The 70,278-nt window shown below is 51.5% G+C and overlaps 1 protein-coding gene across 1 annotated transcript; it reads left to right on the top strand.

The window, feature by feature from the left end:
• Positions 1–39,696: 39,696 nt before the first annotated feature.
• LOC142365221 (protein maelstrom homolog) lies at positions 39,697–51,534 on the top strand. Its single transcript, XM_075445856.1, has 12 exons — positions 39,697–39,738; positions 39,928–40,014; positions 42,166–42,268; positions 44,250–44,405; positions 44,941–44,982; positions 45,857–45,984; positions 46,844–46,898; positions 48,655–48,796; positions 49,193–49,255; positions 50,131–50,263; positions 50,528–50,606; positions 51,419–51,534. The coding sequence occupies exons 1-12, from the start codon at positions 39,697–39,699 to the stop codon at positions 51,532–51,534; spliced, it is 1,146 nt and encodes a 381-aa protein (XP_075301971.1).
• The last annotated feature ends 18,744 nt before the right edge of the window (positions 51,535–70,278 follow it).

A 70,278-nucleotide genomic window follows, 5' to 3' on the forward strand; every position in this document is an offset into this window, starting at 1 on the left:
TGGAGGAGTCTTGGGTGGATCCCGGGGGAGAAACTGTTCTCCAAAAGAGAAAAATCATCTCGGGTAGGTGCCTTGGAGGAGGCTGGGGCTGCTACCTGGGTCTGTGGTGCTTAAAACGAAGGAAGAAAGTCTCTAGAAGATGCCTTGGAGGAGCCTTGGGTGGATCCTGGGGGATAAACTGTCCTCCAAAAGAGAAAAATCATCTCGGGTAGCTGCCCTGGAGGAGTCTGGGGTTGCTACGCGCGATATTGTGTCTCTAAAACTGGAGGAAAAGCACTCTGGGAGATACCTGGGATGAGTCTCAGGTGGGTGCTGGAGAAGAAACTGTCCTCCAAAAGAGAAAAATCATCTCGGGTAGCTGCCTTGGAGGAGTCTGGGGCAGCTACCTGCGTCTGTGGTGCTTAAAACAGAGGAAAAAAGACTCTAGGAGATGTCTTGGAGGAGTCTTGGGTGGATCCCGGAGGATAAACTGTCCTCCAAAAGAGAAAAATCATCTCGGGTAGCTGCCCTGGAGGAGTCTGGGGTTGCTACGCACGATATTCTGTCTCTAAAACTGTAGGAAAAGCAGTCTGGGAGATACCTGGGATGAGTCTCAGGTGGGTGCTGGAGGAGAAAGTGTCCTCCAAAAGAGAAAAATCATCTCGGGTAGCTGCCTTGGAGGAGTCTGGGGCTGCTGCCTGAATATATGGTGCTTAAAACAGAGGAAAAAAGACTCTAGGAGATGCCTTGGAGGAGCCTTGGGTGGATCCCGGGGGATAAACTGTCCTCCAAAAGAGAAAAATCATCTTGGGTAGCTGCCCTGGGGGAGTCTGGGGTTGCTACGCGCGATATTCTGTCTCTAAAACTGGAGGAAAAGCACTCTGGGAGATACCTGGGATGAGTCTCAGGTGGGTGCTGGAGGAGAAACTGTCCTCCAAAAGAGAAAAATCATCTCGGGTAGCTGCCTTGGAGGAGTCTGGGGCAGCTACCTGGGTCTGTGGTGCTTAAAACAGAGGAAAAAAGACTCTAGGAGATGTCTTGGAGGAGTCTTGGGTGGATCCCGGAGGATAAACTGTCCTCCAAAAGAGAAAAATCATCTTGGGTAGCTGCCCTGGAGGTGTCTGGGTTTGCTACGCACGATATTCTGTCTCTAAAACTGTAGGAAAAGCAGTCTGGGAGATACCTGGGATGAGTCTCAGGTGGGTGCTGGAGGAGAAACTGTCCTCCAAAAGAGAAAAATCATCTCGGGTAGCTGCCTTGGAGGAGTCTGGGGCTGCTGCCTGAATATATGGTGCTTAAAACGGAGGAAAAAAGGCTCTAGGAGATGCCTTGGAGGAGTCTTGGGTGGATCCCAGGGGAAAACTGTCCTCCAAAAGAGAAAAATCATCTCGGGTAGCTGCCCTGGAGGAGTCTGGAGTTGCTACCCGGGACATTCTGTCTCTAAAAGAGGGGGTAAAATACTCCAGGAGATACCTGGGAGGAGTATAGATCGGATCCCAGATTAGGAAGTGTCCTCCAAAATAGAAAAAAATCTCGCGTAGCTGCCTTGGAGGAGTCTGGGGCAGCTACCTGGGTCTGTTGTGCTTAAAACGGAGGAAAAAAGACTCTAGGGGATGCCTTGGAGGAGCCTTGGGTGGATCCTGGGGGATAAACTGTCCTCCAAAAGAGAAAAATCATTTCGGGTAGCTGCCCTGGAGGAGTCTGGGGTTGCTACGCGCGATATTCTGTCTCTAAAACTGGAGGAAAAGCACTCTGGGAGATAGCTGGGATGAGTCTCAGGTGGGTGCTGGAGGAGAAACTGTCCTCCAAAAGAGAAAAATCATTTCGGGTAGCTGCCCTGGAGGAGTCTGGGGCTGCTGCCTGAATGTATGGTGCTTAAAACAGAGGACAAAAGACTCTAGGAGATGCCTTGGAGGAGTCTCGGGTGGATTCCAGAGGAGAAATTGCCCTTCAAAAGAGAAAAGTCACTGGAGGGGTATCAAATTCATGCTGGAGGAGAAAGTGTCCTCTAAAAGAGGAAAATCATGTCGGGTAGCTGCCTTGGAGGAGTCTGGGGCTGCTACCCGGGATATTGTGTCTCTAAAACAGAGAACAAAAGACTCTAGGAGATGCCTAGTGGGAGTCTCAGATGCATGGTGGAGGAGAAAGTGTCCTCCAAAAGAGAAAAATCATCTCGGGTAGCTGCCCTGGAGGAGTCTGGAGTTGCTACCCGGGACATTCTGTCTCTAAAACAGGGGGTAAAATACTCCAGGAGATACCTGGGAGGAGTATAGGATGGATCGCGGATTCGGAAGTGTCCTTTGAAAGAGAAAAATCATGTCGGGTAGCTGCCCTGGAGGAGTCTGGGGCTGCTACCCGGGACATTCTGACTCTATAACAGGAAGAAAAGGATTGTGGGAGATACCTGGGAGGAGTCTCTGGTGGATGCTGAAGGAGAAAGTGTCCTCCAAAAGAGAAAAATCATCTCGGGTAGCTGCCTTGGAGGAGTCTGGGGCTGCTGCCTGGATGTATGGTGCTTCAAACAGAGGACAAAAGACTCTAGGAGATGCCTGGGAGAAGTCTCGGGTGGATTCCAGAGGAGAAACTGTTCTCCAAAAGAGAAAAATCATCTCGGGTAGCTGCCTTGGAGGAGTCTGGGGCATCTACCTGGGTCTGTGGTGCTTAAAACAGAGGAAAAAAGACTCTAGGAGATGCCTTGGAGGAATCTTGGGTGGATCCCGGAGGAGAAACTGTCCTCCAAAAGAGAAAAATCATCTCGGGTAGCTGCCTTGGAGGAGTCTGGGGTTGCGAGAAGGAACTATGGTGCTTCAAACAGAGGACAAAAGACTCTAGGAGATGCCTGGGAGAAGTCTCAGGTGGTTGCAGGACAAGACACTTTCCTCAAGAAGAAAAAAATCATCTCTGGTAGCTGCCCTGGAGGAGTCTGGAGTTTCTACCCGGGACATTCTGTCTCTAAAACTGGAGGAAAAGCACTCTGGGAGATACCTGGGATGAGTCTCAGGTGGGTGCTGGAGGAGAAACTGTCCTCCAAAAGAGAGAAGTCATCTCGGATAGCTGCCGTGGAGGAGTCTGGGGCTGCTACCTGGGTCTGTGGTGCTTAAAACGGAGGAAAAAAGACTGTAGGAGATGCCTTGGAGGAGTCTTGGGTGGATCCCGGGGGAAAACTGTTCTCCAAAAGAGAAAAATCATCTCGCGTAGCTGCCCTGGAGGAGTCTGGAGTTGCTACCCGGGACATTCTGTCTGTAAAAGAGGGGGTAAAATACTCCAGGAGATACCTGGGAGGAGTATAGAACGGATCCCAGATTAGGAAGTGTCCTCCAAAATAGAAAAAAAATCTCGGGTAGCTGCCTTGGAGGAGTCTGGGGCAGCTACCTGGGTCTGTGGTGCTTAAAACGGAGGAAAAAAAAAACTAGGAGATGACTTGGAGGAGCCTTGGGTGGATCCCGGGGGATAAACTGTCCTCCAAAAGAGAAAAATCAGCTCGGGTAGCTGCCCTGCAGGAGTATGGGGTTGCTACGTGCGATATTCTGTCTCTAAAACTGGAGAAAAAGCACTCTGGGAGACACCTGGGATGAGTCTCAGGTGGGTGCTGGAGGAGAAAGTGTCCTCCAAAAGAGAAAAATCATCTCGGGTAGCTGCCTTGGAGGAGTCTGGGGCAGCTACCTGGGTCTGTGGTGCTTAAAGCGGAGGAAAAAAGACTCTAGGAGATGCCTTGGAGGAGTCTTGGGTGGATTCCAGAGGAGAAAGTGCCCTTCAAAACAGAAAAATCATCTCGGGTAGCTGCCTTGGAGGAGTCTGGGGCAGCTACCTGGGTCTGTGGTGCTTAAAACGGAGGAAAAAAGACTCTAGGAGATGCCTTGGAGGAGTCTTGGGTGGATTCCAGAGGAGAAAGTGCCCTGCAAAATAGAAAAATCATCTCGGGTAGCTGCCTTGGAGGAGTCTGGGGCAGCTACCTGGGTCTGTGGTGCTTAAAACGGAGGAAAAAAGACTCTAGGAGATGCCTTGGAGGAGCCTTGGGTGGATCCCGGGGGATAAACTGTCCTCCAAAAGAGAAAAATCATCTCGGGTAGCTGCCCTGGAGGAGTCTGGGGCTGCTGCCTGAATGTATGGTGCTTCAAACAGAGGACAATAGACGCTAGGAGATGCCTGGAAGGAGTCTCGGGAGGATTCCGGAGGAGAAAGTGTCCTCCAAAAGAGAAAAATCATCTCGGGTAGCTGCCCTGCAGAAGTCTGGAGTTGCTACCCGTGACATTCTGTCTCTAAAAGAGGGGGTAAAATACTCCAGGAGATACGTGGGAGGAGTATAGAACGGATACCAGATTGGGAAGTGTCCTCCAAAATAGAAAAAAAATCTCGGGTAGCTGCCTTGGAGGAGTCTGGGGCTGCTACCCGGGATCTGTGGTGTTTAAAACAGAGGACAAAAGACACTAGGAGATGCCTGGGAGGAGTCTTGGGTGGATCCCGGGGGATAAACTGTCCTCCAAAAGAGAAAAATCATCTCGGGTAGCTGCCCTGCAGGAGTATGGGGTTGCTACGCGCGATATTCTGTCTCTAAAACTGGAGGAAAAGCACTCTGGGAGATAGCTGGGATGAGTCTCAGGTGGGTGCTGGAGGAGAAAGTGTCCTCCAAAAGAGAAAAATCATGTCGGGTAGCTGCCTTGGAGGAGTCTGGGGCTGCTGCCTGAATATATGGTGCTTAAAACAGAGGACAAAAGACTCTAGGAGATGCCTTGGAGGAGTCTCGGGTGGATTCCAGAGGGGAAAGTGCCCTTCAAAAGTGAAAAATCCCTGGAGGAGTATCAAGTTCATGCTGGAGGAGAAACTGTTCTCCAAAAGAGAAAAATCATGTCGGGTAGCTTCCTTGGAGGAGTCTGGGGCTGCTACCCGGGATATTGTGTCTCTAAAACAGAGGACAAAAGACTCTAGGAGATGCCTGGGAGGAGTCTCAGGTGCATGGTGGAGGAGAAAGTGTCCTCCAAAAGAGAAAATTCATCTCGGGTAGCTGCCCTGGAGGAGTCTGTGGTTGCTACCCGGGACATTCTCACTGGGCAGGACTGTCAGAAGCACCCCATTGTAACTGGCCCCGAGGCTCCGTGCATCCTTGGGATAGACTATCTTAGGAGAGGCTATTTCAAGGACCCAAAGGGGTATCGGTGGGCTTTTGGCATAGCTGCTGTGGAGACGGAAGAAATTAAACAGCTGTCCATTTTGCCTGGTCTCTCGGAGGATCCTTCTTTTGTTGGGTTGCTGAGGGTTGAAGAACAACAGGTACCCATCGCAACCACAACGGTGCACCGGCGACAGTATCGTACCAACCGAGACTCCCTTCTCCCCATTCATCAGCTGGTCCGCCAGCTGGAGAGTCAAGGAGTGATCACCAAAACTCGCTCACCCTTTAATAGTCCCATATGGCCAGTAAGAAAATCTACTGGAGAGTGGAGACTGACAATAGACTACCGTGGCCTGAATGAAGTCACACCACCGCTGAGTGCTGCTGTGCCAGACATGCTAGAACTTCAATATCAGCTGGAGTCAAAGGCAGCCAAGTGGTATGCTACAATTGACATCGCTAATGCATTCTTCTCCATCCCTTTGGCAGCAGAGTGCAGGCCACAGTTTGCTTTCACCTGGAGGGGCATCCAGTACACCTGGAATCAACTGCCCCAGGGGTGGAAGCACAGTCCCACCATTTGCCATGGACTAATCCAGACTGCACTGGAAAAGGGTGAAGCCCCAGAACATCTGCAGTACATCGATGACATCATTGTATGGGGTGACACCGCGGAGGAAGTTTTTGAGAAAGGGGAGAAAATAGTTCAGATCCTTCTGAAAGCCGGTTTCGCCATTAAGTGAAGTAAAGTCAAGGGACCTGCGCAAGAGATCCAGTTTTTGGGAATAAAATGGCAGGATGGGCGCCGTCAAATCCCAATGGATGTCATCAACAAAATAGCAGCTATGTCTCCACCAACCAGCAAAAAGGAAGCACAGGCCTTCCTGGGTGTTGTGGGTTTTTGGAGGATGCACATCCCAAATTACAGCCAGATTGTGAGTCCTCTGTACCACGTGACCCGGAAGAAGAATGATTTTGAATGGGGCCCTGAGCAACGACAGGCATTTGAACAGATTAAACAGGAGATAGTTCATGCCGTAGCCCTTGGTCCAGTCCGGTCAGGGCAAGATGTTAAAAATGTGCTCTACACCGCAGCCGGGGAGAATGGCCCAACCTGGAGTCTCTGGCAGAAAGCACCAGGGCAGACTCGAGGTCGACCCCTGGGGTTCTGGAGCCGGGGATACAAAGGATCCAAGGCCCGCTATACTCCCACTGAAAAAGAGATTCTGGCAGCATATGAAGGCGTTCGAGCTGCTTCAGAAGTGGTCGGCACTGAAGCACAGCTCCTCCTAGCACCACGATTGCCAGTCCTGGGCTGGATGTTCAAAGAGAGGGTCCCCTCTACGCATCATGCCACCGATGCTACGTGGAGTAAGTGGGTCGCTCTGATCACCCAGCGCGCCCGAATGGGAAACCCCAGTTGCCCAGGAATTCTGGAGGTAATCATGGACTGGCCAGAATGCAAAGATTTTGGAGCATCACCAGAGGAGGAGGTGACACGTGCTGAAGAGGCCCCACTATATAACCAGCTGCCAGAAGATAAGAAACAGTATGCCCTGTTCACGGATGGGTCCTGTCGCATTGTGGGGAAGCAGCGGAGGTGGAAGGCTGCTGTATGGAGCCCTACACGACAAGTCGCAGAAACTGCCGAGGGAGAAGGTGAGTCCAGCCAGTTTGCAGAGGTGAAAGCCATCCAGCTGGCTTTAGACATTGCCAGTCGAGAGAAGTGGCCAGTGCTCTATCTTTACACCGACTCTTGGATGGTGGCCAATGCCTTGTGGGGGTGTCTGCAGCAATGGAAGAAGAACAACTGGCAGCACAGAGGCAAACCTATCTGGGCTGCCCCATTGTGGCAAGATATTGCTGCCCGGCTGGAGCAGTTGGTTGTAAAAGTCCGTCACGTGGACGCCCACATCCCTAAGAGTCGGGCCACTGAAGAACATCAAAACAACCACCAGGTAGATCAGGCTGCTAAGATTGAAGTGGCTCAGGTGGATCTGGACTGGCAACATAAGGGTGAACTGTTTATAGCTCGGTGGGCCCATGACACCTCGGGCCACCAAGGAAGAGACGCGACATACAGATGGGCTCGTGACCGAGGGGTGGACTTGACCATGGACACTATTGCACAGGTTATCCATGAATGTGAGACGTGCTGCAATCAAGCAAGCCAAGCGGGTAAAGCCTCAGTGGTATGGAGGACGATGGCTAAAATATAAATATGGGGAGGCTTGGCAGATTGACTATATCACACTGCCACAGACCCGCCAAGGCAAGCGCTATGTACTCACAATGGTGGAGGCCACCACCGGATGGCTGGAAACCTACCCTGTGCCCCATGCCACCGCCCGGAATACCATCCTGGGCCTGGAAAAACAAGTCCTGTGGCGACATGGCACTCCCGAAAGAATCGAGTCGGACAACGGGACTCACTTTCGCAACAGCCTCATAGACACCTGGGCCAAAGAACACGGTATTGAGTGGGTGTATCACATCCCCTACCATGCACCAGCCTCTGGAAAGATCGAACATTACAATGGGCTGCTAAAAACCACTTTGAGGGCAATGGGGGGTGGGACTTTCAAAAATTGGGATACCCATTTAGCAAAGGCCACCTGGTTGGTTAACACCAGAGGGTCCACCAACCGGGCTGGTCCTGCCCAGTCAAAACCTCAGCACCCAGTAGAAGGGGATAAAGTCCCTGTAGTGCACATGTGGAACATGTTAGGGAAGACGGTTTGGGTTAGTCCTGCCTCGGGCAAAGGCAAGCCCGTCTGCGGGATTGCCTTTGCTCAAGGACCTGGGTGTACCTGGTGGGTAATGCGGAAGGATGGGGAAGTCCGATGTGTACCTCATGGGGATTTAATTTTGGGCGAGAATAGTCCATAAATAAATTGTATAAAGTCAGTTGTTAAATAACCCTGTCACTGTCTGTTATCACTGTTATAATTGTTATATTTTGTACCAGTAGTAGCATAGTAAGAATTCTCCAGATTAAAGAAGGATGGACTTTTTCGATGAAAACCTAGCAGAGCACAGCAATGATGGAACTGGACCTGGTTTTCAACAACTGGCATCCAGCAACTTCATCAAGATCAACATCTCCTGCAGACTGTGGGCACGGGCTGCACCAGATACATCAGCCGTGAGCTCCGGATGCAGCAAGTGACCGCCCATCACCACACATCACCTCCCCTGCCACGGAAGACCGTAACGATAGATGGAGCCCGAAGTCATGGATTAAATGAACTCAACGGACACTTTAGAGTGATGATCCATAGACTAAGGGAATGATATTTGGAGACAGGAGAAGTGGTGGTGATCAACCGGACAATGGGGGACCTGGGCATGACGTAGATGGTATGGAATAAGGGGTGGATAATGTCCTGGGTTTGGCCAGAACAGGGTTAATTTTCACCGGAATCCAGGAAGGGGCACAGCCAGGGGGTGGGGGCTGACCCCACCTGGCCAAACAGAGCCTGGTATTCCATACCATGTGACGTCACGCGGGGTTCCGGTGGGGGGGGCGGCGCGTCGGGAAGGCACTCGCGGCTTGGGGGGGCACAGCGCCGGTCCTGTTTCGGGAGAGCGGCTGTCTGAGTTGTACGGTTCGTTGTTGTGTTTTCTCCTTATTTGTATCGTTGTTGTTCCTGTTTTCCCTCTGTTTGCTGTTCTGTTAAACTGCCCTTATCCCGACCCACCAGTTTCTGCCTCTTTTCATTCTCCTCCACACGCCGGCGGGGGGAGGGGCGGCCGCGTGGCGCTTTTGTTGCCGGCGGCAGCCGAAACCGAAACAGGGAGTTACCCTGTTTTGTTACCCCTAGGGGTGCCCTTTTCCCATTTAAAGGATTATTTTGGAGACAAATCGGACACTTGGCCACTATTGATTTAATTACCCTTGTCATTCCTACACACACTGCAGATGATTTTAAACTCGAGACCACAGCATCTACACCCCAATGTGTCTGTGCATGCTTTTCTTTCACAAGTTCCACCATAACTTGCGGGGTTACTATTACCTGCTTTTCTGGCCTTACCCACCACCCTTCTGCATTCTGTGATGCTTTTAATTGCTCATCCCATTCACTATATTCTGGTTTCAGATTTGGGATTTTTATCTGTTTTACTGGTACTAGTGCAAGGATACCTCGTTCCGCAGCCTCCTTTGCTGTTTTGTATGCCAATCGATTACCTGTGTTTACAGCTGTCTGACCAAATTGATGAGCCTTGCAGTGCATCACCGCTAATTCCTTTGGTTTCTGCACCTCTTCGAGGAGCTGGAGGATTTCTTCTTTGTGTTTTATCGATGATCCTTGGGCTGAGAGCAGTCCTCTTTCTTTCCAGATGGCTCCATGAGCATGAATCACACCAAATGCATATTTGGAATCAGTCCATATATTTACCCTTTTTCCTTCTGCCATTGGCAAGGCTTGCTGCAACGCCACCAGTTCTGCTTTCTGTGCCGAGGGATTTGCAGGCAGCGTTCCTGACTCCAGTGCCTCGGTCGTGGTGACAACAGCATATCGGGCCATTCGTCTTCCTTCTTTCACAAAGCTGCTTCCATCCGTGAACAACTCCAGATCAGGGTTCTCCAGAGGCTCATCCCTCAGGTCTGGTCTGCTGGAATAGACTTGTTCAACAGTTAGCAGGCAGTCATGTTCTAGATTTTCTGTTGGATTTTTCGTTGACAGAAACATTGCTGGATTTACGATGGTTGTGGTTTTCAGTTCCACATCATCCTGCTCTAGCAAGACAACCTGATATTTCAGCATTCTGCTGGGGGACCGCCAATTACCCCCGTTTTGTTCTAGAACAGTTACCACCATGTGTGGTACATACACCACCATCTTTTGCCCCGTAGTCAATTCTCGAGCTTCCTGAATCAGCAATACCGTCGCTGCCACAGCGCGCAAACATCCCGGCAGTCCTTTGCCGACGCTGTCAAGTTGTTTAGAGAAGTACCCTACTGGCCGCTTCCAGGATCCCAGCCGTTGTGCCAGCACTCCAAGGGCCAGGTGCTGCCTCTCATGGACAAACAGTTTTCCAAATATTGTGGGGCTATTTTTAAATCCTTGTGGAAGTACAGTCCATGTCAGTTGCATCTTTCATCCTGTAGCAGGGCTCTCCCATTCAAAAGCAAATGTGCTTTGACTTTGTGCATTCAGAGATATGCAAAAGAAGGCATCCTTTAAATCTAGTACAGTAAACCATTTATGCTCCTCTTTCAGGGATGTTAATAAAGTATAGGGATTGGCCACTACTGGGTGTATATCTTGAACTATTTGATTTATAGCTCTTAGATCCTGGACTAGTCGATATTCCCGTCCCCCAGGTTTCTTTACCGGTAATATAGGTGTGTTATATTCTGACTCGCATTCTACCAAAAGTCCACATTCCAAAAATTTCGTGATTAACCCGTCCAATCCTTTTCGAGCCTCCCCCTTAATAGGATATTGTTTTTGTCTTACCGGTTTGGAACCAAGTTTTAAGGTCACTTTTACCGGTTCTGCTAATTTGGACCGTCCTGGAACTTCATTTGCCCAAACCAAGGGGATTACTGCGTTTTCCACCTCTTCTGGAATTTGTTCCTCCTTAAAAGAGTCCTGTAACATAAACACCCTTGCCTCTACGGCTTTTGATTCTGGTATCAATAATTCAATTTCCTCATTTTTAAAAGTTATTTGTGCCTCTAATTTGCTTGATAAATCTCATCCTAACAAAGGCAATGGACATTCAGGCATATATAGAAACTGGTGAGTTACCCACTGTTTTCTCAATCTAAATTTCAACAGCATAAGAAAGGTTAATTTTCTTTTTACCCTGTTAAAAATTTTACTTCCTCATTCCCTGGCTTCTCAGAGAGGGGCTTGGAGGGGAGAAGCCGATTCTGCTACTCCCCACCCCCGTCCTTCCCCGTGTCCTTCCCGAAACCAGGCTAAATCTTCCTGCCCCCCCCCCCCATAGGAGAAACAGAAGGACTGTCTGTCTCAGATTTTCGGTCCTCCTTATCACATCCCCATCTCCGGCAAGGTGCAACCATTAATTCAACATCCTCCTCCTCAGGCTCATATTTCAAACACTCTTTGCCAACACTACAAGCGACGCAACAATTCTTTGAACCCTTTTCGCAGTTTCCTTTCTTTAAAGCCATCACCATAGAACCGCGCGGATGTATCCCACACTGCCTTTGCCATTCCGAATGATTTCTCAACGAGAAAAACAAATCTACATATGTCATTTCTTCCTATTTACCTTCCCTTTTACAAAACAACATTAATTGCAAAATGGTATTATAACACAGTGTCCCATCCTCCGGCCACTTCTCCCCATCATCCAGAGTATATAACGGTCACCAGTGATTACAATACTGAATTAACTGTTTCCGAGTTAAAGGGTCCCCCCCCAGCTCTTTCCAGTGTTTTAAAATACATCCCAAAGGCGTGCCCCTTGGGATGGATCTTTTACTCGGAAAGGTGCCCATCCTTCAAATGACCAGTGGTAGTGATTGTGCACTACATCACAAACACTAATCAGAGGGACCCCAACCCTTGTTGGAGCTCCCTTTGGGATCCCAGCCCCCTGCTGAGATCTTGGAGACTTCAACCCCCTGTTGAAGACCTCCCCCTTGGGCCCCGCTCCACCGGCTTTCACCGAGCAGAGACTTTCCACAAAGGTACCTTTTAGCCCAACTCTACGAGGTTTTCACCACGATTTACGAGCAGGCGTATATCATACCTAAAGAATGCCTTAATTAAATTCCAGGGGACTGACTTGGAATCCTTCGGTCCGGGGATCAGAGGTTCTCCTCGAGAATCCCTCGGTGCCGGCTGGAGGTCCCGTGATCCCGCGGATCCGTCGGTATTCACAAGCAGGGTCCCACCTGGGTCGCCAGAAACTGTCACCGAAAATACGGGAATAAACCTCGTAACACCAATGTAGTGTTAAAAGGCAGCATTCTTTATTGCGACGTCGCATGCACGGGGGATAATTCCACCCAACCTGCACACCCCATACCCTTTCCGTGCAGTTTATATAGATCAAAATATACATATTCATCTGATTACATAAGCCCTTTCTTTCATAGTCAAATCAGTCCATTTCCATAGACTCCTCCCAGCTCCGCTTGCGCAGTGCCTCCCAGTGGTGGTCGTCGGGGGTCCTAAGATGAAGGCTTATCCTCTTCATCACAGTTTCTGCGCAAACTCAGTCCTCTTCTGGCTCTTGTCCCTGCGGCACGGGTCATCTTGACCAGTTCTAGGCACCTGCTCATTTCAATTGAAACTACCTTCTTTGGGGGGGAGATGTATAACTTTTTGCTTCAGTTAATTCACACAATAGATAGGTACCACAAATACACCTGCAACCATTTGGTAACGCTATTTCTATTAAAAATCCCCCTTCACCATTATTGTTTAACATTAATGATTACCTAGGGACTAAACCCTCTGTTCCCAGACCTAATGTCCAGATGGGCAGGGCTGTACAAGGGACATAGCAGCATTGTTTGTGCTTTATGATTAACTAATTCCATCACCTTGGTTACAAAGAGGTCGAACTCTGCACTAGAATTCAGCAGCCCTAGAAACCAGCCCAGCCCTGAGAGTCACTCCCAGGGACGGAGGACCAGCCTAACGCACCATCCTCCCCGAAAGCCCTTGGTCCAGGATGAGAGATGTGGGGCACGTTCCAGGATTGAAACACAGACACGAACGTGAATCGCACTGCTCCAGCCCAGAACAAAGGCCACAAGTTTAGAAAGGAAATCTCTCCTTGCTCTTCATCAGCCTGCTTCAGCACCGCAAGGTCTGCAACACGTGCCTAAACTTACACCCGTGAGTAGTCCTCTTGACCCAGCTGTGACAGGAGAGGCACGAGGAGAGTACAGGAGAGGCACGAGGAGCGCACGGGAGACGCACAGGGAGCGCACGGGAGAGGCACGAGGAGCGCACGGGAGAGGCACGAGGAGCGCATGCGGGAGAGGCACGAGGAGCGAACGGGAGAGGCACGAGGAGCACACGGGAGAGGCACGGGGAGCGCGCGGGAGAGGCACGAGGAGCGCATAGGAGAGGCAAGAGGAGAGCACGGGAGAGGCAGGAGGAGCGCACGGGAGAGGCACGAGGAGCGCATGGGAGAGGCACGGGGAGCGCGCGGGAGAGGCACGAGGAGCGCACGGGAGAGGCACGAGGAGCGCGCGGGAGAGGCAGGAGGAGCGCACGGGAGAGGCAGGAGGAGCGCACGGGAGAGGCACGAGGAGCGCACGGGAGAGGCACGAGGAGCGCACGGGAGAGGCAGGAGGAGCGCACGGGAGAGGCACGAGGAGCACACAGGAGAGGCAGGAGGAGCGCATGGGAGAGGCACGAGGAGAGCACGGGAGAGGCACGAGGAGCACGCGGGAGAGGCAGGAGGAGCGCACGGGAGAGGCACGAGGAGCGCACGGGAGAGGCAGGAGGAGCGCACGAGAGAGGCGCGAGGAGCGCGCGGGAGAGGCACGAGGAGCGCACGGGAGAGGCACGAGGAGCGCACGGAAGAGGCAGGAGGAGAGCGCGGGAGATGCAGGAGGATAGCGCGGCAGAGGCACGAGGAGCGCGCGGGAGAGGCACGAGGACCGCACGGGAGATGCGCGAGGAGCACGCGGGAGAGGCACGAGGAGCGCACGGGAGAGGCACGAGGAGCACATGGGAGAGGCACGAGGAGCGCACGGGAGAGGCAGGAGGAGCGCGCGGGAGAGGCACGAGGAGCGCACGGGAGAGGGACGAGGAGCGCACAGGAGAGGGATGAGGAGTGCACAGGAGAGGGATGAGGAGCGCGCAGGAGAGGGACGAGGAGCACATGGGAGAGGGACGAGGAGCACACGGGAGAGGCACGAGGAGCGCACGGGACAGGCGCGAGGAGCGCACGGGAGAGGCACGAGGAGCGCACGCGAGAGGCACGAGGAGCACGCGGGAGAGGCAGGAGGAGCGCACGGGAGAGGCACGAGGAGCGCACGGGAGAGGCACGAGGAGCGCGCGGGAGAGGCAAGAGGAGCGCACGGGAGAGGCACGAGGAGCGCATGGGAGAGGCAGGAGAAGCGCACGAGAGAGGCGCGAGGAGCGCGCGGGAGAGGCACGAGGAGCGCACGGGAGAGGCACGAGGAGCGCACGGGAGAGGCACGAGGAGCGCACGGAAGAGGCAGGAGGAGCGCACGGGAGAGGCACGAGGAGCGCATGGGAGAGGCACGAGGAGCGCACGAGAGAGGCACGAGGAGCGCACGGGAGATGCGCGAGGAGCACGCGGGAGAGGCACGAGGAGCGCACGGGAGAGGCAGGAGGAGCGCGCGGGAGAGGCACGAGGAGCGCATGGGAGAGGCACGAGGAGTGCACGGGAGAGGCACGAGGAGCGCACGGAAGAGGCAGGAGGAGAGCGCGGGAGATGCAGGAGGATAGCGCGGCAGAGGCACGAGGAGCGCGCGGGAGAGGCACGAGGACCGCACGGGAGATGCGCGAGGAGCACGCGGGAGAGGCACGAGGAGCGCACGGGAGAGGCACGAGGAGCACATGGGAGAGGCACGAGGAGCGCACGGGAGAGGCAGGAGGAGCGCGCGGGAGAGGCACGAGGAGCGCACGGGAGAGGGACGAGGAGCGCACAGGAGAGGGATGAGGAGTGCACAGGAGAGGGATGAGGAGCGCGCAGGAGAGGGACGAGGAGCACATGGGAGAGGGACGAGGAGCACACGGGAGAGGCACGAGGAGCGCACGGGACAGGCGCGAGGAGCGCACGGGAGAGGCACGAGGAGCGCACGCGAGAGGCACGAGGAGCGCACGGGAGAGGCACGAGGAGCGCGCGGGAGAGGCAAGAGGAGCGCGCGGGAGAGGCACGAGGAGCGCACGGGAGAGGCACGAGGAGCGCACGGAAGAGGCAGGAGGAGCGCACGGGAGACTCAGGAGGAGCGCACGGGAGAGGCAGGAGGAGCGCACGGGAGAGGCAGGAGGAGCGCACGGGAGAGGCACGAGGAGCACACGGGAGAGGCACGAGGAGCACAGGGGAGAGGCACGAGGAGCACAGGGGAGAGGCACGAGGAGCGCACGGGAGAGGGACGAGGAGCGCACAGGAGAGGCACGAGGAGCGCACAGGAGAGGGACGAGGAGTGCACAGGAGAGGGATGAGGAGCGCGCAGGAGAGGGATGAGGAGCGCGCAGGAGAGGGACGAGGAGCACATGGGAGAGGGACGAGGAGCGCACGGGAGAGGCACGAGGAGCGCACAGGAGAGGGACGAGGAGTGCACAGGAGAGGGATGAGGAGTGCACAGGAGAGGGATGAGGAGTGCACAGGAGAGGGATGAGGAGCGCGCAGGAGAGGGACGAGGAGCGCACAGGAGAGGGACGAGGAGTGCACGGGAGAGGGACGAGAAGCGCACGGGAGAGGCAAGAGGAGCGCGCGGGAGAGGCAGGAGGAGTGCACGGGAGAGGCACGAGGAGTGCACGGGAGAGGCACGAGGAGCGCACGGGAGAGGCAGGAGGAGCACACGGGAGAGGCACGAGGAGTGCACGGGAGAGGCACGAGGAGCGCACGGGAGAGGCAGGAGGAGCGCGCGGGAGAGGCAGGAGGAGCGCACGGGAGAGGCACGAGGAGTGCACGGGAGAGGCACGAGGAGCGCACGGGAGAGGCACGAGGAGCACGCAGGAGAGGCACGAGGAGCGCACGGGATTAGCAGGAGGAGCGCACGGGAGAGGCAGGAGGAGCGCACGGGAGAGGCACGAGGAGCACACGGGAGAGGGACGAGGAGCACACGGGAGAGGGACGAGGAGCGCACAGGAGAGGCACGAGGAGCGCACAGGAGAGGGACGAGGAGCGCACGGGAGAGGGACGAGGAGCACACGGGAGAGGCACGAGGAGCGCGCAGGCCAATGCACTTAAAAACCTGGGAGCTGGCTAAGGGGGAAGTAAAAAAAAGGTATTTCCAGTTCTCATGTAGACTCCCAGTTCAATCGGATCCTCAAAGCTGAAGGCCATCCGTGATCTCCCAGACAAAATCCCACCCGCACGCAGACATCAACCCGTCTGACCGGAAATTCTTATTCCAGCACAGACCAAGCAGGCGACCCGCGCAGCCGAGGTTTACACCACCCGTGCCCGGGGCAGGCCCCCGCCACAGGACCCGCTCCGCCCAAAGGAAGACGACTCGTCCTGCACACGCACGCCGGGGCCGAACCGCACTGCGGGGGGGGGGGGGGGGGGGCGCGTTTGGTTGTTTGGGGTTTTTTGTGGCGGGGGGGAGGGGGGCAGGCGGGTGGTGGTGTCACACACACACACAGACACACACACACACAGACACACACACACACAGACACACAGACACACACACACACAGACACAGACAGACACACATGCACACAGACACAGACAGACACACACGCACACACACGCGCACACATCCATTTCAAGCAATTTTAAAGCCATTTTCAGCGCAAAAGAGCGCGCTGAAAACAGCCCCGGGTGAAAGACGCTTCGGGGTGGCTCCTGTCAGCCAGAACCGCAGCCGCTAGGAACTACACACCGCAACCCAAACGCCAAACCCCTCCGGCTGCTGCGGCAGAGCGGCCGAGGAACAAATTCAGCTCCCTCGGCCATCGGGGAGATGGGGGGAGGGGGCGCGCTGGCTCGCTCCTCCTCTCCTGTCCTTAGTGCACAAATTTCACTCCCTTCCCTGCACCCGGCTCCGCCTGAACTTCACCAGAGCTCTGTCACAGCAGTTAAATATCTCGTTATCCAAGCACGCATCTTCAGGAACTTTTCTTCTCCAGACTCTCTGGAGGGACAAGAGGCCTTGCTGAGGGATCGAGGCAGATGGCAGCGCTGGGCTAGGATTAATGGGATGGCGCTGAGCGACTCCAAATGCCGCATTCTGCGCCTCGGACGGAGCCCTGCCAGGCACAAGTCTGAACTGGGAGACGAGTGGCTGGAGAGCAGCCCTGCAGAAAGGCATCTGGGGCTGCTGCGCGACACCAGGCTCAGCGTCACTCAGCAGTGTGCCCTGGCCGCAGAGAGGGCAAACCGCACCCGGGCTGCATCCAGCACAGCATCACCAGCCGCTCAAAAGCGGTGAGCATCCCGCGGGATGCAGCGCTCCTGCAGCCTCAGCAGGTCCAGTCAAGAAACAAACGACAACTGGCCTGAAGCAGCCATCGTCAGGGGTTTCTCTGCTTCCTACGTACCGGCTGACTTGTCACGGGAACCCTCTGCAGCGCGTCATCAAGTCCCACACGGCCTGAAATGGGCAGCAGAGCTCGGGGGTACTACTCACTCGATCGTGACCTTCATTCGTCTGAAACAAATGACGAAAACTTCAGCAGTATTCCCAACAAAACTGCTTTTCTGGATACCTCTTTGCTACTGAGAAGAGGGGTGGCCTAAGCAGAAAGGGACAACAAACACAGCTCTCCACCATATCTACTTGCTCATGCTCTTGTCCATTCACGGCCAACACCGGGTTTCCTTGCACCAGGCGTTTCTACACGCTCCTCAGGTTCTACACGACACCAGGGAATTCAGACCTGTCAGGGAAATTCCCTTCCCCAGCTCTGCTCTCGGTCAGGCTGTGCAGCAGGAAAGTCTCTTACCTTGGTGAACACCTCTCAGGTCCCATCACACGCTGCAAAGTAACGAGCTCGTGGAACTTCCCTGGCGACTCTGCTGTCGAGAGGCAGCGAGCTGGAAGCAGGCCGTGCTGAACACACCCGGGCAGGAGCAGGGCTGCTGCGCTCGGGCAGCTCTTCCCACCCAGTCCCTCTGCAGACAAGGGCAGCCCCACCTCAAAACTGCCCTTCTCCAGGCTTGGAGGAGAAAAAGGGGATCCATTTGCTCTCCCTCACCACGCAATGCGCATCACTCAGCACTGTATTCTTCCCACTGACTGCAGCCTTTGGTGCCTTTTCATGGACTGACCTAAAAGCTGCTCTGACCAATTCCCCATCTCACCGGAGGTTCCGAGGATGCCTCTGTATCACCCGCAAACTGTTTGGATACCAAGAAAATCACAAGGGAAGAAATTAAATATATTGGGTTTCATATGTCAAAGTGTTATTGATTTGCGTGGCCCTGCAGACCATGGTGAGGCAGGCTGTTCCCCTGCAGCCCATGGAGGTCCAGAGTGGAGCAGATATCCACCTGTAGCCCATAGAAGGGGCCCCATGCTGGAGCAGGTGGATGCCTGAAGGAGGCTGCGACCCCGTGGGGAGCCCGTGCTGGAGCAGGCTCCTGCCAGGACCTGCAAACCCGTGGAGAGAGAAACCCAGACTGGAGCAGGTTTGCTGGCAGGACTTGTGACCCCATGGGGGACCCAGACTGGAGCAGTCTGTTCCCAAAGGTCTGCACCCTATGGAAGGGACCCACGCTGGGGCAGTTTGTGAAGAACTGCAGCCCATGGGAAGGACTCCCATTAGAGAAGCTTGTGGAGAACTGTCTCCTGTGAGAGGGACCTCATGCTGGAGCAGGGGAAGAGTGTGAGGAATCCTCCCCCTGAGGAGGAAGCAGTGGCAGAGACCAAGTGTGATGACCTGACCACAACCCCCATTCCCCTTCCCCCTGCGCCGCTTGGGGGGAGGAGGTAGAGAAATCAGGAGTGAAGCTGAGCCCGGGAAGAAGGGAAGAGTGGGGGGAAGGTGTTTTAAGATCTACTTTTGTTTCTCATTATCCTGCTCAGATTTGATTGGTCATAAATAAAACTTTTTTTTCCTTCTGAAGTTCAGTTTGTTTTGCCTGTAACAGTAGTTGTGAGTGATCCCTCTCTGTCCTTATCTCGACCCATGAACTTTTCATCATATTTCCTCTCCCCTGTCCAGCTGAGGAGGGGGAGTGATAGAATGGCTTTGGTTTTATTGGAACAATTGAAAGCATCACAGAATGCAGAAGGGTGGTGGGTAAGGCCAGAAAAGCAGGTAACAGTAACCCCGCAAGTTATGGTGGAACTTGCGAAAGAAAAGCATGCGCAGACACATTGGGGTGTAGATGTCATGATCTTGAGTTTAAAATCATCTGCAGTGTGTGTAGGAATGACAGGGGTAATTAAATCAATAGTGGCCAAGTGTCCAATTTGTCTCCAAAATAATCCCTTAAATGGGAAAAGGGCACCCTTAGGAGTTACAAAGCAGGGTAACTCCCCAGGAGACTATTGGCAGGTTGATTTTTCTGAATTACCTAGGCAAAACAGATTTAGATATTTATTAGTATTAATTGACACATTTCCTGGATGGCCGGAAGCCTTTCCTTGTCGCACCAACAAAGCAAGAGAAGTGGTTAAAATATTGCTCAAAGAAATAATACCAAGGTCTGGGGTACCAATCGGCATGTGTTCTGACAGGGGACCACATTTTGTAGCAGAAATAGTTCAACAAGTAAGTAAAGTTTTAGGAATAAACTGAGAATTACATACCCCCTGGAGGACGCAATCAAGTGGGAAAATTGAAAGAATGAACCAAACATTAAAAAGACAAATAAGTAAGATTTGTCAAGAAGTGTCTTTAAAATGGCCACAAGCTTTACCATTAGCACTCCTGAGAATCAGAATCCAACCAAGGTCTAAAGATGGTGTAAGTCCGTACGAAATCTTGTATGGCAGACCTGATCAGACTCCTTTAATCCCAGGGGATATGAAAATAGCAGGGGAAACATTTAAAAATGTATTTGATTTCTTTAGGAAGAACCCTCGAAGCACTCCGAAAATATGTTGTGCTGCAGCAATAAGTATTAGACCAGTGTATAACTAAAATATAATTTAATTTAAGATGGAAGTATTGAAAAGATGATTATTTCAAAACTTCCAAAGAGGGGAAATGTAACCAGGGCGATGGAATCAGCTGACCATAAACACGAACAACGCTGCTATTCTGTCCCTGGTACAGCCCTGCCCACCTGGACATGAGGGCTGGGGACAGAGGGTCTCGTCTCTAGGTAACCATTAATGTTAAACAATAGTGGGGAGGGGGATTTTTAATAGAAATAGCGTTACCTGATGGCTGCAGGTGCATTTGTGGTACCTGTCCACTGTGTGAATGAACTGAAGCAGAGAGTCTGGCATCTCCATCCAAAGGGGTCAGTTTTTGGTAGGGGCTGGGAGTCGCCTGGAACCGGTCAAGACGACCCCGCGGTGTGGATGGGAGCCAGGAGAGAGCTGAGTTTGCGCAGAAACAAAAGTCAATCAGCGAACACTGTGATAAGGAGGATGAGCCTTCATCTTGGGACCCCCGACGACCACCACTAGGAGGCACTGCGCAAGCGCGGCTGGGAGGAGTCTATGGAAATGACTTCTTGGAACTGATTTTAATATGAAAGGGATAAGTTATGTCACCTAATGAATACGTATATTTTTGATCTGTATAAACTATCTGGAAAAGGTATGGGGTGTGCACGTTGGGTGGAATTATCCCCCGTGCATCCAGCGCTGCCATAAAGAATGCTGCCTGTTAACACCACAGTGCTGCGACGAGGTTTTATGCCCGGATTTTCGGTGACACCATCCCACTTCATTCCAGTCCATCCCAGTGCCCCCCAACCCCCTCCTAGTCCCTCCCACTGTCCCCCAGTACATCCCATTCCTCTCCCAGCGCCCCCAGATGCCCTCGCAGTGTCCCCCAGTACCTCCCAGTTCATCCCAGTACATCCCGGTGCCCCCAGATCCCCTCCCAGTCTCTCCCAGTCCCTCCCACTGCCCCCAATCCCCCTCCCAGTCCCCTCCCACTGTATCCCACTGCCCCTAAACCCCCTCCCACAACACCCCAGTCCCTCCCAGTGCCCCCAAGCCCCCTCCCAGTCCCTCCCGGTACATCCCAGTCCCTTCCCAGTGCCCCCAATCCGCATCCCAGTCACCTCCTAGTGCCCCCAAACCCCCTCCCAGTCCCCCCCAGTCCCATCACAGTACCCCCAAATCCCCTCCCAGTCTCTCCCAGTCCCAACCCAGGGCCCCCAACTCCCCTCAGTCCCTCTCAATGCCCCCAGAACCCCTCCCAGTCCCTCCCTGTGCCTCCAAACTCCCTCCCAGTGTCCCCAAATCCCCCCCAGCTTCTGACCAGTGACAGAGACACCAATTACTTGGTCAGTATTAGAAAAGCCTGACATCAAAGTACCTTCCGTTATCCTAGAAGCCTAGGCCAACTGCAGCTTTTCAGTACAGAAACAAAGCACTACATGTTTTCTTATCAATAAGAAATAATATTTCTTACCATTCTGGTAAGAATAAATATTGCAAGGTGAAAAAAAATGTATACTTCCATCACTCACGCACAGGGAAAAACACCCAGCTTTTGTCTGTCAGAAATTTCATACAGGACTAATTTACACTCAGGCTTTGAGGTCCCAAGTAAGGTCATAAAATTACTACCTTCTCCCCAGACTAGCTCAGGAACTGAGAGTAAGCACACTCCCTCACATCCAGGGAAAAGGCATCGTCATTTAAAATACTCCTACTGCAAAACATTCACAATTTAACACTGAGCTTCAGGAGTCCCTGCTATTCTGCTCTGGTAAATTTAAGTTACAAGCCACGTTTGATCTGCATTTGTCCTTGCTGTGTTCCCCTAAGACACAAAAAACTCTCCCGTGGTAGGTACTCGTAGTGGTATTCCCACATTTACCATCAAGACAGACAACGACTGCCCACGTCCCACAATTATTTTCATTGTCTTCTGCCGAGTTTATTCTTGCCAAAGTTCAGAGGGGGAGAGAACAAATAATTACCTGTTTGCTAGCGCTACAGCGTCCCTGCTCAGCTACTGGCTGAGAGCCAGCTCTACCACACATCGCCTCAAGAGAACCTACATCACCTGTATAATCCCCGAACCACAAAACACTTCCAGCCTATCTTGCTTGGGAAGCCCACAGGCGTACCTTTCACAGAAGCTTTCAGTAACTCCATCTTCTCCATCAGGCCTGCAGTCCTTCCATTCACATCTGCGCCCTCTAACTGCGAATCGCTTCTAGCAGCACCCCAGAAACAGGCTTCCTGCTCAGAGAAAAAACACAAAAGTCATCTAGTTGCCAAGCAGGTGTATTTATTTTATAAAGCCTTCTCACAACTGCCCTGCTGCACAGCCCTTCCACCACAAAATCCTTGCTGGGAGATCCAGTACCATTACACAGAGCAATACACAGACCCAGCGGACAGAAGAATGGCTGAAGCCTCTGCTGTCTTCACTCCTTCCATGCTCTGCTCTGCTCAAGACACTTGGAACTTACAGAAATACGGAGGCTACGTCCTAACAGCAAGACCCCAGCCAGCTACAGACAGCCACGCTGCCTCTAACACCGACAACCGAGCGCGCTGTCCCGCTGGCACCTCCGCTCCCAGGACGAGCCCAGGCAGTTTTCAAAGGCCACGGCTGCCTCACGCAGACCCTGCGGTATAAATCCAGGGCTGCCAGCACCTGCCTGCACAGCTACGCAGGACCTTGGTTTATGTTCCCACGGAGGAACATTTGCACTAGGACACTTCTGCTCACGGGCCACTCTTTGGCAGCTTCCAGCAGTACGGTCCCCAGCCCACACACGGGGTCCAGCACAAAGGCACCCACCTGCACAAACAAAGGGGTTACGGCGTCCCACGCCAGACAGACTCCTCTCCCGGGACACAGCCTCCTCAGGGACGCACAGGTCACCTACCAACTCCCACTGAATCCAGCCTAGGTAACAACCACCACTGGTTTACCGGGCCCAACCTGCCCATGAGAGAGCAGAGCAGAAAGCATCGACAGTTTCGCCAAAGCCGGTGCATCAGTGCCTCTAGCCTGGAGGTGACGTTTAGGGAAACGAATTACGAGCGGACTGCAGACAGGTATTGGCTCCAAATTCATCTGTGGAAAACGTCACACTTGCTTCTGTTCTCTTTTGGGAGAACAACCCCAAACAAGGTTTGAAGCCCGCACAGTGAAAAACTCTTGCCATTCAGACATACCCACCCATACAAGGATACATGGATCCTGAGGAGGACCCGGGAACACAGCAGATACCTGGCTGAACAGCAGGTGACAGCGCGCTCTGACCACAGGTAAGGCAAACCCTGCCCACAGCCATCAGAGCGCGGGGCATTCAAATCACCACACTTCTCCCAAGCTTCCAGCACCAGCCCTGACAAGCAGCAACCCCCTCCTTCATTCAGGGCTCCACATCTTTGCCACGAGCACCCACTGACGCCCATTTCAGCCAGAGATGCCATGGCCCACGCAGCTGCGGGCCGCAGCCCTGCCGGTTTGATATACTCTGTGTTTGCCAGCAGAAGCCTGCAGACAGCAAAAAATCACGGGAAGGTAACGGCACAACCACCCAGAAAAGCCCCTGTAATAAGAACGACCAAATGAACTGGACAGATCTGCAGACAGACAGACAGAAACCACAGTCTGCCTTTAGCCATAACTCCCTGCAAAGTCTGGCCTGCGTGCTCAGCTCAGCTCCAGACAGACCACAAGACCGGTGTGACAGTCCAGTGAATATTAAACCAGAAGACAAACACTCACAGCAAGAGCATTTAGAAATTATGCCCGTTCTGACACTGCCTAGGCAAACCCGGTGAGGAGAACGCCTACCTGAAAAGAGGAATCCCCACCACAGAGTGAATGTCGTTAAGAGGTACAAAGATCTGAACGAGGAAAAAAATTACATTAGAAACCCTCAACCTGAAACAGCAAGAGCTTTAACTCATTTAAACCAGACACAGAAGATGTTTCTACAAACTTCTGATCCTACTTTTTAAGAACAAAAATGCACACTTTCGACAATTGTGATTAGCTGGAAGAAATCACACTAGGTAACCTGAAGGCCGCTTTAAAGAGGATTTAACATCCAAGCAAGCAGGGAGGGGAATTTTGTCAGCCAGGAATCCATCAGCAAGCACTTGAATCTAAGGGAGACGAGTTTTGTAACACTGAATGGGTATTTTTAATTATAAAACCACTCACTCTAAGCAGGAGAAGATTCTTCACAGAATGCTAGCTACTAGCACTGAGCTGTTCACACATACACCCCCTTTTCAAAAAAACACACAAAACCCCAACACAAACCCCCATCAAGAAATGAGTGCCACCAAGCCATATTTCAGATGGAAGGCAGGTGTGGGTCATCCTTCCAGAAGTACAGGCACCTCAAAGAAATTGTCCTCCTGTGCCGTTCAGAGCATCCCAAAAGCAGACTGAGCTCCCCAACAGGTCTTGCCTGACCGCAGTCCCTCCCCGGGAAGCCCACAGAGAAACACGGCACTTTTGAAATGTCCCAGTCCTCAGCACCTGAACGGTTTCAGAGCAGAAACGTGGACAAGACCAAGAGCCCCACTTGAGGCTCAACAAAGCCGTCTTTGATGCAGAGCCTGGGAAAACCGGAGCCAGTGGATGAACTCGGAGCTTTCACAGGCGGCCTCAGCATCAGTGCTGAGAGCAGCTTCCACACGCCAAGCACAGGCATGGAGAAACAGCTTGTCACGAGCAGCCAGTCCTCTCCGAGGTCTCCAGACAGCTTGGCACCAGGGAGGGTTCCTTAAGCAAGCTCCTTGTCGGGGAGAGGGTCTAGGAGGAGGCTCTCCCGCCATGGGCATTCTCAAGTCCAGCTCCTCGAGAACATGGCCTTGCTGCCCGCTCTCTTCCCCTACAGAGGCTGAACCAGCTGCCCAGTGGCTCGGGCCATCTCCGTTTCCAGCGGAGCCCAGCACTCCGTAAGCATCCCAAGACAGCGCCTGTGTGGATCCTGCCCCTCTCGTGCAGGCCCACGCTGGCCGGGCTGGTGTTTGAGGGCTCTGCACGGCACGCACACAGCGCCTACCAAAAAGCTCTGCTCAGCGCTACCAGATCATTTCTAGCTCAACTCAGCGGCACAAAGACAAACAGGGAGAGGCCACGGCCCCACGTGCAAAGGGAGCAGAACACACAGCAAAAGATGTCAGGGGCAGCTCTGGAAGCAGCCACAGGCCGTCCACCACGACCCCCAGATCGGGGTCCCGCAGCTCAGCCCGCCACCCACACTGCTTCGAGAGCGCTGCGCCAGCGGCTCTTCCCATCTCCTGCGAGGGGAGAGAACAGGCACAGGCAGCAGAAATAACGGGGTCAAGAGAACTACAGATCACAGCCTTGCCTGCACCATCCTCACAAACACCTGGGGAGAGAAAGGGTCTCTTTTATCCCTACAAGAACATTGGTACAAAGACCAGAAGAGGCACCCCAGGGCACAGCGGGCGAGCCAGGGGCAGAGCAGAGGCACGGCAGGACAAAACGACTGTCCCTCAGCTCCAGCGCAGGAGGCCGAAGTTCAAGTCCTGCCCAAGCTACAACAAAAGCTGTCATCGTTTTAGAATTGTGCATCGCGCACAAAACATTTCTGGCGGCTGTAACCCAGATAACCTAAGAGCAAACTTGTGAAGGCACAACTGCAGCTCACAATTTTAATGCTGTTAGGGCATCCAGAAAGCTCTGAACACCTTCAGAGCAGGAGAGCTCACACGCACAGCACAAACTGAAGCAAACATTCCTGCTGGCAGGCTGATGCGTCCCACCTTCCCAAGGCACCAGCTTTAGCAGCAAAGAAAGAAAGATCTCGCTAAACGACGTAAGAGAAAACAGCATAAATTGCAGCTACACTGGGTTTCTTTTCGATTTTTTTTTTTCCTCACAGTAGAAAGATACCGTAGATGGGTGAAGTGCTGCATGGAAAGGGCCCCTGGAGGTGTCTGTGCCACCACCCTCTCCCAGCCATCTGCCCCCCAGGACACCTCCCAGGGCTGCACCACCCTCCTGGGGAACAAGTTCTCCCCAGCACCCACCCAGAGCACAGCCAAGCTGCACATTCTGCCTTCTGCCCCATCTTCTCCACTGTCTGCCACAATGGAGAGCAGTCTGGCTCCATTGTCCTCGCAATGGCCCTTTAAGCACCTGCAAACCACCATCAGATCACTCCTCAGGCTCCACAAGCCCGGCCACCCCAACCTCTTGCCTTTACTTGTCCACAATAACAGGCATTGATTGGAAAAAAATGTGCCTACAAATTAACAACAGCCCTTGGATTTCTACTTGTTTAAGGTAAATGCAGGTTAAGGGCTTTTCTGAGAAAATGCAGAAAAAGCTTCAATCCGTTTGCTGCTCTAAAACAGACAACACACAGCTGAAATGACAAATGAACTACACATCTCTCTTCCCCTTCGCTACCTTCTTCTAACACGCAGACACTTCAGCATAGAGCGTACCTGTGAAGGAAGTATTCTGGCAATCGCTCCACGACAGCCACGAGAAACTCTGAAACTGCAGCCAAGCTGCTCATTCGCAGCAGGTTTCTCCCCCTGCTTCTGGGAGGGTCTCCTAAGGAAGCCTGGCTTGCAGCCCGGCAGCCCTGAGGGCTCTTTCTCTCCGGTCCCACACAGCTCTCTCCAGCTTCCACTCGACCCTCCTCAGGCACGGGCTCTCTCACTTGTTCCGTTTGCTGCCTTTTCGCTGCAGGATTTGTCTCTTCTGCCGATTTCCTCTTCAGAGGCAAGCGGTCTTCTAGAGAGACGCTGTCTTTCTTCCCCTCACACCCGTGAAGGTTTCTCCAGGTGGAGAGAACATCCAGCCAATGCTTTGGCTCCTCAGTGACAAGGCTTTGAACCTCATGCAGCATTTTCCCTGGAAGAAAAAGCAGCTTCAGGTTCAGTAGTTCAGGCTCAGCATTTGGTTTTCCTGCAGACCGAGAACAGCTGTTAGCAGAGACCGTGTTCAGATTTCATTGCTGTGTGAGCCCAGGAACCGCAGCAGCAGCCATCACAGGCACAGCTGAGCTCTCAGCGCCCACCTACCCCCCAGCAGAGACCCAGGCCTCCCTCTGGTTACGAGCTCTGCGGAACCAAGAGTAAATCGTGCAGGGGTCGAATTCTGCACAAGAATTCAGCAGCCCTAGAAACCAGCCCAGCCCGGAGAGTCACTCCCAGGGACGGAGGACCAGCCTAACGCACCATCCTCCCCGAAAGCCCTTGGTCCAGGATGAGAGATGTGGGGCACTTTCCAGGGCTGAAACACAGACACGAACGGGAATCGCACTGATCCAGCCGGGGCCTCCCGCGCCCGCCCTGCCCGCAGCCCGGGGGGGGCCGGGCCGCGCCTCCGCTCCCGGCCCCCGCCCCCGGGCCGGCCCCGCAGCAGCGGAACAGCCGCTCCCCGCACCCGGGTCTCCGCCGCTCCCCCCGCCGCCCCGCGCTGGACAAGACCTTTCCCGGCCGCAGCCCGCCCCGCAGAGCCGCACACCCAGCCCCGCCGCCGAGGCGTTTCGGGCGGGCCCCTCCCGCAGCCCCGCAGCCCGCGGGGAGGGGGGCGGCGCGGCCCCGCGTCTCGGCCGAGCGGAGACGGCGCGGCCCTGGGGGGCCCTTCTCGCCCCGGCCCCGGCCCGGCCCGACCCGCGGGACCCCCGCAGGCGGCGGCACCGCCCGCGCCGCGCCCGCCCGGCTCCGGGACGCCCGGCGAACGGGGCCGCGCTCCCCGCCGCTCCGCTCCGCTCCGCACCGCACCGGGCCGGGCGGGCCCCGGCGCCCGCGGCCCCCGCGCCGGGAAAGGCTCCGGCCCCCCCCGCCGCCATCTCGGCCCCCCCGCCGGGACCGGGCCTTGACGGGCGGCAGCGGCCCCGGGGCGCGGAGGCGGTGTCCGCACCCAGGCGGCGGGGGAGGGCGATCCGCAGGCACTCCCCCCCCCCCCCCCCGGGAGCGGGTCAGCAGCCGCGGCCCCGGGGAAGCGCCGGGAGGGCGGGGGGGCCGTCAGCTGCCCCCCACGGGCGACCTTCTGTGGCCCCGCAGGCACCTGCGGGGGTTTGACCGGGGGCAGGCGGGGGCTGGAAACCCGACGGGACAGCCGCTGGGACAGAGAAGGGGGGGACGGGCCGGCGGGGCGAGCACCGGCACAGCCGGCAGCAGCAGCTGAGCCCCGCGAGCGGCAGCAGGAGCAGCCTCCTGTACGGGGGGGGGGGGGGGTGGGAAGCCCCCATCCCTGGGGCCAAACCCCTCCGGCTGCTGCGGCAGAGCGGCCGAGGAACAAACTCAGCTCCCTCGGCCATCGGGGAGATGGGGGGAGGGTGCGCGCTGGCTCGCTCCTCCTCTCCTGTCCTTAGTGCACAAATTTCACTCCCTTCCCTGCACCCGGCTCCGCCTGAACTTCACCAGAGCTCTGTCACAGCAGTTAAATATCTCGTTATCCAAGCACGCATCTTCAGGAACTTTTCTTCCCCAGACTGCTCTGTTGCACGGGGCAATGTTCTCCTCCTCCTTCCCACTCGGTCACAGGGCACAGAGCCAGAATGTGCAGTCACACAGGTGTCACGAGTCACGGGTAGTCCAGTCCTTCTGTGGGCCCAAAAGGAAATGCTCCCACAGCAGAAAAGTGAAATTCTGTCTCACCTGCCACAGCTCATGCATCTCTGGATTAATTAAAAAACTGTAGCGGTCCTTTGGCTTGAGAAAAGCATCTGTGCTCCAGACCATGCTGGTCTCCAAGAAGCGCTCGAAATCCAGAGGCAGACAGAGAGAGAACAGATTTCAGTAGAAAATTCACACTTCAAGCTACTTGTGGTCTTGGTTCCCTTCCCTCAGTCAGCTGGGGATCACAGGATCACGGAATGGTGGGCATTGGAAGGGACCTCTGTGGGTCACCCAGCCCAACCCCCTGCCCAAGCAGGGTCACCCAGAGCAGGCTGCACAGCACCGCGGCCAGGCGGGGCTGGAATATCTCCAGAGAAGGAGACTCCACAGCCTCCCTGGGCAGCCTGGGCCAGGGCTCCGTCACCCTCAGAGGGAAGAAGTTCTTCCTCGGGTTCAGCTGGAGCTTCCTCTGCTCCAGTTTGTGCCCGTTGCCCCTTGTCCTGTCGCTGGGCACCACTGGAAAGAGTTTGGCACCGTCCCCCTGACACCCACCCTGCAGATATTTGTAAAGATTTATTAGGTCCCCTCTCAGACTTCTCTTCTCCAGGCTGAACAAGCCCAGCTCCCTCAGCCTCTCCTCGTAGGAGAGATGCTCCAGTCCCCTCATCGTCTTCGTAACCCTTCACTGGACTCTCCAGTAGTTCCTCATCTTTCTGCAAGTGGGGAGCCCAGAGCTTGAACACAGCACTCCAGATGGGGCGTCCCCAGGGCAGAGCAGAGGAGGAGGATAATCTCCCTCAACCTCCTGGCCACACTTCTCTTGATGCACCCCAGGATCCCCTTGGCTTTCTTGGCAGCCAGGGCACGCTGCTGGCTCATGGTCACCCTGTCGTCCACCAGGACACCCAGGTCCCTCTCCACAGAGCTGCTCTCCAGCAGGTCCGCCCCAAGCCTGTACTGGTGCATGGGGTTGTTCCTCCCCAGCTGCAGGACCCTGCCCTTGCCCTTGTTGAACCAGCAAGGGGGAAAGAAAAGAAATAATTCAAAAAATCACCGCACCGGGGACACCAAGTGCAGGGAAACTTCATCTCTCCTTAGTGCCCATTTCCCAGGCAAACCTCCAAACCCTGGGGCCAGCCAAGACAAAGGCGGCTTTGGGAAGAGGCATCTCCCCTCAGGCTCTGGCCACAAGCTCTCTGCCCAAGGCAATGCCTTCTGCAGGAGCACTTGAGGAGCACTGCAGAGCTCTCCGGCCTCCACCCCTGCACCGCCAGGGCCAGCAGCCGTAAGAAATCCCATGCAGAGACATCTTGCAAATGATCCCCGCACTTGGGAGCACCCACTGGTGTCCGGCCAGGCGCCGCAAGCATTCCTGCCCCCAAGCTCCACCAGCCCAGGGGCAGCTGCCCACTCTCACAAGCCTCTCAGATGGCTCCAGCTTTTATCTATACATCAAACAGCATCAATAATTCAATAATGGTCTAATTGCTGTATTTCAGCATCTGGCAATACTATGCATCCCATGTAAGAAATCAACAATGATCAATAAACACAGCTTTTATCTAAACATCCAACTTATGGTCAGTAAATCCTGTAACTGCTTTTCCCCCGTTTAACATCATTTTCTTCCCCTGAACCACTGAAAAAGGATTGCGTGGCAGTTTAAGTCAATCTAAGGAAGAACGACTGCAGTCACGTGCCCTCTCTCACACCACCAGTGCTGCCAGTGCCAGCTCTAAGGAAACTGTACAGCAAATTGGGTAAGGAAACAAATCTCTCTCCAAACTAACTCTTTAAAAAAAGCAACAGGCTTTTGGACAGTTCAGTTTTCTGACTCAGCTCAGTGTACAACAATTCAATAGCAGGACTGTGAAAAAGAATTGGAGCGCGGCAAGCGCGCACACGGCTGGAGCTTGGTAACCCCAACAGCGGCTTCCATGACCTAGCACAGAACTGCAGCTCAGTTTCTCAACAGAGCAGAGCCAAGGCTTGATTTCAGTTCTGGTGTCTCATCCTGGTGCAGCCCTCATTACTACAGCAGCAAAACATTTTGTTCACACAAGCACGGCCCGCGTAAAGAACGGGTATTTCAGAAGCTGTGCTCTCCAAAACAGTACACAGGCCCAGTCACCTACAGTTCCAAAGGTTTATAACTTAGCCAGATTTTCATGGTGACCACTGCAGGTGTTCACTGGTGTCCAACTCCAAACACACATCTTTACTCATGGGGTGTTTCCTAAAAATGTCACTACTAAATCTGTATCATGACAAACAACGTTTTCCCTTGCCACTGTTCTCAAATAAAAAACTATCTGGTGGATCTTTAAAAAAAACAAAATTAGAACAGTGCTATTGGATGCTTCTACAAGGTACCAGCCCTAATGCTGCATTTCAATCCCAGGATTTTGGAAATACACACAAGGCACTCACACTTTTTGTAATCTGGTAAGACATCTTACATATTTAGCAGAAAGAAAGCTTTTTTCCCCCAAGAGGGGGAAAACTACTACTCCACCAGCAGTTTACCAATACTTCAGGAAGTGAAGATATGGGGTTACTAAACTTACCGATAAGCAATCTGCCACTTTTTCCTCTGAATCTTCTTCTGTTGTGTCATACCTTCCTTTATATTTCATTTCTTGTCTTTCACCCAGTCTATCTTTCACAGATACTGAAATCACAGATACGCTCCCGTTTCAGAAAGCCTTGCCCATTTTCCTCTTCCACTGGCAATGTTTTCTTGTCATCGTGCACGTATTCATCCAGTTCTTTACCTAAAGTCTCTGCCTCCTTTTGCTGAGCTTCCTTCTTCAGCTTTTTAGCCAACAAATAATTGTAAGTCTCAGGCTGCCTGCTTCTGTCAATACTACCATCCATGCCTAGAATCCCAAGTTCAGTAGCCACTGCATCCCGATTCTGCTCCTGGAGCACCACACCCACCGAGAGCAGTTTGGTTTTGGTGGTTCTGGCTAAGCTGAAAAGGCTCAGATTTCGCAGGAGGAAAGCTGAAACATTTCTGCCGTTTTCCTTTCCACAAACAGCTGTCATCAGCAGATTCAGAAAAGCTTTCATCACTTGAATCCACACTTTTGGTTGTCCGATGAGTAACAGTCGGTGCACACGATGAAATGCTGCTCTGGAATGGTCCCACCGGAATCATGGCCATCGCGCTCCTCGTGCCTCTCCTGTGCGCTCCTCGTGCCTCTCCCGCGCGCTCCTCGTGCCTCTCCCGTGCGCTCCTCGTGCCTCTCCTGCCCGTTCCTCGTGCCTCTCCTGTCACAGCTGGGTCAAGAGGACTACTCACGGGTGTAAGTTTAGGCACGTGTTGCAGACCTTGCGGGGCTGAAGGCAGGCTGATGAAGAGCAAGGAGAGATTTCCTTCCTAAACTTGTGGCCTTTGTTCTGGGCTGGATCAGTGCGATTCACGCTCGTGTCTGTGTTTCAATCCTGGAAAGTGCCCCACATCTCTCATCCTGGACCAAGGGCTTTCGGGGAGGATGGTGCGTTAGGCTGGTCCTCCGTCCCTGGGAGTGACTCTCCGGGCTGGGCTGGTTTCTAGGGCTGCTGAATTCTTGTGCAGAATTCGACCCCTGCACGATTTGCTCTTGGTTCCGCAGAGCTCGTAACCAGAGGGAGGCCTGGGTCTCTGCTGGGGGGTAGGTGGGCGCTGAGAGCTCAGCTGTGCCTGTGATGGCTGCTGCTGCGGTTCCTGGGCTCACACATCAATGAAATCTGAACACGGTCTCTGCTAACAGCTGTTCTCGGTCTGCAGGAAAACCAAATGCTGAGCCTGAACTACTGAACCTGAAGCTGCTTTTTCTTCCAGGGAAAATGCTGCATGAGGTTAAAAGCCTTGTCACTGAGGAGCCAAGGTATTGGCTGGATGTTCTCTCCACCTGGAGAAACCTTCACGGGTGTGAGGGGAAGAAAGACAGCGTCTCTCCAGAAGACCGCTTGCCTCTGAAGAGGAAATCGGCAGAAGAGACAAATCCTGCAGCGAAAAGGCAGCAAACGGAACAAGTGAGAGAGCCCGTGCCTGAGGAGGGTCGAGTGGAAGCTGGAGAGAGCTGTGTGGGACCGGAGAGAAAGAGCCCTCAGGGCTGCCGGGCTGCAAGCCAGGCTTCCTTAGGAGACCCTCCCAGAAGCAGGGGGAGAAACCTGCTGCGAATGAGCAGCTTGGCTGCAGTTTCAGAGTTTCTCGTGGCTGTCGCGGAGCGATTGCCAGAATACTTCCTTCACAGGTACGCTCTATGCTGAAGTGTCTGCGTGTTAGAAGAAGGTAGCGAAGGGGAAGAGAGGTGTGTAGTTCATTTGTCATTTCAGCTGTGTGTTGTCTGTTTTAGAGCAGCAAGCGGATTGAAGCTTTTTCTGTATTTTCTCAGAAAAGCCCTTAACCTGCATTTACCTTAAACAAGTAGAAATCCAAGGGCTGTTGTTAATTAAATGTGGGCACATTTTTTTCCAATCAATGCCTGTTATTGTGGACAAGTAAAGGCAAGAGTTTGGGGTGGCCGGGCTCCTGGAGCCTGAGGAGTGATCTGATGGTGGTTTGCAGGTGCTTAAAGGGCCATTGCGAGGACAATGGAGCCAGACTGCTCTCCATTGTGGCAGACAGTGGAGAAGATGGGGCAAAAGGCAGAATGTGCAGCTTGGCTGTGCTCTGGGTGGGTGCTGGGGAGAACTTGTTCCCCAGGAGGGTGGTGCAGCCCTGGGAGGTGTCCTGGGGGGCAGATGGCTGGGAGAGGGTGGTGGCACAGACACCTCCAGGGGCCCTTTCCATGCAGCACTTCACCCATCTACGGTATCTTTCTACTGTGAGGAAAAAAAAAAAAAATCGAAAAGAAACCCTGTGTAGCTGCAATTTATGCAGATTTCTCTTACTCGAAGATAACAGTCGTTTAGCGAGATCTTTCTTTCTTTGCTGCTAAAGCTGGTGCCTTGGGAAGGTGGGACGCATCAGCCTGCCAGCAGGAATGTTTGCTTCAGTTTGTGCTGTGCGTGTGAGCTCTCCTGCTCTGAAGGTGTTCAGAGCTTTCTGGATGCCCTAACAGCATTAAAATTGTGAGCTGCAGTTGTGCCTTCACAAGTTTGCTCTTAGGTTATCTGGGTTACAGCCGCCAGAAATGTTTTGTGCGCGATGCACAATTCTAAAACGATGACAGCTTTTGTTGTAGCTTGGGCAGGACTTGAACTTCGGCCTCCTGCGCTGGAGCTGAGGGACAGTCGTTTTGTCCTGCCGTGCCTCTGCTCTGCCCCTGGCTCGCCCGCTGTGCCCTGGGGTGCCTCTTCTGGTCTTGTACCAATGTTCTTGTAGGGATAAAAGAGACCCTTTCTCTCCCCAGGTGTCTGTGAGGATGGTGCAGGCAAGGCTGTGATCTGTAGTTTTCTTGACCCCGTTATTTCTGCTGCCTGTGCCTGTTCTCTCCCCTCGCAGGAGATGGGAAGAGCCGCTGGCGCAGCGCTCTCGAAGCAGTGTGGGTGGCGGGCTGAGCTGCGGGACCCCGATCTGGGGGTCGTGGTGGACGGCCTGTGGCTGCTTCCAGAGCTGCCCCTGACATCTTTTGCTGTGTGTTCTGCTCCCTTTGCACGTGGGGCCGTGGCCTCTCCCTGTTTGTCTTTGTGCCGCTGAGTTGAGCTAGAAATGATCTGGTAGCGCTGAGCAGAGCTTTTTGGTAGGCGCTGTGTGCGTGCCGTGCAGAGCCCTCAAACACCAGGCCGGCCAGCGTGGGCCTGTACGAGAGGGGCAGGATCCACACAGGCGCTGTCTTGGGATGCTTACGGAGTGCTGGGCTCCGCTGGAAACGGAGATGGCCCGAGCCACTGGGCAGCTGGTTCAGCCTCTGTAGGGGAAGAGAGCGGGCAGCAAGGCCATGTTCTCGAGGAGCTGGACTTGAGAATGCCCATGGTGGGAGAGCCTCCTCCTAGACCCTCTCCCCGACAAGGAGCTTGCTTAAGGAACCCTCCCTGGTGCCAAGCTGTCTGGAGACCTCGGAGAGGACTGGCTGCTCGTGACAAGCTGTTTCTCCATGCCTGTGCTTGGCGTGTGGAAGCTGCTCTCAGCACTGATGCTGAGGCCGCCTGTGAAAGCTCCGAGTTCATCCACTGGCTCCGGTTTTCCCAGGCTCTGCATCAAAGACGGCTTTGTTGAGCCTCAAGTGGGGCTCTTGGTCTTGTCCACGTTTCTGCTCTGAAACCGTTCAGGTGCTGAGGACTGGGACGTTTCAAAAGCGCTGTGTTTCTCTGTGGGCTTCCCGGGGAGGGACTGCGGTCAGGCAAGACCTGTTGGGGAGCTCAGTCTGCTTTTGGGATGCTCTGAACGGCACAGGAGGACAATTTCTTTGAGGTGCCTGTACTTCTGGAAGGATGACCCACAACTGCCTTCCATCTGAAATATGGCTTGGTGGCACTCATTTCTTGATGGGGGTTTGTGTTGGGGTTTTGTGTGTTTTTTTGAAAAGGGGGTGTGTGTGTGAACAGCTCAGTGCTAGTAGCTAGCATTCTGTGAAGAATCTTCTCCTGCTTAGAGTGAGTGGTTTTATAATTAAAAATACCCATTCAGTGTTACAAACTGGGCTCCCTTAGATTCAAGTGCTTGCTGATGGATTCCTGGCTGACAAAATTCCCCTCCCTGCTTGCTTGGATGTTAAATCCTCTTTAAAGTGGCCTTCAGGTTACCTAGTGTGATTTCTTCCAGCTAATCACAATTGTCGACAGTGTGCATTTTTGTTCTTAAAAAGTAGGATCAGAAGTTTGTAGAAACATCTTCTGTGTCTGGTTTAAATGAGTTAAAGCTCTTACTGTTTCAGGTTGAGGGTTTCTAATGTAATTTTTTTTCTCTTTCAGATCTTTGTACCTCTTAACGACATTCACTCTGTGGTGGGGATTCCTCTTTTCAGGTGGGCATTCTCCTCACCGGGTTTGTCTAGGCAGTGTCAGAACGGGCATAATTTCTAAATGCTCTTGCTGTGAGTGTTTGTCTTCTGGTTTAATATTCACTGGACTGTCACAGCAGTCTTGTGGTCTGTCTGGAGCTGAGCTGAGCACGCAGGCCAGACTTTGCAGGGAGTTATGGCTAAAGGCAGACTGTGGTTTCTGTCTGTCTGTCTGCAGATCTGTCCAGTTCATTTGGTCGTTCTTATTACAGGGGCTTTTCTGGGTGGTTGTGCCGTTACCTTCCCGTGACTTTTTGCTGTCTGCAGGCTTCTGCTGGCAAACACAGAGTATATCAAACCGGCAGGGCTGCGGTCCACAGCTGCGTGGGCCATGGCATCTCTGGCTGAAATGGGTGTCAGTGGGTGCTCGTGGCAAAGATGTGGAGCCCTGAATGAAGGAGGGGGTTGCTGCTTGTCAGGGCTGGTGCTGGAAGCTTGGGAGAAGTGTGGTGATTTGAATGCCCCGCGCTCTGATGGCTGTGGGCAGGGTTTGCCTTACCTGTGGTCAGAGCGCGCTGTCACCTGCTGTTCAGCCAGATATCTGCTGTGTTCCCGGGTCCTCCTCAGGATCCGTGTATCCTTGTATGGGTGTGTATGTCTGAATGGCAAGAGTTTTTCACTGTGCGGGCTTCAAACCTTGTTTGGGGTTGTTCTCCCAAAAGAGAACAGAAGCAAGTGTGATGTTTTCCACAGATGAATTTGGAGCCAATACCTGTCTGCAGTCCGCTCGTAATTCGTTTCCCTAAACGTCACCTCCAGGCTAGAGGCACTGATGCACCGGCTTTGGCGAAACTGTCGATGCTTTCTGCTCTGCTCTCTCATGGGCAGGTTGGGCCCGGTAAACCAGTGGTGGTTGTTACCTAGGCTGGATTCCGTGGGAGTTGGTAGGTGACCTGTGCGTCCCTGAGGAGGCTGTGTCCCGGGAGAGGAGTCTGTCTGGCGTGGGACGCCGTAACCCCTTTGTTTGTGCAGGTGGGTGCCTTTGTGCTGGATCCCGTGTGTGGGCTGGGGACCGTACTGCTGGAAGCTGCCAAAGAGTGGCCCGTGAGCAGAAGTGTCCTAGTGCAAATGTTCCTCCGTGGGAACATAAACCAAGGTCCTGCGTAGCTGTGCAGGCAGGTGCTGGCAGCCCTGGATTTATACCGCAGGGTCTGCGTGAGGCAGCCGTGGCCTTTGAAAACTGCCTGGGCTCGTCCTGGGAGCGGAGGTGCCAGCGGGACAGCGCGCTCGGTTGTCGGTGTTAGAGGCAGCGTGGCTGTCTGTAGCTGGCTGGGGTCTTGCTGTTAGGACGTATTTCTGTAAGTTCCAAGTGTCTTGAGCAGAGCAGAGCATGGAAGGAGTGAAGACAGCAGAGGCTTCAGCCATTCTTCTGTCCGCTGGGTCTGTGTATTGCTCTGTGTAATGGTACTGGATCTCCCAGCAAGGATTTTGTGGTGGAAGGGCTGTGCAGCAGGGCAGTTGTGAGAAGGCTTTATAAAATAAATACACCTGCTTGGCAACTAGATGACTTTTGTGTTTTTTCTCTTAGCAGGAAGCCTGTTTCTGGGGTGCTGCTAGAAGCGATTCGCAGTTAGAGGGCGCAGATGTGAATGGAAGGACTGCAGGCCTGATGGAGAAGATGGAGTTACTGAAAGCTTCTGTGAAAGATACGCCTGTGGGCTTTCCAAGCAAGATAGGCTGGAAGCGTTTTGTGGTTTGGGGATTATACAGGTGATGTAGGTTCTCTTGAGGCGATGTGTGGTAGAGCTGGCTCTCAGCCAGTAGCTGAGCAGGGACGCTGTAGCGCTAGCAAACAGGTAATTATTTGTTCTCTCCCCCTCTGAACTTTGGCAAGAATAAACTCGGCAGAAGACAATGAAAATAATTGTGGGACGTGGGCAGTAGTTGTCTGTCTTGATGGTAAATGTGGGAATACCACTACGAGTACCTACCACGGGAGAGTTTTTTGTGTCTTAGGGGAACACAGCAAGGACAAATGCAGATCAAACGTGGCTTGTAACTTAAATTTACCAGAGCAGAATAGCAGGGACTCCTGAAGCTCAGTGTTAAATTGTGAATGTTTTGCAGTAGGAGTATTTTAAATGACGATGCCTTTTTCCTGGATGTGAGGGAGTGTGCTTACTCTCAGTTCCTGAGCTAGTCTGGGGAGAAGGTAGTAATTTTATGACCTTACTTGGGACCTCAAAGCCTGAGTGTAAATTAGTCCTGTATGTAATTTCTGACAGACAAAAGCTGGGTGTTTTTCCCTGTGCGTGAGTGGTGGAAGTATACATTTTTTTTCACCTTGCAATATTTATTCTTACCAGAATGGTAAGAAATATTATTTCTTATTGATAAGAAAACATACAGTGCTTTCTTTCTGTACTGAAAAGCTGCAGTTGGCCTAGGCTTGTAGGATAACGGAAGGTACTTTGATGTCAGGCTTTTCTAATACTGACCAAGTAATTGGTGTCTCTGTCACTGGTCAGAAGCTGGGGGGGATTTGGGGACACTGGGAGGGACTGGGAGGGAGTTTGGAGGCACAGGGAGGGACTGGGAGGGGTTCTGGGGGCATTGAGAGGGACTGAGGGGAGTTGGGGGCACTGGGTTGGGACTGGGAGAGACTGGGAGGGGATTTGGGGGTACTGTGATGGGACTGGTGGGGACTGGGAGGGGGTTTGGGGGCACTAGGAGGTGACTGGGATGCGGATTGGGGGCACTGGGAAGGGACTGGGATGTACCGGGAGGGACTGGGAGGGGGTTTGGGGGCACTGGGAGGGACTGGGGTGTTGTGGGAGGGGGTTTAGGGGCAGTGGGATACAGTGGGAGGGGACTGGGAGGGGGATTGGGGGCAGTGGGAGGGACTGGGAGAGACTGGGAGGGGATCTGGGGGCACCGGGATGTAGTGGGATGAACTGGGAGGTACTGGGGGACACTGCGAGGGCATCTGGGGGCGCTGGGAGAGGAATGGGATGTACTGGGGGACAGTGGGAGGGACTAGGAGGGGGTTGGGGGGCACTGGGATGGACTGGAATGAAGTAGGATGGTGTCACCGAAAATCCGGGCATAAAACCTCGTCACAGCACTGTGGTGTTAACAGGCAGCATTCTTTATGGCAGCGCTGGATGCACGGGGGATAATTCCACCCAACGTGCACACCCCATGCCCCTTCCGTGCAGTTTATATAGATCAAAATATACATATTCATCTGATTACATAAGCCCTTCCTTTCATAGTCAAATCAGCCCATTTCCATAGACTCCTCCCAGCTCCGCTTGCACAGTGCCTCCCAGTGGTGGTCGTCGGGGGTCGCAAGATGAAGGCTCATCCTCTTCATCACAGTGTCCGCTGGTTGACCCCTGTTTCCGCGCAAGCTCAGCCCTCTCCTGGCTCTTGTCCCTGCGGCCAGGTCGTCTTGACCGGTTCTAGGCAACTCCTGGTTTTAATTAAAACTGACTTCTTTGGGGGGAGATGTGTGACTCTTTGCTTCAGTTCACTTACACAATAGAGACACACCACAAATGCACCTGCAACCATTAGGTAACGCTATTTTTATTAAAAATCCCCCTCTACTATTATTGTTTAACATTAATGAGTACCTAGGGACTAAACCCTCTGTTCCCAGCCCTAATGTCCAGGTGGGCAGGGCTGTACCAGGGACACAGCAGCATTGTTCATGTTTATGGTCAACGGATTCCATCATAGAATCACAGAATCACAGAACAGTAGGGGTTGGAAGGGATCTCTGTGGGTCACCCAGCCCAACCCTCTTGCCGAAGCAGGGTCACCCAGAGCAGGCTGCACAGGACCCTGTCCAGGTGGGTCTTGAATATCTCCAGAGAAGGAGACTCCACAGCCTCCCTGGGCAGCCTGGGCCAGGGCTCCGTCACCCTCAGAGGGAAGAAGTTCTTCCTCGGGTTCAGCTGGAGCTTCCTCTGCTCCAGTTTGTGCCCGTTGCCCCTTGTCCTGTTGCTGGGCACCACTGGAAAGAGTCTGGCCCCGTCCTCCTGACCCCCCCCCCCCCCGCAGATACTGATCGACATTTCTAAGGTCCCCTCTCAGCCTGCTCTTCTCCAGGCTGAACAAGCCCAGCTCCCTCAGCCTCTCCTCGTAGGAGAGATGCTCTGGTAGCTCCTCATCCTCGTAGCCCTCCACTGGACTCTCTTCAGTAGCTCCTCATCTTTCTTGAACTGGGGAGCCCAGCACTGGACCCAGTACTCCAGATGGGGCCTCACTAGGGCAGTGTAGAGGGGAAGAAGAACCTCCCTTCCAACCCAAACTCTAGGATTCTATGGGTAGTGGCATCCCCGGCTGGCCCGAGGGATTTCAGAAGACCTCTGGTTTGTGGTGGGGCAGTGCTAGTTTGCTCTCGCCCAAAGATGCTTCAGAAGCGTGTGCTCGCCAGGCGTTTGGAATCGAAGGTTGGGGGTCCGTTAGGGAGAAGGCTGCAGGAAATGTTTGGAGTCAGTGCTAGCAGTTGGCAGCTCTTGGCAAGCATTGAGAACGTCCTTTGGACATGCACAATTAATTTCTTACATGGAGTTTCTTGCTTTGTGGGGCTGCTAGGAGGAAGCAGTAAAACTTTGTTTTTCCCATTCCCTTTCCTTTAGTTGCTGAGTAAGGAAGAAAAGATGGGATATGCAGAGAAGGCTCGTAAGTGGAATGAAAAGAAACGCTCGGAGAAGATGGTGCAAGAGGTAAATGCTGAGAAAGGAAGAGCTTCCAGAGTAGCTGAACCAGAGGCGGAGGGAGTGGTGTTGGGTTTGGTCAGCTGTGGTGCCATGGAGGAGGACCTGCTCTCCAGAGCCTCCAGCCTGTGGAGGTTACGGCTGCTGGGGCAGTCCGTACCGTGACGAAGGTTAAGCGGGAAACTGTTCTGGTTTCAATTAAAGGTGAAAATACTCTATCCTGTTTTAAACCAGCGCAGCTTGTTCCTTTGGGCTCTTTTCCCAAGTAAAATGTCGTTCTCTAACAACTTAGTTTGATGTTTAACAACATTTTGCAGTGACTGGCTTTGCCATTTTTTTTTTCTTTGTAATCTTGTAAATTGGTGTGGCTTCTGGTGCTAGGTTCATGTTGCTCTTGCTTTGTGGGTGTCCTTAATTTAGCTGGTTCTTGGCGGATGGCCTGAAGCCACATCTTAAAGGCAGCTGCTGGGGCATTGTTGAGCGGCTGTGTGGTGGAGCAGGTCAGTGAAATGTTGGAACCTGTGCACAGAAAGAAGAATTGTACCTTGCCGTTGTTTGTAGATTGGTTTGGTTATGGAGAGAATAGTAATGCTCTGGTGGAGGACAAAGTCCCTCAATGTAAAAGTAAGCAGTTAGGTGAAGCTGAATGTGGTTGTAGTCAAAAACAGTGCTAACAGGATCCCTTGTACTATTTAGGGTCTTGAAAAGGTGTGTGTCTCATGTGTCTGTCCCTCCACCTCCCCTATTTTTTTGTCCCTTATGTCTGTCTCCCTCTCCCAGCAGTTCCCTGAAGCATAGTTTGCTTCAGAGTTTGACTTGTGCGAGGTGTGGGAAAGCTTATTTTATTGCAGTCTTGGTTGGCAGCGTGAAAACTTGTGTGTCACAGCAGAGAGCCTGGTCGAGCGAATGGATAATACCACATTTATTTCTTCATCCCGTGTGACTAGATACTGAGTATGAACTATGAATTAGTGGTGAGGACTATGAAACACTTCCAGAGGGAATGCCAGGATGATCATAGTGTGGAGTCACTGGTAAAGCTGGAGCAGTTAATTTGGTCAGTCCAGACTAGTAGGGAGATATTAGGCAATGTTTTCTGATTTTGGGGGCTTGCTTATATGGAAAAGAGCTGTTTCAAATCTGATCATCATTGTGTTATGTAGCAGGCTAGGGGTATGTAATCAGTGGAGCTCCGTTTTCAGGTGTAATGGAGAGCTGCCTGAAATGACAACAAAGTCAGAAGCAGAGGCTTGTGTATTTCCTTCCAGGAGTGGTGGCATTTTAGAAAGCTGTAATCAGGGAAAGCAATAATTGCTTTAGCAAAATAAAGATCATCATCCTTCTTGGCTGTCAGTGGAAATAGGGAAGTGTGTATGTGTGAGGTTATGTGTGATCTCCATTGATTAATCACACAGACAACCACGCTGACTTTGTGTAGTGAAAGGTCTTGGTCATCTTTTGGAGGTGACTGAAGCTTAGGTGAATGGGACCGATTCCTCGGTTTATTTGCAGTAGTTGAAACTGATAATCCACAAACTTTGGCTAAGATGGTCATCTGGAATGAGTGCACCTAGATGTGGGTGTTATTCCCAGTTTGGGTCCTGAATGATTGAGTTCTGTAAGCCTGCCGGGTTTCTCTTCCTGTCCTCTGAAAAGCTTCCTGCTCCTGTGTGAATTTGCAGCGCTGAATGGACGCCGGTGCCTTTCTTACTTGCTCTGTGCCAGAGCAGCCTGATGGCTTCCCTGAGGCTTTGTCAGCTTTTCATCACTTTCCTTCCTAGTCCAAGGCAACTAACGCATGTGCCAAACTTTTCCATAAAGTTTATGGAAAAAAATTGGAAATTCCAATTTGAAAAGTTCCCGAAAACAATTTTTTTTTTGAATTGCATGTTGTGATTTTTAGCTGTAGCTCTTTGTAGTTGCAGTGAGTTGAGCAGGGTGCTAAGATACCCAGCTCTGTTTTTGTTAGAAGAGAAATCCTGCCTTTCGGGTCTGCAAGTCCATGGGCACGTGTATAGAAACTGCAGCCTTGTTCCGCCTGACCGTCACTGTTAGTGGCCATCCTGTGTTCCTCTGAGAGGAGGAGGTGAAGGACTTTATTGGGGCTTAGTAGACTGTTTTGATTTTTTTTTTTTAGCTTTCTCTTCTCTTCTCTTGCAGACGTCTAATGTGGCTCATCCGGTTCCTGCTTGTCTGACCACCAGGATGCCCGGTGTCACTTCTCTTCCAAAGGCCTCTGCTGTGTCCTGGGAGAACGATCAGGGTAGGGTAATCTTACAGCAGTTGATCCTGGTAGACAGAAGCTTGCCCTGTGCAGATATTCTCAAGGGTTCCTGTACAAAGGCTGCTTCCATTTTGCTAATGGCCGTCTGTGTCAGCTGTTTCTTTGTGTTAAACCAAGGGTCTGCTGCTGGGAAAAGGTCTTCTGTAGGACAGCGGGAAGGCAGTGCAGATGTGTGTTGTGCTGCCATGCCCCCTTCCCTACCCCCCTCCCCCAAAATCCTTGTCCTCTGTTCTTTAGCTGGAGGGAAATGTAGCCACTAATGGTCTCTTTACAATTATTTCAAGGCTTTGAAGAAAAAGGAAAGTGTTGAACTCCTACGATTTGTGGTTTACAGGGTCTAACCCAAGTTCAGCATAAAATAATGCTTGTACTAATGTGAAAGGGTGAAGAGTTGTTAGATATCAAAGTTCAAAAATTTTGTATGGTAGAGGTGTTAAAGCAAAGAGTGACCTGGCCTCCTTGGGAGAATAAAAGAGGGGATATGTGCTTTGTCAGTGCTTTTGTCACATCCTGGCTTGCTTCCTTGGTGAAAACTCTTGGCAAAACGAAACCTGTTTTATCGGTGCCCCCTTCTTCAAATGGATGTTTTGATTGGAATGGAGTAGTGAACACATCTGTAATCATTTCCCCATGAATATGACGTTATTCTGAAAAATGAGAAGTGGCAGTGCTTACAAGAGAAGTCACGCAGCCAGTTGATGTGAGCTGCATCTGCTGTGTGGCTAAGTTTCAGCTGAAGCCTTTTGCGTCACAGGTCTCCTGAAGTCTTTTCCTGTTGCCATGGTCATGGAGGGGCAGGAAAGAGCAGCTCCATAAAAAGCGTGATACATCTTAGTGTCCTCCCTGGCAGAGGTTGTGCTCCCCTGTCACCGTGATGCAAATTTGATGGGGTTGGTGGTGGTGGCTTGAGCTGACACAATTTGTCTTTAAACTGAAGGAGGGGGTAATGATGAGGGATAACTGAGACGCATTTGATGCTGCTGCTCCTTTCTGTCTCGGTCCAAGTGCTGCACGGTTCCCTGTAGCTGTATCCATTTTTTTGGTAAGGAAAGCGGGTCAGAGGTGTCTTTCCTGACTCCGCAGCTTGTAGAGGTTGATAGCCAATGTGAGAGAGCACCAGCATTCAAGCTTCGGACAAGTGGTGTTAAATGCCTTAAAATCTGGCCTAGAGCAGTATTTGTCTGCAAAAGCAGTTCTACAGCTCCGTTGTTTAGGAGAACAAGTAGGATTTTTTTGATGAGGGGCGTAACCTAAGGGTAAAGATGAAATAGGTACCTAAAGCTCCAGTGAGAATGTTATGTGACATTCATGAAGAGAAGGATTAAGGTGTACTCTGAAACATTTTTCGTCGTTGGGTACTTTTTAAATTAGTAAATGGTAAATTTATTTCTTCACATTTGCTTTGGGTGTGCTTGCCGACTTCTTTGGGAGCTCATAGAGCAGTGGAGAAGCAATCCTTTTAACGAGCAGACTTGTTGCCTCCTCTTGCTGCAGAAGATTATTTCGCTGCTGTAAATTGTGTAAGTCACTGAATTGAGCTGGTGAGGCTGCTTTGCTGCCTCAGACTGGTGTTTTTTCTAACCTTTTTTTCCTAGAGGGTGAAGAGACCTATCATAAAAAGGAATAGTAGGTCCTGTTGTTGATTCCAGGCCTCTTAACATTTGTGTGGGTTTGGGAGTTGATTTATTTTTTTCTTCCCTCTTTTGGCCCTGATCTCTACACACAGTAGCAGCTATGGGAGATGTACCGGGATCACTAATGTGCCTGACTCTTGCAGAAGTGTTAACTACCTGGTCATCTGTGATACAGAGAAAGAGCTGTGTTTTACTCGGTCATTACCCTACGTCACTCATATGATAAAGCGCGCTGAAGCTTACGCTGGATGAGATGAGGCCAGGATGGCTTGAGGTAACCTCTGTTGGCTCTTCTGAAAATGTGTGTGGGTTTTGTTTCCTTTCAGCCGTGGTTTCAGACATCTTCTACTTCCTGGACATTTACAGCCATGGCAAGCTGCCATCCAGCTGTGAACAGCGCTTCCTTCCTTGTGAGATCGGGTGTGTGAAGTACTCCCTAAAGGACGGCGTAATAGCCGATTTGCATCATTTCATCGATGCAGGTGAGTTCCAAGGAAGGGAGAGGAGAAGTAGTTCATCCTGCTTTGGGGTGAGAGGGAGGCGTTCTGCGGTCACTTACTGCTGCCCGGATGAGATGAAGATAGGTTTATTTCTTTGACTGTAAGTGGTTGGCCTTCTTCAAATATTGGAGCAGTGCTGGTTGTTTCTGGAGAGATGGACTGAAGCGTGGGAACTGCATGACGCTTGAAAGAGGGTAGAACAACTGCAGAAGGACCTTCAGATGTTTGTGCTTTGTAGTTCATGCCAATGAATGTTTGTCTTGGTTGGACCTAAACACACACACGCACACACACACACACACACACGCTGTATCATAGACTTTTTGTTTTTTAAAATGCGTATAACTGAAAAGAACTTTTTCGAAAATAGTTGTGGCAGTTGTACTTGCCCCAGTGGAAGATGAAGCTGTTCCTTTCTGTACGTGAGACTGGTGCATGGCTGAGAGTTAAGGATCTGTCATTGTGGATGGTGGGTAACGATTGTTCTTTTTCTCCCGTCTCCCCTGCTCTTCTGCAGAAGCACCACCACTTGGTTTTCGGTACCGCTGCCAGACTGCTAGTGAGTATCAGTGGAGAAGAGGAGGGGTGTGCAGAGGTGTGTGGTTTTAGACTCAGCTTATCTGATTTGTGTCAGAACGTTCTGGAAGTCTGCAGTTTCTGCTTCTGGGAACTGGTGGAGTTTTGAAGAAAAAGGAGTGACAGAGCAGCTTGGTGCAGTCGCCTTTTGCATGTTTCTTGTACCCACAAATGGCAGAGCACTTGACCCAAAGTGGTTTTGTCAGTGGGAGAATTATTTGTGTTCCATCTTCCTATTTTAATTCCATAATAACTGCAGTAGGTTTTTCTTAAATGGGACAACTTTGTTTGGCTTTAAATGCTTTCAAGCCCACCTGAGCCGAGTGTCGTTCCCTTGATAGTCCTGGAGTGTATCTTCAGCATGAACTGCTAACTCATGATAGGGTAGCTCAAAGATACTAGTTTGTGTTTCAAAGTTGTGCTTGGCAGCTTCACATCTGTCACCAAAGTTAAAGTATTTCTGCTGTTGTTGTGCCTGGCTTGGCCTGCCGTGCTCCCTTTGTGACTCCTGAGTAGTGTTTGCAGATTCCAGTTGGTTTCTATTAGGACACTTCCTCCCCTGGTGTACAGAGGGAACAAACTTGGCCAATGTTTCCTAGGTCAAATACTCAGATAATTGCCTTTTAAAAGTGGTGTGTGTGTGCTCGCAGCCCAGCCCTGCCAGTCTGCTGCTGGCAAAAGCAGGGTTTTGATGGCTTAAGCACAGACACAGTGCCTGTAGAGAAGAAGAGGGGGGTTTTATATCCATACATATATGGATATAAAAAGATAGAAAGGAGGGGGGAACTGTATCATTTAAGGAAACAGGACTTGTTATAACTTGGTGTTTTGGTTTTTTTCTGACACCCCCCCATTAGGTGATGCCACTCATAAGATCCCTCTGTCTGGATTTGGTCTTTCCCGTACTTCTTACGCCGTTGTCTTGCGGGAGCTTCTGGAGTTTGTCCAGCCAGCCAGGGGTGTTTCGCCTCACATCTACTGCAGGGTATGGTCCAGGTCAAAGTAAGATGCTCTCAATCAAAACCTTTCGTTTCACTTCTGTTGGATGCCAAAGGAGATGCTTCACTCTCAAACCTAATTGGTGTGCAAAGGAGTGGGCAAAGGCGCTGTTTGCTAAGGTATCCCAGTTCCGTGCAGGAAGAAATGGCCCCTAGAAGCTGGCCTTTTTATAAAGCAGAGACCTCATTTTCTGCCGCCTTAGTTTCAGCCTGCGCTTCTGGCTGTAGTCTGCTGGTGAACATTTCACTTGGTCTCTGACTTTGTTTTAACTTAGGTTCAGAGCTTTGAAGATTGACTGAAATTGATTGTGCTGAACAATAGTTGCACAGTTCTGCTTTTCTAAGGGATGTTTTTCTGGCACTTTCCCCGTGAGAACACTGTACATCTTAATTTGTGCTCAAGTTTCATTTGCCAATGAGCAAAACAAACTGCTGGGCTTCAGAGGCGTTTAAGCTTCGTGACAGCTACGTTAGGTTTTGATTCCATTGGAGCCTAATGTTAGTTCTTCAAAAGGCAGGGAGGGTGAAAATGTTGGTCTCCATCCATCAATATAGGGCTCTGAAGAAATACAGGTGAAAGCGATCCAGAGCTCAATGGAGATGCCAGTAGCATGGGTTAGCCTTTAAAGTGCCCCCAAACACGAGTCCAGTATTTCGCCTGGAGTTTGGTTGGAGAGGCTCCGTGGCATTTGGTTCCTCTTCAAGATAATTGTCAGGAAGAGCGTCCATTGAATCCCACAAACGTTGGCCTTTGTTTTGGAGGTGACTTTTTGAGTCAGAAGTCTGGCAGATGTCAGAGTTATATACTGTACTTCTTCAAAGTGACTGAAATTTTCTTTCCTCTAGTCTGGTGACAGATTCCGGATTAAGTGGTGTCTCAATCGAATGGCTAGCGTAACAGGTGAGAAAAGGATCATTTTTGGCCTTTTCTTTTTTCCCCGAGACAGGGGTTGTGTAGTCATGGCTGTATTTGTCTGAAAAGCTTTGGGTCTGAAAGGTTTCCTAAAAGCTGGTCCTGATAGCTAGAACTACTTTGCATGCTTCTCCCTCTTGTTTTGCTCCCCATCGGTGAGAGCAAAAGAGCGTGATCAGACAGAGAAGGACTGGTTGAGGGTGTGAAGGTTGGGGGCAGCCTTGGCTGCCGTGGTCATGAGGTGGTGTGAGTTCAGGATCGTGCGTGGAAGGAGCAGGGCAGTAGGTAGGATCACAGCCTTGGACTTGAGGAGAGCTGACTTTGGCCTGTTGAAGGACCTTGGAGGAAACACCTGGGTTAGGGCTGTGGAAGGCAGGGGGAGGTCCGAGAGAGCTGGTCGCTATTGAAGCATCACTTGCTCCCTGCTCAAGATGGGTGCATCCCCATAGGTAAGAAATGAAGCAAAGGAGGCAGGAGACGTGCGTGGATGAGCAAGGAGCTTCTAGCAAAATTTGGATGGAAAAGAAATGTCTATGGAATGTGGAAGGAGGGAGAGAGCACTTGGGAGGAATAGAGGAAGGTTGTCAGAGCTTGCAGGGGGGCGCGAAGGGGGGCTGAGGCCCATCTGGAATGCCATCTGGCAAGGGATGTCAAAGACAAGAAGAAGGGCTTCTTCGAGTACATCAGTAGCGCAAACAGGTGACTAGGGACAATGTGGGCCTGCTGCTGTATGAGGTGGGTGCCCTGGTGACGGAGGGCATGGAGAAGGCAGAGTTACTGCATGCCTTCTTTGCTTCAGTCTTTACTGCTAAGGCTGGCCCTTAGGAATCCCAGGCCCTGGAGGTAAGACAGAAGGCCTGGAGAAAGGCAGAGCTTGCCTGTGTCGAGGAGGATTGGGTTAGAGATGGTTGAAGCAAACTGGACAGCCACAAATCCATGAGCCCCGATGGAATGCACCCACGAGTGCTGAGGGAGCTGGTGGATGTCATTGCTGAGCCCCTCTCCATGGTCTTTGAAAGGTCCTGGAGGACAGGAGAGGTGCCCGAGGACTGGAGGAAGGCCAGTGTCACTCCAGTCTTCCAAAAGGGCGAGAAGGAGGGCCCGGGGAACTACAGGCCAGTCAGTCTGGCCTCCATCCCTGGAAGGGTGATGGAGCAGCTCATTCTGGCTGTCATCATCAAGCAAGTGGAGGAAAAGAAGGTTATCAGGAGTAGTCAGCATGGATTGACCAAGGGGAAATCATGCTTGAGCAAGATCATAGCTTTCTATGGTGGCATGGTTGGCTGGGTAGATGAGGAGAGAGCTGTGGTGCTGCCTAGCTCGACTTCAGCAAGGCTTTGGACACTGTCTCCCATCACATCCTCGTAGGGAAGCTCAGGAAGGGTGGGCTGGAGGAGCAGACAGAGAGGTGGATTGAGAACTGGCTGAATGGCAGAGCTCAGAGGGTGACATCAGCGGCGCTGAGTCTGGTTGGAGGCCGGTAACCAGTGGTGTTCCCCAGGGGTCAGTACTTGGCCCAGTCTTACTCAACTTCTTTAAAGGACTGAAATGGTGGGAGTATGGGACCTGCTTTGCTAGGAAGCCAGGTTTTCTTGAAACCGCTGTTGGAAGAACTTGGGAAGGTTTACAAGAGCGTTGACGCTCCGGTGCGAGGCTGGGCAGTGAACAGGGAGTGAGTGAGAACTGAGCTCAGCAGAATAGTGACTGACTTGTTCTCCTGACGTGGATTTTCTCTGAGCTCTAGGCACTGAGAGCCATCTGGAGCTTCTTGCTGCAGAAGACCTGGTAATAGAACTCTGCCGGAAGAAATACCAGAAGGAGCCATCCAGGAGTTGGGTGTGTGGAGAACTGGATGTCTTCCATTGGGATTTCTCCTGTAATACGAGGTATGTTGGGTTCTTCTTTGTGGAAATCTGTATTAATCTGATGTTCTTGGTGCTTTACATACAGCTTGTATGCTGCTAGCTAGAATGTTCTGCAAGCCTTGTGATAAGAAATGCTTCTGGTCACATCATGAGCACAGCTGGAAATGAAAAATACTTCCCCAAAAGAAGTATACAGACACTCAGCTTTTTAATGCTGAGGCCCGATTTAACGGGTGGGGTGAAAAATTGGAAAAAAATACATTGTGGTATTTAACTGGAAATCCTAGAAGTCAGAAGATTCAGACGGAAAGGTCGCATCTTGAATGCTTGTTCCTGCTCCCTGTGAGCAGAGCAACTGTTCATGTCGATTAACGCTGTCGATGCTTCTGAAATGAGCCTGAACTCCATTCCGTGTAGGTGCAAGTGGCATGAAGAGAACGAGATACTCTGCTGCGCTTTGGCGTCCTGTAAGAAAATCGCGTGAGTATTGCTAAGGAGTTCGCTGCCGCGTGCGGACTTTCTGTTGTGTTGCAGAGGCAGCGTTTCGGCGCTGGCTGCTCTGACGGCCTGCAGCGCTGTAGTTCTAGGCCTGGAGTTTCATTGATTCCCTCCGCCCCCAAGGTTTCACTGTGTTTGTAGCTTGCACTGTTTGTATGGCGCAGCGGGATGCTCTCAGTCTCAGCACCTGGATGTAATGTCATTGCTGTGGTGGTAATGTCCATCAGTCTGTGGTGATCCTCTGGCTACCTCCACTTCCTAGTGGAGAGCTGAGAGAAGTGTTAATGACATTAACATTCTCTGGTTTTCTTCCGAGGTTTAGTGTACCTCTGTTTGGTGAGACATTTTTGGTATATTCTAGTATATCTCTGCTTTGGGAGCTTTTATACTGCATTACGTGTAATGTAGATAGATAGGGTTCTGTGAGCTTTCTGGTGTGGGGAAAGGGAAAGGAAATGGCTGGGAAAGAAGGAAATGCCATTGAAGGTCTCAGTCAGTAGCAGCAGTGCTCTGAGAGAGATAATAACGAATAGTATTTCGTTCAAAAAACTCTTGTGATGCACTGCTATGCCTTGCAAAGAAAAGCGTTGCTTTTCCCACTTCTAAGCGGCTGCATTTGATTGTGTGGGGAAGCATTTTTTTAAATTTCAGGTGTTGTTGCAGAATAGGCTGGCAGTCTTGGAAGGGTGCAGGGGAACTGTGTAGCTGCTGCGACAAGGTCCTTCTGTCCTCGGTCATTTGCTCTGTGCGTCTCCGCCTGTGCTTGCTTCTGTTTGCCAGCTGAAGAGCTAAAACCGATGTGCCTCCGTACATGAGCATGACATCTTAGCCAACCTTTTCTCTTTGTTTTGGTCAAGTTACTGCATCAGTAAATATTTAGCCAGTGCATATGGAGTCTCGCTGACGGCAGCTCACCTACCTCTTGAAGACTCTGATCACGGTGAAAGCAGAAATAGCAGGATGGTGCTGCTGGATTGTGGACGTTTCCAGGTCAGATTCTTTCAACCGATCGCCTGTTTTCTTTCCAGTTAACTCAAACGTTCAGACTTGCCAGGTGCAGGTTAGCTGTTTTCTCTTTGGATGCTGTCTTTTGAGACATATATTGGGCAGACGGATGAAAGAAAAAAGAAATAAACCACTAGCTGGGTCATTTCTTGTGATTTTTGACCGTAATTACTAGGTTTCCTGGATGGTGGTGTACACTGCCTTTTAGAAGATGCATACATTATTTTGAACGTCTGTTTCTTCCTACAGAAGATGAAGGCTGAGGGTGCGAGATGTGATGGACATTTCGCTTCTCCAGGTCGGGATCAAGAGTTCGTCCCTTCTGAGTGTGAGTTTGAAACTTTCACATTTGTAAGGGGAAAGAGGTATTGAAACTTCATCCAGCTGCTGCTTTTTCAGATTTCTGGGCTTAGATGTTGCCTGTCAGTGGCATAAAGCTTCAGCAGCTCTGCATGAGCTGTGCTTATTCCTGCAGGTGGATTTGACTGACTAGATGACGATGTAAGCATCAAGAGCTGCCCTTTTCTGACTGGACACAATCTTATGGTCAGAAAGGTCTCTCAAAATTGAGTTTTTCTCATAAATGTTGCTCTCTGATTTGATACCCCTTTATTTTTCTGCGACGTGAGGTCCGTTCTCATATGCTTAGGTGCTTTGAGGCAGGGCCAGCTTTAAAATACTCTCCTTGCTCTGAAGTCATGATATGTGTAGACTCAGCTGGTGCTTGTTGCTCGTATTCTGTGATAACTCAGTTTATAAAGGCTGCTCGTTGTCAGTCATCTTTCTGGAGATGGAATTTTTTTGGTAGAAGGCGCGTGAGCTCAGTTCATCTGGGCAGTTCACGGCTGATCTTCAGAGGAACGGAATCAAGTCTGCAAGACAAATCACTGTGAGAATTCCGAGCTTGCAGCTGCTTTTCTTGCATGTAAAATACATGTTGGATTAAATTCTGAAACTGTTCCCATTATCAATCGTGAGATCTTCTGGGCTGGGTGTTTATAGAGAACACAACCCCTGTCAGTGACTTTTTGTATTGGAGCTATTGAGTCGTTTCAGCTCCGCAATGTATGAAGAGCAATTCCATTAGTTTATGCGAGCTTTAAAGGCTGATTTGATTGCAAACCGTATTGAATTTCACAGGCGATTCTCCAGGTGGTGTGAAGACTTCCCTTTGTGGAACAAGTGCCATGCGAGGAAGAGGAGTTCCCCGATGGCTGAACAGTGCAGCTGATCTACCCAAGTCTTTCAGTCATTGAAAATCTTTCATCTTCCATCCAGAACAGAACAGAGTTTACCTCTGATTTTTGTGGTTTCCTGAGGATAACCAGCAGTTTCTCCCGGCTGCAGTTTTTCATGTTACGTGCAACCCTTCCCAGTTCCAGTTCTTGTTAGAATGATAAAACTATTGAGTGGCTTTAAAGAAGATGAAAACCTTGTTTCTTGAAAAAAAACTTGTTGAAACTCCAAATGAGGTTGTTCGGGGCGTTGTGGGAGGGGGGTGGTAGGGAGTTTGGGGGAACTGGTAATGGACTGGGAGGAAGTGGGAGGGGATTTGGGGGTACTGGGAGGGACTGGGGGGTTGTGGGAGGGGGTTTGGGGGTACTGGGAGAGACAGGGGTGTTGTGGGAGGGGGTTTGGGGGCACTGGGAGGGGACTGGGAGGCACTTGGAGGGGGTTGGGGCCATTGGGAGGGACTGGGGGGGTTGGGGGTACTGCGAGGTGACTGGGATGGGGATTGAGGGAACTGGGAGTGTCACCGAAAATCCGGGAATAAAACCTCGTCACAGCACTGTGGTGTTAACAGGCAGCATTCTTTATGGCAGCGCTGGATGCACGGGGGATAATTCCACCCAACGTGCACACCCCATACCTTTTCCAGATAGTTTATACAGATCAAAAATATACGTATTCATTAGGTTACATAACTTATCCCTTTCATATTAAAATCAGTTCCAAGAAGTCATTTCCATAGACTCCTCCCAGCCGCGCTTGCGCAGTGCCTCCTAGTGGTGGTCGTCGGGGGTCCCAAGATGAAGGCTCCTCCTCTTCATCACAGTGTTCGCTGATTGACTTTTGTTTCTGCGCAAACTCAGCTCTCTCCTGGCTCCCATCCACACCGCGGGGTCGTCTTGACCGGTTCCAGGCGACTCCCAGCCCCTACCAAAAACTGACCCCTTTGGATGGAGATGCCAGACTCTCTGCTTCAGTTCATTCACACAGTGGACAGGTACCACAAATGCACCTGCAGCCATCAGGTAACGCTGTTTCTATTAAAAATCCCCCTCCCCACTATTGTTTAACACTAATGGTTACCTAGAGATGAGACCCTCTGTCCCCAGCCCTAATGTCCAGGTGGGTCGGGCTGTACCAGGGACAGAATAGCAGCGTTGTTCGTGCTTTATGGTCAGCTGATTCCATCACCCTGGTTACATTTCCGCCCTTTGGCAGTTTTGAAATAATCATCTTTTCAGTACTTCCATCTTAAATTAAATTATATTTAATTATACACTAATTTATACTTTACTGTCAATAATGATTTTATAACAATTTAGTTATCCACTATTCACTATATGATGGTGGGAGCGTCGTGACCGAATCACTTAAATTTTGTTTTTTGGCTACGGTCTGAATAATCATTCGATTGAAGGCTGTTTTATTGGTGAGTTCTTTTTTTAAACAATAATAAATGAGTAATATTACTAAAAATATGATTAACAAATGTAGTCTAGTATTAATTAAGGATTTTACTCAGGAACTCAGATTGCACCCCAATCCATTGAAAAATTTTGTCAAGCTCATTTTTTTCCAGAGTTCTTGGGAAGTATATTAACAGTTGTGCTTTTATTGACAGCCGATTTTTATTTTTTGTTTTTACTTTTAATATTTTAAACAATGCTCCCATCATCATCAGTCTCTATGTCAGAATTTATTTTTTCCATATTTTACAATGATAGCCCCCCTTTTAGACACCTTTTTGAATTAGTTTTGCAGTCTCTGCACCTCTATTGATGACCTTCCACGAAGGGGCCTTCTTCACTCGAGTGTGGTGTACCCACGGTTCCAGCCCTTCTACTGTGACCGCAGTGTCAGTTGTTAACAGTCCCTGGGAAGGTCCCTTCCACCTCTCCTGCAGTGGTTCAGAGCTCCAAGTCCTTATGCACACGAAATCACCTGGTGGATACTGATGCACAGGCGTGTCCAAAGCAAGCGACCTGGTCAGCACAACGTATTTTCGGAGTGCTTCGAGGGTTCTTCCTGAAGAAATCAAATACATTTTTAAACGTTTCCCCTGCTATTTTCGTATCCCCTGGGATTAAAGGAGTCTGATCAGGTCTGCCATACAAGATTTCGTATGGACTTACACCATCTTTAGACCTTGGCTGGATTCTGATTCTCAGGAGTGCTAATGGTAGGGCTTGTGGCCATTTTAAAGACACTTCTTGACAAATCTTACTTATTTGTCTTTTTACTGTTTGGTTCATTCTTTCAACTTTCCCACTTGATTGCGGCCTCCAGGGGGTATGTAATTCTCAGTTTATTCCTAAAACTTTACTTACTTGTTGAACTATTTCTGCCACAAAATGTGGTCCCCTATCAGAAGACATGCCGATTGGTACCCCAGACCTTGGTATTATTTCTTTGGGCAATATTTTAACCACTTCTCTTGCTTTGTTGGTGCGACAAGGAAAGGCTTCCGGCCATCCAGGAAATGTGTCAATTAATACTAATAAATATCTAAATCTATTTTGCCTAGGTAATTCAGAAAAATCAACCTGCCAATAGTCTCCTGGGGAGTTACCCTGTTTTGTTACTCCTAGGGGTGCCCTTTTCCCATTTAAAGGATTATTTTGGAGACAAATTGGACACTTGGCCACTATTGATTTAATTACCCCTGTCATTCCTACACACACTGCAGATGATTTTAAACTCGAGACCACAGCATCTACACCCCAATGTGTCTGCGCATGCTTTTCTGTCGCAAGTTCCACCATAACTTGTGGGGTTACTGTTACCTGCTTTTCTGGCCTTACCCACCACCCTTCTGCATTCTGTGATGCTTTTAATTGCTCATCCAAGTTACTATATTCTGGTTTCAGATTCGGTATTTTTATCTGTTTTACTGATACTAGTGCAAGGATACCTCGTTCCGCAGCCTCCTTTGCTGTTTTGTCTGCCAGTCGATTACCTGTGTTTACAGCTGTCTGACCAAATTGATGAGCCTTGCAGTGCATCACCGCCACTTCCTTTGGCTTCTGCACCTCTTTGAGGAGCTGGAGGATTTCTTCTTTGTGTTTTATCGATGATCCTTGGGCTGAGAGCAGTCCTCTTTCTTTCCAGATGGCTCCATGAGCATGAATCACACCAAATGCATATTTGGAATCAGTCCCTATATTTACCCTCCTTCCTTCTGCCATTGGCAAGGCTTGCTGCAACGCCACCAGTTCTGCTTTCTGTGCCGAGGGATTTGCAGGCAGCGTTCCTGACTCCAGTGCCTCGGTGGTGGTGACAACAGCGTATCCGGCCGTTCGTCTTCCTTCTTTCACAAAGCTGCTCCCATCTGTAAATAACTCCAAATCAGGATTCTCCAGAGGCTCATCCCTCAGGTCTGGTCTGCTGGAATAGACTTGTTCAACAGTTAGCAGGCAGTCATGTTCTAGATTTTCTGTTGGATTTTTCGTTGACAGAAACATTGCTGGATTTACGATGGTTGTGGTTTTCAGTTCCACATCGTCCTGCTCTAGCAAGACAACCTGATATTTCAACATTCTGCTGGGGGACAGCCAATGACCCCCCTTTCGTTCTAGAACAGTTACCACCATGTGTGGTACATATACCACCATCTTTTGCCCCACAGTCAATTCTCGAGCTTCCTGAATCAGCAATACCGTCGCTGCCACAGCGCGCAAACATCCCGGCAGTCCTTTACCGACGCTGTCAAGTTGTTTAGAGAAGTACCCTACTGGCCGCTTCCAGGATCCCAGCCGTTGTGCCAGCACTCCAAGGGCCAGGTGTTGCCTCTCATGGACAAACAGCTCAAAAGGTTTGGTTAGATCAGGTAAACCCAAGGCAGGGGCCATCATCAATGCCTTTAAGTTACTTAAACGATTTTTGGCATGCAGGTGTCCATGTCAGATACAAATTTTTTGTCCTGTTGCAGGGCTCTCCCATTCAAAAGCAAATGTGCTTTGACTTTGTATATCCAGAGGTGTGCAAAAGAAGGCATCCTTTAAATCTAGTACAGTAAAGCATTTCTGTTCCTCTTTCAGAGATGTCAGTAAAGTATAGGGATTGCCTGCTACTGGGTGTATATCTTGAACTATCGGAGTTATAGCTCTAAAATCCTGGACTAGTCGATATTCTTTTCCTCCAGATTTCCTTACCGGTGATATAGGTGTGTTATATTCTGACTCGCATTCTACCAAAAGTCCATATTCCAAAAATTGTGTTTAACCCCTCCAATCCTTTTCGAGCCTCCCATTTAATAGGATATTGTTTTTGTCTTACCGGTTTGGATCCAGGTTTCAAGGTCACTTTTACTGGTTCTGCCAATTTGGACCGTCCTGGCACTTCATTTGCCCAAACCAAGGGGGTTACTGCACTTTCCACCTCTTCTGGAATTTGCTTTTCTTTAAAAGAATCCTGTACTCTTGTGTCTACGGCTTTTGATTCTGGTATCAATAATTCAGTTTCCCCATTTTTAAAAGTTATTTGTGCCTCTAATTTGCTTAATAAATCTCATCCTAACAAAGGCAATGGACATTCAGGTATATATAGAAACTGGTGAGTTACCCACTGTTTTCCCAATCTAAATTTCAATGGCTCTAAGAAAGGTTAATTTTCTTTTTACCCTGTCGCACCAACAACGTCTACAGATTTATGACTACATTTCCCTTTACATGTGTTTAATACCAAATAAGTGGTCCCTGTATTTATTAAAAATTCTCTTTCCTCATTCCTTAGCTTCTCAGAGAGGGGCTTGGAGGGGAGAAGGCAATTCTGCTACCCGCCCCCTCCCCCGTCCCTCCCCGTGTCCTTCCCGAAACCAGGCTAAATCTTCCTGCCCCCCCCCATAGGAGAAACAGAAGGACTATCAGTCTCAGATTTTCGGTCCTCCTTATCACCTCCCCATCTCCGGCAAGGTGCAACCATTAATTCAACATCCTCCTCCTCAGGCTCATATTTCAAACACTCTTTGCCAACACTACGAGCGACGCAACAATTCTTTGAACCCTTTTCACAGTTTCCTTTCTTTAAAGCCATCACCATAGAACCGCGCGGATGCCTCCCACACTGCCTTTGCCATTCTGAATGATTTCTCAACGAAAAAAAAATGAATCTACATATGTCATTTCTTCCTATTTACCTTCCCTTTTACAAAACAACATTAATTGCAAAATGGTCTTATAACGCATTGTCCCGTCCTGCGGCCACTTCTCCCCATCATCCAGAGTATATAACGGCCACCAGTGATTACAATACTCAATTAACTGTTTCCGAGTTAAAGGGTCCCCCCCCAGCTCTTTCCAGTGTTTTAAAATACATCCCAAAGGCGTGCCCCTTGGGATGGGTCTTTTACTCGGAAAGGTGCCCATCCTTCAAACGACCAGTGGTAGTGATTGTGCACTACATCACAAACACTAATCAGAGGGACCCCAACCCTTGTTGGAGCTCCCTTTGGGATCCCAGCCCCCTGCTGAGATCTTGGAGACTTCAACCCCCTGTTGAAGACCTCCCCCTTGGGCCCCGCTCCACCGGCTTTCACCGAGCAGAGACTTTCCACAAAATTACTTTTTAGCCCAACTCTACGAGGTTTTCACCACGATTTACGAGCAGGCGTATATTATACCTAAAGAATGCCTTAATTAAATTCCAGGGCACTGACTTGGAATCCTTCGGTCCGGGGATCAGAGGTTCTCCTCGAGAATCCCTCGGTGCCGGCTGGAGGTCCCGTGATCCCGCGGATCCGTTGGTATTCACAAGCAGGGTCCCACCCGGGTCGCCAGAAACTGTCACCGAAAATCCGGGCATAAAACCTCGTCACAGCACTGTGGTGTTAACAGGCAGCATTCTTTATGGCAGCGCTGGATGCACGGGGGATAATTCCACCCAACGTGCACACCCCATACCTTTTCCAGGTAGTTTATACAGATCAAAAATATACGTATTCATTAGGTTACATAACTTATCCCTTTCATATTAAAATCAGTTCCAAGAAGTCATTTCCATAGACTCCTCCCAGCCGCGCTTGCGCAGTGCCTCCTAGTGGTGGTCGTCGGGGGTCCCAAGATGAAGGCTCCTCCTCTTCATCACAGTGTTCGCTGATTGACTTTTGTTTCTGCTCAAACTCAGCTCTCTCCTGGCTCCCATCCACACCGCGGGGTCGTCTTGACCGGTTCCAGGCGACTCCCAGCCCCTACCAAAAACTGACCCCTTTGGATGGAGATGCCAGACTCTCTGCTTCAGTTCATTCACACAGTGGACAGGTACCACAAATGCACCTGCAGCCATCAGGTAACGCTGTTTCTATTAAAAATCCCCCTCCCCACTATTGTTTAACACTAATGGTTACCTAGAGACGAGACCCTCTGTCCCCAGCCCTCATGTCCAGGTGGGTCGGGCTGTACCAGGGACAGAATAGCAGCGTTGTTCGTGCTTTATGGTCAGCTGATTCCATCGCCCTGGTTACATTTCCGCCCTTTGGAAATTTTGAAATAATCATCTTTTCAGTACTTCCATCTTAAATTAAATTATATTGTAGTTATACACTGATTTATACTTTACTGTCAATAATGATTTTATAACAATTTAGTTATCCACTATTCACTATATGATGGTGGGAGCGTCGTGACCGAATCACTTAAATTTTGTTTTTTGGCTACGGTCTGAATAATCATTCGATTGAAGGCTGTTTTATTGGTGAGTTCTTTTTTTAAACAATAATAAATGAGTAATATTACTAAAAATATGATTAACAAATGTAGTCTAGTATTAATTAAGGATTTTACTCAGGAACTCAGATTGCACCCCAATCCATTGAAAAATTTTGTCAAGCTCATTTTTTTCCAGAGTTCTTGGGAAGTATATTAACAGTTGTGCTTTTATTGACAGCCGATTTTTATTTTTTGTTTTTACTTTTAATATTTTAAACAATGCTCCCATCATCATCAGTCTCTATGTCAGAATTTATTTTTTCCATATTTTACAATGATAGCCCCCCTTTTAGACACCTTTTTGAATTAGTTTTGCAGTCTCTGCACCTCTATTGATGACCTTCCACGAAGGGGCCTTCTTCACTCGAGTGTGGTGTACCCACGGTTCCAGCCCTTCTACTGTGACCGCAGTGTCAGTTGTTAACAGTCCCTGGGAAGGTCCCTTCCACCTCTCCTGCAGTGGTTCAGAGCTCCAAGTCCTTATGCACACGAAATCACCTGGTGGATATTGATGCACAGGCGTGTCCAAAGCAAGCGACCTGGTCAGCACAACGTATTTTCGGAGTGCTTCGAGGGTTCTTCCTAAAGAAATCAAATACATTTTTAAATCAGTTTCCCCTGCTGTTCCCATATACCCTGGGATTAAAGGAGTTTGATCAGGTCTGCCATACAAGATTTCGTATGGACTTACACCATCTTTAGACCTTGGCTGGATTCTGATTCTCAGGAGTGCTAATGGTAGGGCTTGTGGCCATTTTAAAGACACTTCTTGACAAATCTTACTTATTTGTCTTTTTACTGTTTGGTTCATTCTTTCAATTTTCCCACTTGATTGCGACAAATGGCTTCTTTTCTCTCACTGCCTAATTGTCTTTGCCTTGGGATATTTCAAATCCCAAATAAATCACTGCTTCTTTTCCTGTCTGGGCCTTATTTCTGGAAACTCTGTACCCCCCTTGGCCCAGAAAATTCAATAAACTGACAGTAATTTCAAAACATTTTTCCTTGCTTTCTGCTGCTATCAGAATATCATCCACGTATTGCAACAGTGTTCCCTTCTCCTGGTTCTGTTTCTTCCATATTTCTAATTCTTTTGCCAACTGATTCCCAAATATTGTGGGGCTATTTTTGAATCCCTGTGGAAGTACAGTCCATGCCAGTTGCGTCTTTTGTCCTGTAGCAGGGCTCTCCCATTCAAAAGCAAAGAAGGCATCCTTTAAATCTAGTACAGTAAAGCAGTTATGTTCCTCTTTCAGAGATGTCAGTAAAGTATAGGGATTGGCTGCTGCTGGGTGTATATCTTGAACTATCTGATTTATAGCTCTTAAATCCTGGACTAGTCGATATTCTTTTCCTCCAGATTTCCTTACTGGTAATATAGGAGTGTGATATTCTGACTCGCATTCTGCCAAAAGTCCATATTCCAAAAATTTCGTGATTAACCCCTCCAGTCCAGTTGTTCATGGTAGTGAGGTTTCTTTGCAGGTAACACTGGAGTGTTAAATTCTGACTGACAGTCTCTTAATTGTCCGTGCTCCAAGAGGGAGTTTATTACGGGTTCTAACCCTTTTCGGGCTTCCAATTTGATGAGACCACCTCACTGACCACTGATCTAGCCCACCCTTCCTTCCCCTGTGAGGATGTTATGGGAGACAAGGGCAAGTCCTGTCTGGCCAACATAGTGGCTTTCGATGGTGGCGTGGCTAGATCAGCGACAAGGGAAGAGCTATGGATGTCATCTGTCTGGACTTCTGTAAAGTCTTTGACACATTCCCTCACAACATCCTTCTCTCTAAATTGGAGGAACATGGATTGGATGGGTGGACTATGCGGTGGCTTGGAAGGTGGCGGCCAGAGGGTAGTGGTCAATGGCTCAATGTCCAGGTGGACGCTGGTGACAAGTGATGTCCCTCAGGGGTCTGTACTGGGGCAGGTGCTGTTTAATCTTTTCATCAATGACTTAGCGAGATCAAGCGCACCCTCAGCAAGCTTGCAGACAACCCCAACGTGAGTGGTGCAGAAGACATGCCAGAAGGGCGGGATGCCATCCAGAGAGACCTGGACAAGCCCGAGAAATGGGCCTTTGTAAACCTCGTGAGGTTCAACAAGGCGAAGTGCAATGTCCTGCTCCTGGGTCGGGGCAACCCCTGCTATCAATACCGGCTGGGGGGACGAGGGGACTGAGAGCAGCCCTGCCGAGAAGGACTTGGGGGTACTGGTGGATGCTTTGCCTGTGCTGCACCAAAGCTGTGTGTGGACAGCAAGGGAAGAGCAGATGTGGGCACACGCCAGCAGGGAGTTTTACCCAGTTTGTTCCCAGTTTATTCCTTGGTGGTTTTGCTCCAGGGAGCCAACACGGACGTTGTTGAGACCGATGTGGCAGAGCGTCACAGGGTTTGGCCGAGTCCCCGGTCAGGGGCAAGGAGGTCTCTGTGGACATGGTGCCCTCTGCCAGGCCCCGGCCGTGTGTTCTGACGGGCTCGTGTGCCCGTCCGGTTGCTGGGAAGAGGCTCCTCTGGGGGGAAAAGCCAAGGGGGAAGCGAACCTGGCACCGGCCGGGCCTGGCCATTCCTGCGCCGAGCTGTGTGGGGGCTCAGCCCTCCCCGCAGCCCCGAGCCCTCCCTCTCCCCTCGCGTCGGGGCTGTGTGGGGCCGGGCAGCGCCGGGCGGCTGGGCCGGGCCTGGCCCGGTGCTGGCGAGGGGCCGGGCCGGGCAGGAGGGCCAGGGCCCAGCTGGGCCTGTGGGCCCTTTCACATAGCAATGGTGGCAGGGCGCTCGCCATTGGCTGCGCCCAGAGGCCGCCGGCCAATGGGGCGGCGCGGTGCCGCAGGAGAGAGAGGCTGGGGCGGTCGCCAAGGCGACGGGGACGCGGCGGAGCCCCTCGGGGGAAGCTGCCCGCGCAGCGGCGAGGCAGGGCCCGGGCAGGCTCGGCCCGTCCCGTCCCGTGCCGGGAGAGCCGGCCTGGAGGCCGTGCCCGGGGCTGCGGGAGGACGGAGCCGCCTCGGCGAGCCCTCCCCGGGAGCGGCCGGAGCAGGTCAGCAGCGCGGGGCTGGGGCTTGGCCCCGGCGGGGCTTCGGGTGGAGCCGGGGCCGGGCCGAGGGGCCGTCGGGGCCGGGCCGAGGGGCCGTCGGGGCCGGGCCGGGCTCGCCTGTGCTTTCCTGCGCGGCCCGGCTTTGCCCCCGGGCCGGTCCCGGGGCCGGGCTCTTCCCCGGGCGCCGCTCTCTGCCCGCGGTGCCCGCTCCTGCCGGAGCTGCGGGCCGGCGCTGCCTGGCGGGAGGCTCTGCCGGGCCGCTCTCGCCTCTGGCCGGGGCTGTCGGCGCCCCCTTTACCCGGGGCTCCCCCCGCTCCCCCCCGCTCCGCTCTCCCCGGGGCCGGATGCGCGCGCGGCTTCGGGAAGCTGCGGGCGGCAACGGCCGGCGCGGGGCGAGCGGGCGCGTGGGAGGCAACGGCCGGCGCGCGGCGCTGGGGGCGGAGCTGGGGGCGGGGCGGGGCGGAGCGGGGCGGAGCGGGGCGGAGCGGCGGTGCCCGGCGGAGAAGCGGGCGGTGTCGGGGGGGGGCGGCGGGGGCCGAGGCGCCGGCGAGGGGCGGGGGGAAGCCCCTTCCGTGCGGGGAGCGGGCGGCGGGCAGCCCGGCCCTGCCCCGGCTGCGGGCGCGCTGCGGGCCGGGGAGCCGGGGCGTCTGCCGGGCGCTCGGAGCCCGGGGTGCCCGCGGTTCCGCGGCTGAGCGCGGGAGCCGGAGTCTGGGGCCCGAGGTGCCGCCTGTTTGCACCCGGCTGCGATCGTGACAGCCGTGTCGTGGCCGTGCGTGTCTGCCCCAGGCCCTCGGGTGAGGAAAGGCAGAGCTGGGCATGGCCTTGGTGCTGACGCAGGGGCAGGTCAGAAGGTTCCTAACCGAGAGCTGAGGGGTCTGGGGGGCAGAACCCAGCCGAGGGCTCCGTGGTTGGGGAGCTCCAGCCAAGCGGTGGTGGGCGTGGGGAGCAGGGTCCTGGCTTGGGCAATGGCCGTGGCCGTGGCCATCGCAGCCGGGCCAAGCAGCGGCTGCCTGAGCAGACTTCGTTCTGGCACTGCCCCGCTGTGCAGAGCTGGACTGGAAAGGCGGTGTGGAGTGTTCTTCTGGCAGCAGCGTCACCAATGCGCCTGTGCTGGTGGTGTGGGTGCCTGTTGCTGTTGCACACCGGCTGCTGGTGGGAGGAGGAGGGGACTGGCTTTCGGAGAGGCCGCCCTGCCCTGATGCTGGTGAAAGTCTGGTAGGGTCTCGTCTAAAGCGCGTTGGCTTGCGCACTGCTGAGTACCCGTTCGCAGAACTCGCTGCGCTCTGGTGTCTGGCAGCCGGGCAATGAGTCTCGCTGCTTGGGTTTTCTTCTGTATCGTAACGTCATGGTGCTGCTTGTCTCTTGCAGCATCTTCTGACGAGCTTGCAGCTGAGATGAGGAGAATCGAGCAGACTGGTCACCAAGTCACTTCTCAGCGATACGCCGCAGGGTCCCGTTCTTGGATGACTTTCAGGCTTGATGGTAAGAGACTCAAGTTGCAAAGAAAGAGTATTCTGAAGGCAAAAATTCATCTCTATTGTTAGATCAGTTCCGACCAAGGCTTATTGGGTTCCTGAAGGGCAGTCTCCTTGGTTCCTTGCTCTCTGCCTTCCCAAGGTGAATTCACTTGCCAGGGAGGAGGGTTTCCCCTTGCTGTCGTGGTGAAGACAGTGTCCTGTCTGGTGCTTGTGGTGGCATCTTGCATATGTTGCAGGGAGTTGCTGTGTGAGTGGATTCCTCGCGTGCCTGCTGCAGCTGTGTCCCACTCCATCGGTTCCCTTGACAAAAACACAGTGACTTACTTTGGTTGGCATTAAAGGTGACCTAGAGAATAGACCCTCCGTCCTACTGCCCAGGTGGGTCGGGCTGTACCAGGAACACAGCAGCGCTGTTCGTGTTTATGGTTGGATCTCCTGAGTTTCTTTTTCTAGCTGTTCTAATAAATTTAAGTCGTGTTCAACATCGTGAGTAACGCTAGGGATATGTATACAGCAGTGGTCTACCCTGTCTTTTAGCTATCCGCATACCCCATGGTCCTTTAACAGGAGCATGTCTGAGGCCATTCTGTTTTGCAAGGTCATTCCTGAAGTTGCTTGTAACTGCAGGTTTAACTGTTTGAATCCTTTCCTTGTCACGTTTGCTAATTTTTCTGCCTGACCAATTAGTTTGTATACCCAGGGCCTATTGCTATAAATTGATAAGGGAGTCAATAAGGATTCCAAATACCATCCAATTCTTACCCCTGTTGATGGTTCATTGCAATTTTCATCTTCATTAACTTCTGATCTCTTTACTCGTAATAATTTCAGATTCTCAGAGTTTCCCTTGAAGGGAGTCTTTTTCCAAATGGGACACGATGTCGGCATTCCCAAAGTAATTTGTTTTACCTTCCCATCCACGGGTAGATGAGTGGACCAGGTTCCATCACTCATTGCCCAAACTAAATGTCCCGGGCTTGGAATTGTAGATTTTCTACAACTGAATATTGTTCCTCTTTTGGGCTTATACGTATCAGTCAATTGTAAATTATTTTTAAGTCCTCTACACCAGCATCCCTATTTTAATGCAGCTGCCAGAGGTGGAACGCTTTGGACTGCTTCACTAACTGTACTGCAACTATATATCTTTTTACAGTGCCACCAGGGCAAAAATCATCCCATCCCAGGTAAAACACCAGGGGGCATTGGCCATGTACTGAAATTGAGGTGAAATGGCCATTGACCATACTGAATCCCACAGAGCCATCTCTTGTTTAGTTTGGTTAGACTTCCTGCATTTCCATGCCATGATTATTCGACTAACGTTTTTCTTAACCGGCTCATCATTAGCACACCAAGCTCCACTGGGGAAGACTATTTGGACAAAAACATAATTCAGTCACTTCTCACAATTTGCTCTACTCCCGGGGGCTTTCCATTGCTTTCTAACATAATCTGTTTGTTCCTGCCACTCAACAACGGGAAGTTGCTCACAATGAGTACCGTTATTGTTGGATGTTTCGCTGCTCAGATTTGTTGTCAGAATTCCCCATGGAACCGATTCCCCTCCTGCTCTGGGGATTGGAAGGCATGCAGTTATTTGGGTTACGTTCTGCAAATGAGCGAATTCTTTTATCAATCCGTTCGTCAGGAGTTCCCCTTGGGAGCTGTATCAATTGCTCCGCTTCTGTTGACAGCGGATCAGCACTCCTTGTTTTCACTGCTGATATTTTAGACAATGTTCCCATCATCATCAGTTTCCAAATCAAGATCCATTTCCCCCATATTCAACAGTGACAACCACTCTTTTTAGACATATTTTAGGATCAGTTTTGCAGTCTCTGGACCTCTATTGATGATTCTCCATGAAGGGGCCTTCTTCACTTGAGTGTGGTGTATCCACAGTTCCACTCCTACTGTGACCGCAGTGTCAGTTGTTAACAGTCCCTGGGAAGGTCCCTTCCACCTCTCCTGCAGTGGTTCAGAGCTCCAAGTCCTTATGCACACGAAATCACCTGGTGGATATTGATGCACAGGCGTGTCCAAAGCAAGCGACCTGGTCAGCACAACGTATTTTCGGAGTGCTTTGAGGGTTCTTCCTAAAGAAATCAAATACATTTTTAAATCAGTTTCCCCTGCTGTTCCCATATCCCCCGGGATTCAAGGAGTCTGATCAGGTCTGCCATACAAGATTTCGTATGGACTTACACCACCTTTAGACCTTGGCTGGATTCTGATTCTCAGGAGTGCTAATGGTAGGGCTTGTGGCCATTTTAAAGATACTTCTTGACAAATCTTACTTATTTGTCTTTTTACTGTTTGGTTCATTCTTTCAATTTTCCCACTTGATTGCGACAAATGGCTTCTTTTCTCTCACTGCCTAATTGTCTTTGCCCTTGGGATACTTCAAATCCCAAATAAATCACTGCTTCTTTTCCTGTCTGGGCCTTATTTCTGGAAACTCTGTACCCGCCTTGGCCCAGAAAATTCAATAAACTGACAGTAATTTCAAAACATTTTTCCTTGCTTTCTGCTGCTATCAGAATATCATCCACGTATTGCAACAGTGTTCCCTTCTCCTGGTTCTGTTTCTTCCATATTTCTAATTCTTTTGCCAACTGATTCCCAAATATTGTGGGGCTATTTTTGAATCCCTGTGGAAGTACAGTCCGTGCCAGTTGCGTCTTTCGTCCCGTAGCAGGGCTCTCCCATTCAAAAGCAAAGAAGGCATCCTTTAAATCTAGTACAGTAAAGCAGTTATGTTCCTCTTTCAGAGATGGCAGTAAAGTATAGGGATTGGCTGCTACTGGTTGTATATCTTGAACTATCTGATTTATAGCTCTTAAATCCTGGACTAGTCGATATTCTTTTCCTCCAGATTTCCTTACTGGTAATATAGGAGTGTGATATTCTGACTCGCATTCTGCCAAAAGTCCATATTGCAAAAATTTCGTGATTAACCCCTCCAGTCCAGTTGTTCATGGTAGTGAGGTTTCTTTGCAGGTAAAACTGGAGTGTTAAATTCTGACTGACAGTCTCTTAATTGTCCGTGCTCCAAGAGGGAGTTTATTACGGGTTCTAACCCTTTTCGGGCTTCCAATTTGATGAGACGCTGGTTTTTTTCCTTACCGGCTGAGCTCCTGATTTCCATTTGATTTATGTTTTTTGCGGGTTGTACGTTTTTTGTTTGTGCTGGTGTTCCTGCAGCCCATGCTAAAGGAATGACAGCATCCGATCGTTCTTCTGGAATATCTTCTTCTCCGTTACTCTTCTTAGTCAGCAAGCGTGTCTGAGCTTTCCGTGCCTTTTCTGGAGGAACATGGAGCTGAGCAGCGCTTAGTTTACATAACCAATCTCGCCCCAGCAGTGGCAAGGGACACTCTGGCGTATTGAGAAGTGAATGAGTTACCGTAGTATTTCTAGTAGTACAGCCCATCGGTTCTAAAAATGACCTTTTCCCGGTGACACCAATTACACAAGTTTTAATTTTACTTGTAGGTCCCTTACAGTCAGTAAGTACTGTGGGAGTTGCTGCGCTGTCTATGAAAAGGAAAAAAAAAAAAAAGAAATCGGTCGTTTTGTTGCCCAGCTTGATTGGAACCAGAGGATGGGCTGGGGAGACTTTGACAGCATCCTCCGGTCCCCTTCAGTCTAAGCCTATCTCTGCCAATACCTCGGCAGCTGCCTCCGTTCCTTTTCCTCGATCCAATAAATGTGGGCAGTTTTTCTTCCAGTGCCTGTCGTGTGTAGGACCGGCACACTGGTTTACTCCTAAAGGGGTATTGGTATGACTTAGCGTGCCCTTGACCTTTGCATCCTTGCTCAGTTTTTCCCTGTGTGTGGGTAAGAACGCAGCACCTGGCGGAGGGGGGTGCCCGGTCATTCTGGTTTCAGCCGTGGTGTGTGAGGTGCTGTGGCTCTGTGCTGCTGTCTCCTGGACGCCTCCTCGCTGCGCCCCGCAGCCTGCCTGCAGAGTCTGAGCAGCCTGTGCTGGTGCGTGTGGCTGCAGGCCTTCCTCACGCGTTCAGCCAGCCTGCGAGCAGAGGCTCTCTGGCCCGCTCAGTCAAGGAGGCCCTGTCCCTGGGCCAGCAGTCCTTGTTGCTTGTGCTCCTCAAGGCAGGGTCCTATGGTCCTAGGAGCCAAAGCCCTGACTGTGCCCCCAGCCCGACGGTGCTAAGCAGCAGGACGTGTTTGGTCCTAGCTGAGCCTTGATTCCTGTGGAGAATCCTGCCAGGGCCCCAGGCTCTGCTTTTCCCCTGCATGGTGCTTGATGTCGTGGGGACGAGGGCCTGATCATCAGTGCCTGATCATCTGCCCGATGAATGCAGTGGAGACTGCAGGTCAGACTGGCCGCAGGGTGCCTCTGCCGAGCTGCGAGAGGGGGGCTCTGGTACCTGGCAGCCTCCTGGCAGCCTTGCCTTGTCTCGCCCTTCTGCCTGTGCTCTGCAAAGAGGGCCTCGCCTGCGTGCGGGCAGGAGCCCCGCACCTTGCCCTGCCTCTGTGGGTCTGTTGTACAGACGAGCAGCGTGTGCTCTACGTACAGAGACATCTCTCTGCTCTGTAGACAGCCTACATTCTGCATACAGGCAGAAGAGCCCCGTGCTTACATGGACATCTGACAGATTTCTCGATGGCGTTTCATGAGTCTGGAGTTTGTGTTGCTGCTAGAGGTGTGAAATCGGTCTGATTGTAGGTGGACAACAGCCACCTTGAGAATGGCTGGCGAGCGCTGACTTTCACCTCAAAACTATGAGTGTAAGAAAAAGTCTCTAGGGTTTATGCTCCTTCGTCTTTGTGTTTGTGTTTGTTTTATTTTTTTCCTTTTCTTTCTTCTTTGCTCTTTGCATGGTCTGTGACGCGTGCTGTCAGTCACCCTTTGGGGTTAGGTATTCGGTCTTCTTGGTATTTCGGTTTCGATCTTTTTTTTGCTCTGTTGCTAGTTTACCCACAGCCCCCTGAGAGCAGCCTCTTGCTTTTCTGTTGCCAGAGAACCCCCCAGGCCTTGGCCAAGGGCTTCTGCTCTGTCCTGCCTCCAGCAAAAGGCTTCGCTTTGTTCCTGTTAGTCCCCAAAGAGGACAGGCTGCCTTGCCCGCTTGTTTCATCCAGCTGACCATAACACCCCTCTTTCAACTGCTCTGTCCCCTGCTAGGAGAGCTGCTTGCGCTCTCTCTCTCCCCCCCTCTCTTTCTCGGGGTTCACAGCAAAGCCAGTTGATACCCTACCCGTATGTCTTGCTCAGCTCCTCACAGCTATGGACTGTGGAGTTATTGCCCTATTCTGCGAGCACAGAAATAATACAGCTCTTTATTTACCGCCTCCGATGTGTATAAACCTCTGTCCTCTCCCTTCTGGCCTCCCTGTGGCCTCCAGTGAATTGATGGATTCACTGTGTCTTTCTCCAAGGTGGAGCCAAACCAGTCTCTCCATTGGGACAGAACTTGTAAGGCCAAGGATTCCTGGCCTGACGTTGGCCGGTTGCTGGCTTGTGGAGTTGTGCACGGGAGGAGACAGAGCTGTAGCAGTTCACACTGCTGAGACAAAGTGCTTGGCTGAGATCCCTTCAAATTAGGTGCTTACAAAGGCTCAGAATAAAGCTCTGTTGTAGCCGTCGGCCTCCCCTGTAGCTTGTAAACGTGCTTACTGACAGTGGAAACTGAAAGGCGACAATCCTGAAGAAGCAGTGGAGAAAATGTTAATCTGTTCTTGAACAAGGTCTTTGGTTTGTTTTCGTAAAGAAGGCCAAGCGCTTTCTCCAGTGGGAAACTCAGGGAAGCCCGAGAGAAGCGATATCGACTGTGTGTGAAAGGTATTGCCTGTTCTTGCATGAGAACTGTCAGCCTGACCCGTGCAGGCACACCAGATTGTCCTTTTCCAGAGATGACAGTTTTCTTGTCCTGTGTCACAATTCCGTAAGAGGTGCACTGACACGACGTGCTTACTCCTCCACGCCATCCCGAGGTCACCACCGTCTCCTTTCTATCTTCTGCAGCTTCCATTGCGCACTGGTGTATTTGCTCCGAATGGCACCCTCTCCCGCTTGGGAAAGCTTCTCCTGAAAATCCAATATGAAATGGCTGAGGCGTCTCGGGGGCTTTGTTTCCAAGCGGCTTGTGCTTCTGAATTTGTCTGAAAATGTCGGGGAGCCCCTGGGGTCCCCCAGCAGAGCAGCAGGGCTCAGTTCAGGGTAAGCTCAGCCTCAGGGTGCTGCCCACAAGTCTTCCAGAGAAGAACCTCTTGTGTCACAAGCCCATTTCTGGGCAACTTTCAGAGAGGTTTTCACATGTGCCGGGCAGGCAAGCCGGATTTAATTAGCGTGGGAAGTGAAGGGCTCGGCAGCTCGTGACTTCAGTGATTCTGTAACTCACGCTAGGCGGGATTCAGTCCAGCCTTTTACACGGACAGGATGTGCGCCTGCCGTTGGCCCCTACAACACCTGCAGTCCGTTCCGCAGCTCAGCTGCATGAGGTGTGAAGAAGCACATCCCTTGGTTTCTTTTCGCTCTGCCAACCAATAATGTCATTTAAAGCTCTCTGATCCTTGCACGATGAGGTACAAACCGTAGTTCCCTCTTCTCTCCTTCGAACTCATGATAGCGTAGATGTCTTTCCAACTGCCTCTGCATTCTCCTTCCGTAACACCTCAGCTGCATTTCCTTTGGTTCGTTTCAAGCTCACTCCTCCGTGTCCACAATACGGTGCACAGGGAGGAACTGATTCGCTGTTTCTTGGCAGCATCTTTCAGATGGCTAAAGGCCCTTTCACAGCTCCCTTCTGCCTTCTCTTCCTGACCTGAAACAGTGGTCTGGGTTTTCTTGGCGCTGCGTCGTTGCGCCACAGAGGAGGTCTTTGTGTCCTTGCACTGCGGGGGATCTCTTTGCGTCCTTGCACCGCAGGAGATGACTTTGCCTCGCGTCGTTGCATCGCAGAGGATGTCTTTCAAAGGTGATGGAGAGCTGCTCAGCAATGACATCTACCACTCCTCCCAGTTTTGTGTCGTCAGCAAACTTGCTGAGGGTACATTCTAACTCTTCATGCAGGTCATTGATGAAGAAGTTAAACAAGACTGGGCTGAGTACTGACCCCTGGGGAACACCACTGGTTACCGGCCTCCAACTAGACCCAGCGCCGCTGATGACAACCCGCTGAGCTCTGCCATTCAGCCAGTTCTCAGTCCACCTCACTGACCACTCACCTAGCCCACCCTTCCCTGTGAGGATGTTATGGGAGACAAGGGCAAGTCCTGTCTGGCCAACATAGTGGCTTTCTATGATGGCATGGCTAGATCAGCGACAAGGGAAGAGCTATGGATGTCATCTGTCTGGACTTCTGTAAAGTCTTTGACACATTCCCTCACAACATCCTTCTCTCTAAATTGGAGGAACATGGATTGGATGGGTGGACTATGCGGTGGCTTGGAAGGTGGCGGCCAGAGGGTAGTGGTCAATGGCTCAATGTCCAGGTGGACGCTGGTGACAAGTGATGTCCCTCAGGGGTCTGTACTGGGGCAGGTGCTGTTTAATCTTTTGATCAATGACTTAGCGAGATCAAGCGCACCCTCAGCA

This window comes from Opisthocomus hoazin, chromosome 33 (genome assembly GCF_030867145.1).
Source record: "Opisthocomus hoazin isolate bOpiHoa1 chromosome 33, bOpiHoa1.hap1, whole genome shotgun sequence".
NCBI lineage: Eukaryota > Metazoa > Chordata > Aves > Opisthocomiformes > Opisthocomidae > Opisthocomus > Opisthocomus hoazin.

Bases quoted from the DNA above. Each gene is read 5' to 3' on its own strand.
- LOC142365221 (XM_075445856.1), top strand. From the start codon at position 39,697: ATGCTTCAGAAGCGTGTGCTCGCCAGGCGTTTGGAATCGAAG. The intron at 44,983-45,856 runs GTGAGTATCAGT...CCCCCCCATTAG, and splicing joins GTACCGCTGCCAGACTGCTA to GTGATGCCACTCATAAGATC. The intron at 48,797-49,192 runs GTATGTTGGGTT...CATTCCGTGTAG, and splicing joins GATTTCTCCTGTAATACGAG to GTGCAAGTGGCATGAAGAGA.